Below are 72,089 nucleotides of genomic sequence, written 5' to 3' on the forward strand. Positions count from 1 at the left end.
TGTTACTACTTTACGAGGTCATTATGGGAACCATAAAATGTATGATTACAAGCGGTCCTGTTTTGGGCAGCCATTTGTATAAGCACATCAACTTTTCTTGAACGACCTGTACGTAAATTATTTTAATTCATTATTACACTCGGACCCTAAACTTTAAACTGCTTCGCTATGTTTTATTGTGTTTTGTATTTGAATCGTTTTCTCTAGATTGTAATCATGTGATAAGGAGTGTAGTTATTTTAATTAATTTTTTTTATAAGAACGGCTATAGTGCGTAGCCATTCGAACGAGTTTTCTATGAATTTTTTGTGTAAAAGAATAGCTTATTTCTAAAAAAATATAATTCAATTGACTGACAAAGATACCACACGTCTTCGCTTTTCTTCTAATTAGTAATTCAAAATTTAATGCTGATATACACAATACATTATCTCTTTTCTGTTCACCGACTTACATAAAAAATCATAATAATGTAAATAATGTACCACATGAATAATGAAAAAAAATCTATATTCAACTATTTTCAGATATTTGTTTTTCTAATATCCTCTATTTGCCCTTTTAAGCCTGTGTAACTAAATATAACACTTGTGTTTTTCCGGAAGAAAACTCATTAATGAGTAACACTTCTCCTATGTATACTGTTTTGATACCTTAAAGAAAACCCGGCCTAAAGAAAAACAGCAACAAATAAAGTGACAAAGAAAATAATACACTACGTAACGTTATATTTCAATACTTTGATTGATGATAAACCTAAATCACGAGGTTGCTCTAATCGGCGATCTAAACTCTCGAACTCAACCAAAGAGCACGTAAATTCTCTCCCTTAATACGTTTACGGTCAGTAATTACGTGTAACAGAATATTGGATGTGTAATATTCATTAAAATTACAAACTTCGAAGCGATAAGTTAAGTTTCGGAACGTCCGTTTGAAACCAACCCGTACACAGATTTTCTAAGTCGCGCGTTGTTCCTTTTGTTAATTATGCAATGTTTTTATTCAATTAGTCGTGTGGTGTACCCTAATTAAAGCCCATTGGGCACAGAGAGACGGCAAGCTTGGCGCAAATGGAGCAATAAAAAAGGGAAAAAAAATAGAAAGAAAAAAGAACATTCTCATCTCTTTGAGAACAATACGCGGAGTACAATGTGTGTAATGCATGTACTGTCATTTGTCTTTCTGTCTAATCTTTCATGATGACGACGTGGTTTCGCGATTTACGTTACCGTTCTGTAAATAAACGATCGAGAGTGGCTTTTGATATTCGTCAATCGCTATTCTATTTAGTAGCTTTATGGAGAGCGTTTATTTAATGAGAAAATTGTTAAGCAATTATGTTGCAATCATACTGTGAATTTGTGAGGTGTTTAAAGTCGAAATGTTTTTGGGAGACCCAGTGTTAGTTTCAATTCGTGGGCAAACGTGAATCTTTAAGTAGAAGATATTGTTACGCCGGTAAGAGTAACGCCATCTATTGTCAGATAGCGGAAACAAAATACTCGAAATGTGTGGAATATTCTGGATAATTTGGTATTGGTTATAAAAGCGTTGCAGGGATGGCACGCAGTCAGTTAGTGATCGGAACTACTCAAAGCGAAACAGCAAACGGATCACCTGAAGCGAAGCAGAAGAAGCGAATTGAGAGTTTTAAAGTGTTTGTTGAGCGTTTTAAGTGTTGAATACAGTTTTTAGTTGCACTTTGGTGGAACATTTATTTATCCCGAGCCTTGCGCGTAACAATATCAATTTGATTGGAGTTTAAATTTGGACTTTAAATAGTATTAATGATTTAATAATAAACTTATTTTTAGTTACTACTTTGAAGGAGAATTTCTTTGCTGGTATTTTCTTAGGTAACTAAGAATCATTTGCATTTATGTATCTGAGTTTATGGGCTATATTATATTATAAAAGATAATTTTCAAACATCAGTCTCCAACGCCTCCAACGTCGGATATTGTAACTTAAAGGGGATCCAACGTATCACTTTTAAGCTGCATGAAAATTATTTCTTAACGACATTTATATAAACAAATTTCAAATAAATTGTTGTTTTGGTTCAACACTGCACTCCAGAGTGAGTTAATTGGCCGTAAAATTTGTTTAAATTTTATTTTACTCTGAGGCGTGTATTTTTATTGACTTGGATGACTGTCATTCGAAATTATTAGTAATACCAGAGACAGAGGAAATTTGGCAGCCATACTTGTGACACCGATTAGAACCGGGCATAGACGAATCGCTAAATAAGCCACAACTTCAAGTCTGTCTATAGTTTTAGCCATCGTAGTATTCAATTCAGTAAATTAAAATCGTTAATAAACACAACAAAATGAAATATCATCCAAGAAACTTTCCTAATAGAGTGTGAAATTAATGAACCGTTCCTTTCTTGAATACAGTAGAGTGTACACCTGATAAGTTTTTGAAATGACAACGTCTTATAATTCTATGGAGCCGGCTGCATGCATAAAAAAACATGACTCATGCGGCGTTACTTCGCTCTGAGGCGTTCCATTTAAGGCTTGAAGTGCAAGTGAGAGCGTGCAAAGAGCGACAAAGAGGCACAATCGGCATCCGCGTTCGGCAGCGTTCGACATCTGTCTCTCTCCTACTTGAGTGAGCGATGCATCCGCGTGGACAGCTGCTATACAAAAATACATTTACATGTTTTCGTCAAGTATGAAGTTCAATCAAAAGTGAATGTGGTGTCAATTGTTTATAGCAACGATAATTGCGATAATTGAAAAATGAAACCATTCCATCAGTATTTTCTCATGACGTTGTCACGTTCAACTATCATCAGTAAACCGACTTTACAGACAACCGATTTTTTTCTCTTAAAAATCTATAAACCTGAGAAGCATTATACTGAAATGGTGACGTTTATGTTCAGAGCTATTGCGAAATCCTTTAAGTAAAGCCAACTATTTTTACAAAGTTCCGGGCGTCGCGGCTCTCGGTTATCTTTAATCTAGTTTATTTTCTTGTCTGTTTCGTAGTGCGCTGGATTAAGTTTCGACTTTGCCGATGCGGTTTACGCGGATTAAAAGAAATGAACTGAAAATTTCCTTTCCTACTCACGATATAAATAACGAGTTTGGAATATGGATTCTTACTGGTGGTAGAACCTCTTGTTAGTCCGCACGGGTAGGTACCACCACCCTGCCTATTTCTGCCGTGAAGCAGCAATGCGTTTCGGTTTGAAGGGTGGGACAGCCGTTTTAATTATACTGAGACCTTAGAACTTATATCTCAAGATGGGTGGCGCATTTACGTTGTAGATGTCTATGGGCTCCAGTAACCATTTAATACCAGGTGGGCTGTGAGCTCGTCCACCCATCTAAGCAATAAAAAAAAAAAAAAAAAATTAGCGATATAAAAATCACAAAACAGGAATCGAAAAATTTTAAGTACAATAAGGTATAAATCTGTAAGGCAATTAATTAATTAATGAATTATAGATTTTCACTACAAAATTATGGCACTTGGATCCGATAAAATACTGTCATAATAATATATTGATTGCACTGTGCTAAAAATGTTTCCTCAAGTACTAAAAATTTTACAAAGTTTCAACTTCCTTGCGAAAATTGCTGCCAGATTATGGATTATGGCTTATTTGTGATAACAAGATAAACGTGTTCTCTAGATTCACAACAAAAAGGACACTCAGCTTACGGCTACCAGTTTTATTGAAAATGTTTGAAGCCAGTCTTTATTATAATCGTTATGATAAATTATAAAAACACCACACGAAATTTGAACCTTGGACAAAATTAAGGTTGATAGAATGGTAATAGGAACACTAGAAAATAAAATGTTAATTTAGCGGTTCGAAACCGTATTTTTTTATCAACACAATTAATATTTGGAAAAGAGACTAACATTGTCTATACTTTTGTGAATGTTCAGCGCTTTTATTTTTACTAGGCAGTGATGTTCGAGCCCCGATATAAATTCACGTTGTGTGCTAAAACTTCGATCACTTCCATTGTTTTACGTACAACAATCACTCAAAATTGAGCTCTCGCCGTGCGTCCGGTTTTTGTAACAAAAGTCAGCGCGGCTTTAATAGAAGAGTAGGAGAAGGCGTATAGCATGATTTCGTTTATTGTTTTACTGCAATCAAATCACATTGAATAGTAACAATATAAATCCATAATGAGACAAATCTGTGTTTTATCTTTCAGCCCACAGATATCCACCGCTAGACTTAGAGAGAGAGAGAGGGAGAGAGAGAGAGAGAGAGAGGGAGAGAGAGAGAGAGAGAGAGAGAGAGAGAGAGAGAGAGAGAGAGAGAGAGAGAGAGAGAGAGGGAGAGAGAGAGAGAGAGAGAGAGAGAGAGAGAGAGAGAGAGAGGGAGAGAGAGAGAATACACTTTATTGCACGCCAAAACACAATTTACATTCAAAGAACAGTCAAAAAGCAGATACATATACCTAGTCAGCTCATAAGTACTGTCACACAGTAAAAACTTTTCTTTTAGAATGCTGGCCACAAAAAAGTTTATTGAATTCGAATTTAGAATTGTTCATGAAAATAAAAATGTATACTTTTAGAATTTTACTCATTTTTAAATATGGAGTGGACGCTTAAAGAAGACCGTGTTGCAGTTATTGCGTTGCATCGTTGCAGTTACGCGCCAATTCAAATTTTTAACATACTGAAAAATTTTAATATAACCAAAAGATTCGTTTATCGTACCATCAAACGGTACAATGAAGACTCTAGTGTAGATGACAGGTCAAGAAGTGGTCGCCCTCAGTCTGTTAGGACTCCAGCAGTGATAAAAGCTGTGAAGGCGCGAATTCAAAGAAATCCCAAACGTAAGCAGAAACTGTTGGCCCTTCAGATGGGGTTAAGCAGAACCACGGTGAAAAGGGTGTTAAATGAAAACTTAGGGCTTCGGGCATCAGGCCCTGACCCGCAAGAACGTCGCCGCGCTGCGACGTCTGCAGCGCGCGATCGCGGTCAGGGCCATCCGAGGATACCGCACCGTCTCCTTCGAGGCGGCGTGCTTGCTCGCCGGGGCGCCACCCTGGGACCTGGAGGCGGAGGCGCTCGCTGCCGATTACAGGTGGCGTAGCGACCTCCGCTCTAGGGGGGAAGGGCGCCCCGGCGAAGGAGTAGTTCGAGCGCGGAGGCTCCAATCTCGGCGGTCCGTGCTGGAGGCGTGGTCTCGCCGCTTGGCGGACCCGTCGGCCGGCGTCCGTACCGTCGAGGCGGTCCGCCCGGTTCTCGCGGACTGGGTGGGCCGCGACCGCGGATGCCTCACCTTCCGGCTGACGCAGATGTTGACCGGCCATGGGTGTTTTGGCCGGTACCTCTTTAAGATAGCCGGAAGGGAACCGACGGCGCAGTGCCACCACTGCGCGGACCGCGACGAGGAAGATACAGCGGAACACACATTGGCGCGTTGCTCTGGATTCGACGAGCAACGCGCCGCCCTCGTCGCGGTCATGGGAGAGGACCTCTCGCTGCCGCGCGTCGTGGCTACGATGCTCGGCAGCGACGCGTCCTGGAAGGCGATGCTCGACTTCTGCGAGTCCACCATCTCGCAGAAGGAGGCGGCGGAGCGAGAGAGGGAGAGCTTTTCCCTTTCCGCACCGATCCGTCGCCGTCGAGCCGGGGGCCGGAGGCGGGAATACGCCCGTACGTCCCGGCCCCTGTAGGTGGCGGCCTCCCCCCGGTGAAGGTCAAGGGGCGACCTGAGGGGGTGAAGCCGCGCGGCGCGCTACCAGCACTCTAGCGCGCTGCCGTGGAGTGAATAGAGCGACCGGTCGACGGTGTATCGCGTCCCGACCCGGCAGGCTGGTTCTGGTCCAGCGGGGTATTCCGAGACACCAGCGGCACCGTCTGGGCGGCCCGACGGGCTGCCGTACCGAGACGGCCGACGTTCCAGAGCCTTCGATTCGCCTCGAAGGCTCCGTCGGCTGGGCGTCCTTGGGGTGAGCCGCGCCGTCTGGTTGTAGTGTTGACCGCGGTAGCCCCCCTACCTCATCCGGGTTCTGACCTCGGAGGGGATCGGACGTCGGGTGTAAGAGTGCAGGGGAGTCGTTTAGTGGGTGGGTCCTAAAATCCTTGGGCCCGCGGTCTGCTCACAACACCATGCAGACCGTTGAGTCTCACATACCCCGCGCGCCCCTTTTGCGCGGGGACCTCGTAGGAGGTTCGGCCCTCTACCCGAAAAAAAAAAGAAAAAAAAAAAAAAAAAAGGGTTTCGGGCATATCGAAGAAAAACAGGACATCGTTTGAATGCTCGTCTAATGGACCTGAGACTGAAAAGATGCCGCGCTTTGTTGAAGCGGTACGCGGGAAAAAAATATCGGGAAATTCTTTTTTCGGATGAAAAAAATTTTACCGTAGAAGAGAGCTACAACAAACAAAATGATAAGGTGTACGCACACAGTAGTGAAGAAGCGAGCAACCGTATTCCGCGTGTCCAACGAGGTCATTTTCCATCCTCGCTCATGGTATGGTTGGGAGTTTCTTATTGGGGCTTAACAGAGGTACATTTTTGTGAGAAAGGTGTAAAAACGAATGCAGTTGTGTATCAAAATACAGTCCTGACGAACCTTGTGGAACCTGTTTCTCATACCATGTTCAATAACAGGCATTGGGTATTCCAACAAGATTCGGCGCCAGCTCATACAGCGAAGAGCACACAAGACTGGCTGGCGGCGCGTGAAATCGACTTCATCCGGCACGAAGACTGGCCCTCCTCCAGTCCAGATTTGAATCCGTTAGATTACAAGATATGGCAACACTTGGAGGAAAAGGCGTGCTCAAAGCCTCATCCCAATTTGGAGTCACTCAAGACATCCTTGATTAAGGCAGCCGCCGATATTGACATGGACCTCGTTCGTGCTGCGATAGACGATAGACGGCCGCGCAGATTGAAGGCCTGTATTCAAAATCACGGAGGTCATTTTGAATAAACTTTAGTGTCATAAGAATCTATGTTTTGTTAAGTTCATTTTGGTATATGAATGGTTATATAATGAATAAACTTGTTTCAATTATTTTACATTAAACATGTGACAGAATTTATGACCTGACTAGGTATACTATACTCACTTAGGCCTCCCCCAAGCCTCATCACAACGACGGGCTTGCGCTATCTGGATCCAGGCGATTCTCCCGAATCTCAACAGATCATCGGTCTACCTTATGGGAAGCCTACCCGCACTATGTCTTCCGATACGCAGTCGCCACTTGAGAACTTTTCGGCCCCAGCGATGGTCTCTTCTATTAACATTGTGTAGGCAGGGCAAGGGGCAATGTCAAAAATTGGATGTGAAACGCAAGTGAGACAAATAACGATTTCATATCCAACGATTGTAAAATGGAAAGTAGCAAAGAACTTTCACCAAATGAAATGAAAATCAAACTTTTTGCTCAGAAATAAGCAATCGTATTTTTCTCACAAACCATTTCACGAACAACCGTTTACCATATTTCGCTTTTACTACAAAAGCTCCGGTAAAAACCTTTGTATTTAAATCGTACTCGATTATCTTGCATCGACCATTATCGTAAAGCACGCGTAAGCAGGATCACAAAGCCTTACCGTTTCCGGTACAATTAAAAAGAAAACACAGCGTACAATGGTGGAACATGAAGATGTCAAGTGTCTCTTGTGCGGTGGATCGTGTTCTATCTTGTTTATGTTCGGAGTCCGACCGGTACTCGGCCGAGAGCGTTGCACCCGTCTACGTACAGCCCTCGACGTATCGTCCACCCGATGCAAACAGACCAATTAGCTTATTAAAGGTTTGCAAGAGCTCTTCAATTCAATTCGAATATCGGTTTCAAATTTCGTAGAAAGGATGGATTCGTCTGGAATTTTCATTTGAAGAATTCCTTTTAAAATTCAAGCTTTTATTTAAATTTGGTCATCGGAGACTATTGGAAATTTATTTGTTTCTAATATGTCCGCTATTTCATTAAAACGGTTTCAGGTTTGTAAAACAGTAAGATTTCGGTTTTTTTTTATTATTATTTTAGATGTGAAAGCGCTTTATGCCCTCGTTACGAATAACTCCTCCGTAATTCATGAATTCTAAAGGTTTCTAGTACGTTACGAGTGCCGCTTTCAAATCCAGACAATCATTTTGAATTGTGATCGCTAGCGGGTCGTATTTTCTATTCGCGAGTGAAATCATACAAAAGCAACTATACATTCCGCTTATATCTAAAGAAATCTTTAAATGTCATTCTCCTATCTCATCAATTACGCTCGTCGCCTGCCCCGCATGAGAGGGGTGACCTCATCGCAAAAATAGGAAACGACTTGTTGTTGTCGAGTGCTGTGGCATCGATGCTCTGCGGCTGCTTGCAGAAGGAGGCGGCGGGGCGCGTGAGAGCCAGGCAGGCGGATCTAGCCCAAGCCCTTGCCCTCTAAGAGTTTCGGGTCCCCCTTACATGTCGGTCTGGGGACCGTCGAGGGAGGCCTGAGAAGACGATGTACAAGTTGCTCTGCACGTGTTTTACGCAAGAGCATCCGGGTGATGGAAGGCAGGCTATCCTCGACCTACGCTGGTTCGCACCCAGGGGGTATTCCGTAGGGTAACTCACTCTAACACGCGCCATCTAGGCGGGCTTCGGATAGCCTGGCGACCGAGAGGGCTGGTGGTGCTGAGGACCGCCGGTTCGGCGTCCCGAGGGAGGTGATGTGCTCCGCACTAAGCGCTTCGCTTTCCCCCCGTTTGCCTTTTCATGAGTTTTGTCCCATGTGAGGTTTGGACGTTGGCTATTGAGCGACAAAAGGCTTTAGTCGATTCGACTCTGACATGTCCCGCCCGCCATTCCCAGTGGAGGGCGGAAGAAAAATCTCATCAAACAACCTTCGTCAAATTAATACATTGTTATTGATTCAAGACATGAGAAATATCTGTCCTTAATCTATGCGATAAGACAGTACCAGTATTCCAATATTAGACTGTGAACGAAAAGTCAAAAATTAATAAAAGCAGCCTTAGTCCTGACCAAGATTATTGGATGGATATTTCAGAATTAGGTGCTTCAATTGAATCAATAATTTCTACTCTTGGATTTTCTAAATTCCCTCCGAGAAATATTCTCAGGTGACATTAAATATTAAGTATTAGAGAGTTCTGTTCAAATTGAATTTCGTGAATCGTGAATATTATATAAAAGTAAAAAAGGATATCTCAAATATCTATTAAACATACTTATATATTTTTTCTACCTAATCTTTTGTAGTCGAAGGGGCTATTCTAACTACTCACGGTTCGGTAGGGCACTATAATGTATGAAAATTTAAATTATGGAGTATTATTTTATAGCAGGAACGCACGATCATCTACCATTTCAAAAAATTAACGGACGGTTCAAAGTATCCTAGTGATTTTATTCTCAGATAACGACGACTGGGCGAAGACGTAGACGGATATCTTAAAGAATCATCGTTACTAATGAAAATTACAGTGATTCAGATTGAAGGTAAAGTGCAAACGCTATCAAATGAATCGGAATGAAGCGGCAAGGTGCCGATAATTCAACTGCCGGTGCTCTCACTGAATCGGCAAAATCCATTCTCTCGACGCAGTTAGATTTCGTTCGTAGATATTCGTCGAATTATTGAGTAATGCGATTATGTAATCCATTTAGAACTAGAATATTTCTGATAGATAGGACAGCCATATTGTAATAGTTCTGAGATTTATATACCACACATGTCATGCTGGCCATCGCGTCGGCGTCGTGAAGCACTAATGCGTTTCGGTTTGAAGGATAGGGCAGCCCTTGTAACTATACTTGAGACCTTAGAACTTATATCTCGAGGTGGGTGGCGAATTTACGTTGTAGATGTCTATGGGCTCCAGTAACCACTTAACACCAGGTGAGCTGTGAGCTCGTCCACACATCTAAGCAATAAAAAAAATTAACTTATAAAAATAATTAATTAACTTTTATAGTTTTAACTAACAACCATACTTGGTAGCTGGATCTGATGAACTGTCACCTTTTAAAATGAATATTTTTAATGTGGACTTAACAATAAACCGACTTGAACTTTAAATTTGCCGTGTAAAAACTATACTATGCTACACTATTTACTGTAACTTATATAATATATGGATCGTCAAAGATTACCTATTAAAGTTGGATACAATTCAGTACTTTTAAATCGATTTTTTCATAAAAGTTTCTGATTGAAATTAAAAAGTATACGGGTAATAGAAGAGAGTCGAAATCAAGATAAAAAAACGCAAAAAATATGACCAAATGTGTTTTAGTAGGCCAAATGTAGATTCACATTCGCCATGAGATATAGAAAGTAAAGCACTTTGTTCCCGAAGGGGATCCCTCTTATACACACGTATATTTCTGTTGTTCAGTAAATTCTTCTTACATTATTCTGATAATTACTTGATTTTCCGCCACACATAACTATCATGAAATATGCTATATATTGGTTTAGAATGTTGAATTACAGATTCGATTGTTGTTTTTTTTTATTGCTTAGATGGGTGGACGAGCTCACAGCCCACCTGGTGTTAAGTGGTTACTGGAGCCCATAGACATCCACAACGTAAATACGCCACCTATCTTGAGATATAAGTTCTAAGGTCTCAAGTATAGTTACAACGGCTGCCCCACCCTTCACAAAGAAACGCATTACTGCTTCACGGCGGAAATAGGCAGGGTGGTGGTACCAAGCCGCGCGAACTCACAAGAGGTCCTACCACCAGTAAATTTGTTGAACGTATAATGTACATACTATATTTGTTCACATATTATTATGTGTTTAAAATTTCATGATTGGTTAAGTAGTTATAACGTGGAAGCGCAACATATAGACTCACTCTCGTATTTATAATATTAAATAGAAACGCGCAAGATTCTATTTCTCATATTTTAACAAAGCCCTCCGTCACATACGCTTAGCTTTCAAAATTGGATAACTTTATATCAGTGTGTGTTATGTGAGAGGCCCATTTCAGTGAAACCGATACTGATTCAGTTAGGGTTTGTAGAAGATAAATGAGACGTCAAACAAAGTTAATTAACATTTTAACTCAGGCTGTTTTACTCACATTTCTCGGGGAATAGTCAAAATGTAAACGACAACTTTTTTGATGTTCTTTACAGCTTTTAAACATATTTACTTCAATTATAAATTTATTTATTTGTTAAATTGAAGTAGTTAGCGAGGTAGGGCAACATTTCAATAAAATGTGTCAATCAATTATGAATATATTTCGTGTGATTTCGTGTATCTGTTGAATTCAATATTTTTTTTTGACAACAAATACGTTCACAGATATTATACAGAAAAGAGATTCGATATATATGTTTACAATTATATTATTTCTGATAATGCTTTTTACTGTTATGATTCTATGTTATGACAATAAGTGGCTATTATTAATATAGTAGATAATAGAATCTTCTAAATTTTTATTTGTTACTTCAGTATAGCAATAATAAAATATCACCTAATTGAAAATCCGTTTCAGATTCTAAACTGACATAATATAAAGAGCGTATAAAATACAATTTGAGATAAACATTTGCGCTAGCCAATGCATCCCATTGAATTTGATATCGTATCGACAACGACGAAGGCTTTTATCTGAAAGCATCCGCGAGGGGTTATATTTTCTAGATAAGCTAGATATGTGGGACAGTGCACTATCGTAAACAAGATTGATATTGTTCAAGTTTTTGAATATATTTTATTATTTTTCTCTTCGTTTGACTGTTTTATATTCAGTGTTTAGTTGTTGTGTTTTTTTTGTATACTGTTTTTCAAAGCAGACTGCTGTATTTTCTACCTCATGCGGGTAGTAACCTTTGCTCATTAACGTGGATAATTAATTAAATATCAAATGGATTTCCTATGACATTTCTGAGCAATAAAAATTACTTACGGTTTGATTGAAATAGTTAAACAATAATAGTGAAGTATCTAGTTTTTTATTCGACGTACACATACGGACCGGTTTCTGAAATAAGTTATATTAATTTAATTTATTGCACAAAAAATATATCTAACAATAAAAAGCCTAATATTTTGAAAATATTTGTACAAACGTAGCCTACATCATTCGTCAGTTACATACAGGTAAAATATTCGAAAATTAACATCAACATTGATTCATATTTGTAACTTTATCAGTATATAAGATTATTTCAATCTAATTTCTAAGATAGGATGATGTACAATGGTTTGATATTAATTCCGTAATCACATTCACTGTAATATCTGTTTTTCTTGTAATATAAAGTATTCCATAAGAGTAGATATTGGCGAAAAGCTACGTTCGCAATAAGCTCATAATAAGAACGGATGCGGTGACAGGTCAGAGATTATGCTTTACTCGGGTATATCCGGGTATACCGCAGTGCGGAACAATCGTAATTCTTAAAGAAGCATAAATTCAATATAAAAACCCCTAAAACGGAACTTGGATAGGTAGCTATTATTGCGATCTCCAATAAAAGTCTAATAATTTTGTATTTTAGCTCACTAACATTATGAGCATCGTAAAAAAGTATTCGTTTGGGAGCGCTTCGACATCACGGAATCCAACTTAGCCGCATATTTCACTTATACGTAAGCATTTACTTACCTAATATGAGGCGTGTCTTGTGAAAGCAACGGAAAAGTTTATAATGGCACCGTTTACAGTGTGTTGTTGTTTCAAAGTTTTTTATTTACGTTCAAAAACTTATACACGTCTAAACATTCAGTTTAATACACCTGGTGAGTTTGTTAATTTATGTTCATCATTCCTTCTCGTCATAGGCAGATTTGAGCAAGAAGTTTTGGTTTAATATTAATCAGGGCGAACCATGTATGTATGACTTTTCATGGCTGGCTGCTTTTCTATACTGCTTAGAATGTAACGATCCATACTGAGCTATGTTAAAAAAAATCTCAACTATATTATGTACTAGCGACCCGCCCTCGCTTCGCTTCGGAAACATTAAATTTTATTATTGATACCTGAGTCCCGCGATGTTACCCGCGGTTATTATCGTACGGCGGGTGACGCCGCGGGGCGAAGCTAGTCTTAAAAAAAGTAGCCTAAGCCTTATATCATCAGCTACCTATCAGTGAAAGTCTCGTCAAAATCGGTCTAGCCGTTCCAGATATTAGCTAGAACAAACAAACAGACAGACAGACAAAAATTGTAAAAAATGTTATTTTGGTGTATGTACCGTATATATATTCATATGCATGTAGTAAAAAGCGGTTATTTCAATATTACAAACAGACACTCCAATTTTATTTATATGTATAGATAAACGCCTACTATGATTGAATGAATGAATGCTTCGAAGAAATATACTTTCCTTCAGCGCACTATAATATAAAAAACTTCAGGGGTGTCAAGGGACACCCGGATGGAACGAAGTTCCTTTCGATTAATTAGTGAAGGAATTGTAATTTTTTTTTTAAGTTATAATAATAAATTACGGCATTATGAAGAAGAAAAAAACAATACTATGAACTAAATTACTATTGTTGAAACGCTATCTCGAGAAACTGTACTCATTACGCGGACCAATCGGATACGAGCAATGTCACGCGATAAGCATCTACACGTTGATTGGTCAGAATGGCGGATCTAAAAAGTGTCGTGACAACTTTTCGTAAGAATTTTTTCCGTCTAGCCCCCTTTCACAACGCGCGATAAGGAACTTCGTTCCAATAATCATCCTGTAAAATTCTTTATAAAGCGCACTGCTTGTTTTAAAATAAATGAAATTTAAATATTAATCACATTTAGACACAACTAATTCAAGGTAAATTAAATGAATGCACAAAGTGTTTATCTTATAAGAAACACAGTCATATATTTTTTTTTATTGCTTAGATGACTGGACGAACTCACAGCCCACCTGGTGTTAAGTGGTTACTGGAGCCCATAGACATCTACGACGTAAATGCGCCACCCACCTTGAGATATAAGTTCTAAGGTCTCAAGTATAGTTACAACGGCTGCCTCACTCTTCAAACCGAAACGCATTACTGCTTCACGGCAGAAATAGGTTTAACTTATTAACATTAACTCTGGAAACGTATTCACTCACAGTTAAATTCAACACATTGAACGTTTCAAATCGTCAAACTTTCAGCAGCTCGTTAAAATTTTGGATGGCGGAGCTGAAAGCCCTCTGATCGGGAAAGAAGACCAAATACGTAGATGGCTGGCTCACATTGTTAAGAGGATTCACAAAGTGCGAACACTGCCGTCTGAACGACCTTATTATCTAAACGTAAAGGAAATCGCGATCGGCTTAGCTTAGTTTGAAAAGATGAAGTTGACAATAAAATGTTCTGTATGGAAATCATTGAACGGTATCAATGATTTTTGTGAAAAAGTATGTATAACATATGTCTGTTTGTTTGTTCATGTTCTACATATAAGTTGTCTATTTAATGTAATTGAAACATTGACAGAGCTTTATACATGCGCTTATCTTTAACTACAATGATTCATTACTAGATTTCATTAGCTCTTATTTAAATTGATATTAATAATATATTTATATGTCTAAGTCTGATTAAGCTCCTAAGTTGTCTTCCTAGCCCATAAACACAATAAATCCACAGAATTTTTCGCCGGTTCTTCTCAGTGGGCTGCGGTTCCAATCCGGTAGTGGATTTCGCGAAGCACTGCTCGGTAGACCCAAGTCTCTGCGTCATAAAGAAAACTGGAAAAGACGAGAGAGGTGACAATGCTGCTTCTTAGTCTTCCTCGAACTGTTTCTATCAGCCCATACACGGTCCATTTGGAATATAGCACTCTTTGCCATATCATTGCGTCTTCTGATGTCCGTCTCACAGAATCTCTTATTGACTATGATGGAGCCCAATATAAGAAATCCTCTACGACTTCCTGGCTTAGCCTACTGGTCATAGTGAGAGAAAAACTGCGATCGCTGCGACCAAATTGTAGTAAAATCACAAAACAACGATCTTCACAGAAAAGTTAACTTGAAAGAAAATTTGAATTACATTCACGAACATAATTACACCTCGCGATTGTGCAAACAAATAGAACGAATCAAAGTGTCCCGTACAAATGCGGTACAAACTATTGCTACAGAGCTTATGTCCACATTTAGCTTTGTACTTTCTGTTCGCATTGTCGGTGACGTTTTGTTTATTGTCAGACGACAAGTTTACGGCTACACTACACATGTTGAATCAGCGTAAGCAGGTATTCCAAGAGGTAGAGCGCTGTTCGCGACTGTAACGCGTGGTTATATAACTAACGAGTACTTTTCATTTATATTCGTGCGCATTAACTTTTGAAATATCGTTTCGTTTTTTATTATCAGAGCAACGGTACCGTAACTTTTGTACGTACAAAAATATGAGATTTGAGTTTACGTTATAATTAATGTTTTGAAACATGAAGACTTGTTTGGGGGATTCTTTTAACTTACTGCGTACATAAAATGATAATTTTGATTTTGATTATTCTTGACTTTTTTTACAATAAAATAATTTTTTCTTACATTTTTTTTTAATTCAAATTTATTTTCTATTTTTTAGTTGGATTTTCTATAAAAGCGTATTTTGTTAGTTTTTTTAAACTATTATTATTTATTATTCTGTATCTTATAGCAGTTTTTGCATTTAGTTACCGAGTGTCCATTTGCTGTCGGCCTAAAATAGCAGCACCACCTCCTTGCTGTGATATTGGCCGATTTAATATTCTATTGTACGAGTTTTGTGTATGTACAGGGTTTTTCAATAGGTACGCTCGAACTTTGACAGCTCATAGCGACCATCTTGATAAAGCGATAGCTGTCAAATTTAGCATGAACACATCTTTAGTCATGACATTTCACCATGGAATGCTACACGCTTGTCCATCGATATCATTCGTCCTTATTTCTTCGAAGATGCGCAATTAACCGCGCTCACTATCATTGGTGACCGATATCGGACGATGATAAAAAACTTTTTGTGGCCTAGTCCCTGTCCCTAGTCACTGTCCTGTTGGAACATGCGGTTCCAACAGGACAGTGCCACTTGCCATACAGCACGGGAAACATAAAATTTATTGCATGAGGGATTATTCGAAGGCATCATCATCTCGCGTGGTGTTGACATCAACTGGCCCACCGAGATCGTGTGACTTAATACCGTTCGACTACTTTCCGTAGGGCTACGTGAAATCTCTAGCAGACGAACCACAGTCTATCGCCGCCTTGAAGGCCAACATAACTAGCGTTATTTGTGAAATTGAGCCCCATATGTGAAGATGTCGTGCAAAAATGATCCACCAGAATGCACCACCTACAGTGAAGTCGCAGCGGCCATTTGATCTAAATTATATTCCATACATAATGTCATCGAAACCCTTTAAAATAAAATACAAATGTGGCAATATCACTTACACTACAAGTTTTTTTTAATTTTATTTTTATGTTCGTTAATTAAAAAGACCTTTATATTATTTATGTGCTTATCAAATATACCAACTGTAGTGTCCAAACTATACTTCAAAATAACGGACTCGTTCAAGCGTGTGGCTCGTCCTCTACTAATCAATTATTTTAAATCTATTTAAAATCGACTGTATCTGTACCGTCTTTGATTGACCCGCAGAGGAATTCCTCTGCCTTTAAGTTTGTAAATGTTCAGAAATTCTCCTCCAAGTATCGTTTGCCTCATTACTGAGGGTCGTAACTCCCTCACTGCATCAATCTCTTGCCGTGCGATATTCCTTCATCTGCTGCGATCCTTGGTTTCGTGAAGGAATTTTCTAAAATACATTAAGTATCATAAATTGATAGTTTATTCAAATTATAAATAAAACCTTAATCTATGCCATGTACAAAAATAATCTCACCTAATACTATTTATTTAATGTGACGGCCCTCGACGTAATTATAGTTGGAATTCTCTCGGCATTTTCCTTAAAGTGAATGATATCACTTACAAGGCATTCTTTGTGCTCGGAACGGGAATATCATTCGCGCACCATTACCTCAAGGAAGGTGATACCGTGTGTGTAAAACGATAATAATATATACGTGGAAATAATTGTGTACGTGTTATGTGATATTTTCATATACGCGTGTGCTTCCTGAGCGTAATTCTGAAACAGCTATTAATCTTTTGTGAGCAAGTTAAAGACACGTTTTGAACAACAATTTTGTAAGTACCTACTTCTGATTTAAATTACTTTTATTTAAGTCACATTTAATTCAGTAGCTAAAGGTGTTGAATAAAGTTTTAAGTATGCAGAGGAAAATAGTAGGATATTGTAAGTCCGAACGGATAGGTACAACGATGTCTACATCTGCCGCGAAGTAGTCACACATTCCTGTTTAAAACACCGATAAACAGATGAATTAAGTTCCAATAAACACTTATGTCAACGCATTATCTATACTACTATTATAAAGCTGAAGAGTTTGTTTGTTTGAACGCGCTAATCTCAGGAAGTACTTGTCCGATTTGAATAATTATTCAAGTGTTAGATAGCCCATTTATTGAGAAAGGTTACAGGCTATATAACATCACGGTAAAACCAATGCAAGTGGAGCACCAATAAAGAATGGTTCAAAATAGGGGTTTAAATAGCTCCTTAACATTCTATAATTCAAAAATATTTTCACTTTCTACGTAAATGAAGTGGGTGGTAAAATTTAGCGTTATGCCAAAGTAACTATTCTACGCGGACGGAGCCGCGGACAAAAGCTAGTAAAAGAATAAACCTGTGCTTATGAAAAAACTAAATTGGCAGACAAAAAAGGACCAAAATTTTCAGAAAATCATTACGATAAACTGCACGGCGGACGATTGGCATAATAATGATTAGATGTTAAGCTTTAAGCGACGCTTAACTTAATCAATGTGTCTAAAAATTAACAGTTTATTCTAAAGAATTTTCGATTTTGAATTATTACTCATAGTCCATTAATTGAGTTATTACTAAAATCATCACTCTCCGCGTTGATTACCGCAACATGATAAAATAATAACACAGGGGACAGTAACCAATATGGCGTTGAATCATTAAGGTTAATTGAACTATGGCTTACTTTAATTGCCTTGTTATTAAGCAGTTTAACAATATACGAATTTGATGAACTGACTGGCTAACTGAAGTGTAGAGGTTACTGGAGCTCATAAATATAACGTGAATATCGCCGCACATCTTGAGACTTGAGGTCACAGTCTCAATACTGTGTAATTACTATCACATACCTGTTTCTCTGTAGAAACAGACAGTATACCTCATGCAAGATCCAATATGCTTTTACCAGTAGTAATTTAGTACTCCATTTATCACATTTCTCACTAGTGGTAGGACCTCTTGTGAGTCCGCGCGGGTAGGTACCACCGCTCTGCCTATTTCTACCGTAAAGCAGTAATGCGTTTCGGTTTGAAGGGTGGGGCAGCCGCTGTAACTATACTTGAGACCTTAGAGCTTATATCTCGCGTGGGTGGCGCATTTACGTTGTAGATGTCTATGGGCTCCAGTAACCACTTAACACCAGGTGGGCTGTGAGCTCGTCCACCCATCTAAGCAATAAAAAAAATATATCTTCAGTCCCGTTGTACTGATCAAATGTTAAGGGAAAATGGCTTCTTAAAATAACGTGGATAATGCGGAAACCTTCATCATTTGGCTCATTGGTTGTCTTTAGGCTTCCTAAAAACTATTCTGGTGCATCATTTAGTTGGAATGAAGGATAGTTGTAATCTAACCATAAATTCTGCTAAAGTTAAAAACATTAGTGAGGGGTAGGTGTCAGGACTCTCAGGGTATTTATCTAATATATAAAATTCTCGTGTCACAATGTTCGTTCCCATACTCCTCCGAAACCGCTCGACCGATTCTCATGAAATTTTTTATGCATATTCAGTAAGCCTGAGAATCGGCTACTATCTATTTTTTATACCCCTAAGTGATTAGGGTTGTCCACCCCTAACATATTTTTTTTTATTTGGACATTTTTTTTTGTTATAATGAGGTATTATGTGGTTGAATGAGGTTTCGTTATTTTTATTATATATTCCCTCATCGTTCACAGCACTACATACCTCTTTCACTCATTTACCGCATCCTTACACACTTACAATAAGTTAGTTTTTTTTTCTACACTAGAAATTCCCTAGAAATCTTATATATGGCAAAACAATGTTTGCCGGGTCAGCTAGTTATTTAATAAAACTATGGGTTAGTCACTAAAATCTAATGTCTAATTTTAATCTTGTTACACAAACAATTTACGACATAAAAAGAGAATTACAATAAGACGCGGGCGCACGCAAGTCACACTTAAAACGGCAGCCACCGGAAACAAACTTAATTATCTGTCAAAAGACGGATGTAGATAAATAAAACTATGTATATCGGGCGGGCATACGGCCGCGAGAGTGACGTACAGGTCGGTTTGCTTTACATTGATTTAAATTTACGATCTTTTTTCTACTATTGGGCAACAATCTACTGAAAAATAATAATAACTGGGAAAAGTCTCGCACTATCACCCGGCCCAAATAACCCTGTACTATATAAAACAATGCTTCTTTCAGCACGACTGACGACCGGGTTATCATAGTCTAACCATACAAACGTGTATGTAAAGAAACGGTTCTGACTTTATCAGGACTGAAGACTGGCCACTATTGACTCCGAATCTTCATCAGCTTGACATTATAATTTATTTTAGCATGCGTTAAGGGCTTTAGACCCTAAAATACTTAAAAAGATTAGCCTGTAAAGCAGTCAAAAATTAGACAAAGATTCAACCTCAGCACTAGACGTTTTCCTCTCTAACACTAGGAGCAGGCTTAGGGACTCCGGTTACCGTATTCGTCGAATTCGTCAAAGAGTTCGACGCGCAACGCAACCCATACATCATCCCGCTGAGTTTCTTGCCGAATCTTCTCAGCGGGTCACGAGTCCGATCCGGTAGTAGATTAATTCGCAAAGCAGCGGCTCTTGAGTTGTTAGGTCTCCTTTGGAGGCGCTCGGACAGCTGATAGCAAATCCCATCCCTCTTGGCTGAGCCTTTGCTCGCCTACCTGTCCTGGTGAAACTGGAAAGGCGTTCGGGGCACCGGTAATCCTTTGTTCCTAAAAAAATTAAACAAAGATTAGGAGTGGCGAAAATATATTTTTATAAGCACTCGCGCACTAGGAGCACAGTATAATCTATAAAAAATACTTTAAATAAAATGACATCATCATCATCATTCTTTCCTATCACCCTCTGCTGGGGTGTAGGGCTCGAATCGAATTTTTCCATTTGCATCGATCTTGGGCAGTCTGTTCTAGCTCCCCCCACGTCATGTCCAAGACTCCTAACTCATGCTCCACCGAGCGACGCCAAGTTTTTCTGGGGCGGCCTCTCTTCCTCTTGCCAGACACCTTCCAGGTCAATGTAAATAAAATGACAGTGCCTAATAATTTTATAATGTATTTTCTTCGTCCGATCGACGTATACTTGATCGCCTAAAAGAGCTCTGACGTAATCTAAATCTAATTACCTATCGGTTAGCGTAAAGTATTAGTTTTGGATACGTGTCACTTGCTCAGAAAATCGTGAGTCGCGACGTGTGATTGATATGCCGCCCACACGTCCGACTGCGCACTCAAACGATTTATCTTCGCAATTTTTTACCGACAAAACCTGTGATGGCAATGTGTTGGGATATATGAATTCTTGTTTACCTTTGCTACTGTTATTGCTGGTTTCCGGCTTTAGCTTTGAATATTATTTTTTTCATTAGCGTATAGTCAAAGGGTAAACCGTCCGCATAGAGTTAAATTATTATCAAAGTAATGGATATCATGATTGACTCGTGGTAGAAACATGGTGGATGTTGAATATGAATTGCGGGGTAAGAGTGAAGCAGCTATGAACAAAAACATATAAATATGGTGCGACTACTACTACATATAATGATTACTAGTAAGCCAGTTAGTTGGATACTCATCAAAACTGTCATTATCAAAAATATATCTATTGGATCATCTGCCAATACTTGGGGATAACTCATAAGTGATGGGAGTTTCTTCGACAAATGAAGAATTTGACCCCCAGTTTTAAACACACGAATCATTACTAGTTTTCTAATTTATTATATAACCTCAAACATTATTTAGAAATTGAGCAAACAAGTTCGAGGAACCACATACTAATTCACGAAAAACAGTATTACAAAAGTTCTAAGATTACCCAACAAGATAGTAACATCTAGAGTGGCAAAGGAGACAGTATTTTAAAACTGATAGCACTAAAATGGTCACAAGTGTAACAGCACAGCCATAAAGTGTCCCCATACAAACATTCCAAGAATCTCATTTAAAGTTCACTTCACTAAAGTCAGAGTCAAGTGTTATGTTTGCACACTTTAGGTACTCACATAACGCAAAACTAGACTGTAGCCACGATCATGTGGCTTCTCTCTTGCAACTCTAAATATGTACACCATTGTTTAGTTTCAGCGTAATTGCACATTGTAATGTTTGGAAATGAACCTCTAATTGAGTTTAAGTTTAGCTATGGCTTCCACAAGTTCTGTGTGTGAGCTTTTATGGCAATTTGTTAATGGTGCCTGATTATTTTTGGAAGGCTTTTTTTATTGCTCTAGATAAGAAACTTATGGTCCATCTAGCGTTACCTTGAAACACGAAATACGGGTCTAAATATTATCTTATCAAATTGAAATATATTACTGGTTCGTGGCAGAAATAGAACCTATAAGGGGTGCACGCAGTACGCCTCATCACCATTGAGCATTTATGCCAAGTTATGCCAACTTGTATATATGTATAAATGTTGCGGGTTTGTTATTTACTATGCGATGTCATTCCTTAGTCATGGAATTCATACATGAACGTTTGTCAATATGTTATTTCATTAGATGTTATTTCATTAGAAAAATCGGTAGCTGTCAAGGGGTTTGGATGCTTTGAATAGTCGCATCGTTTGATACAAGTGTACCGGGAATCTTAGCTTTGAAACTTTATAGAGATTTCGATTTTAATTAGTGATAGGCTCTCACAATTGTTATATTTTAGGTAGACCGCCTAATGATAAAAATATAATAATATTAAGTATTTCTTTAATAGCTGCGTCCATAAAACTCTCTCCTATTAACTTAATTTACAAAATCAAAACAATTTGATGAAAACATGGAAAACATAAATTCGAGACGAATACGATGGCAATTAGTTAATAAACCCATTAATCAATACGATATGAAAATAATGAATAAGAATAAAGTCAAGGACATTTCACGAATCGAGCCAATCCTTAATATTGGGCTTGCGTGACATGGAAAGGAAAAAAATGAACGCGATATCATATTATTAATGGGCAGCACGTTTTCAGGAAGCAATGAATTATCGTCTAGGTTTGTTTGTGTTTCGTCTTTTAAAAAAATATTGTAATCTAAGAATTCCCTAACATTGGTGCACAAATTCAAAAAAGAACATTGCAGATATAACTGAAATAAGGGAGTGGGGTGTTCTCGCATGGGACCGAGTAAACTCGTCTAGGGCTTCACCCGAAAGGGGTCTAGATTTAAAAGCGCTTATAGTATCTTTTTATCTGATATCCTCACCAAGATAATCTGATTAAAAAATAATAACATTATCTTTTTTCACATTAATATATAAGTATTTTTTTTATAGTTATTCAATTACATTGTTTTCCTTTGATTTCATTAAACCATATTTTCAAATTATATTTTCGTAAGGTTAACAATGTAAAGGATATTTTTCAAAGTTTTTATAATAATAGCGTTATAGAATTTAGCGAAGCATTTCAAGGTACTCTTACCTCGTATTTGTATTAATTATGTTGTATTTTTAAGAAAATTCGTACTGAGTCTTGTTTTTTTTTCCCTCACTAAGCTGGTAGCCTCCAGCGGATATGCCAGCGAAACCGAGAAAGTAGGTGAGCTCACGTGGCTCTAACCTGAGGAAGTTGCTAACGCTAGCCCTAGCAAAAGCAGTGCTTCGCAGAATTTAGCACCGGATCGGAAACGCGACCCACTGAGAAGATCCGGCTCAGTGGGCTCTGTTCGACAAAAACGGTGAGCGGTGCTTGAGGTACCTAAAAGCACCGCTAGTGGATCGGGAAGATCCGAAATGACGTGTTTAGGGCGACGTCGACCGTTTACCATTCGGTCCCATGTCGGGTATATAGTTACGGCCGGCACGACAAGACGGCTTTCAACGTGGCACACTGATGCCAACTGAAAATAATTACTGATGGAGTCAAGCTCCAGATCGTCGTAGAGTTCCACGTTCATAATGAGCCTCGGTTGCTTCTCAAATACTTCTTAAATCTGGTTTTCCAATTTCATATAAGTGTAACTTCGTTGAATCATCAATAAATATCAAGATTATAATCTGAAGCTAGTTTCCTATGTGCCGCTTTGGCATTTTCGGTACGTACAACAATACTGCATACATCTGCCACGAAGCACATGCCTTCCGGCTTGAAAAAAAAGGTATCCGTATAGAATATATTTGAGACAAACCTAATGACCTTGCGTGGTATATATAACTTCTGGTAACTACTTAACACACCGTGGACTATAGACTATCCATATAATGCAATAAAAAACCTACCGAGCAAGTTTGTATTGACTATTATTACATTGACTGACGAGTGGAAAGATAATTTAATTCGGCTCATAAAAACATTTTCGTCTAAGCAGTTAGCTTTGTAGCGAAACTCAGGAGCTAACTCTCATAACCACATTTCACCTGTGGAATCCGTAACGTTATTTTCTTCTTGTTACGACACGCCGGTAGTCCGTACCGGTTTAACTCAATAACGGGCAGGCACTGTCCCGGGTAGCTGTTAAGACAGATTTATTCTCGTTACGATATACTGGCCGAGAACGTTTCCAAGTATTTCTTGTGGACATCATAACTTGCTTGAAGCATTCAACGAGACCTGGTTGGATTTGGTCGGATAAAGCTGTTTTTTTTAAATCATCGTATCATAATTTTTTATAGTCGCCGTCACTTCATTTTTTTTTTAAATTAAAGCGCAATTTTATTAATCAAAAGTTTTGTTCGTCAAAAGTCTAATATAAAGTAATTTTATTTATTTGCGTTAGATATTCAAATTATAATACCTTTCTGAAGACCTATGATAGGTAATATAAGTAGCTACTGTAAGACTTTTTACTGGTGGTAGGACCTCTTGTGAGTCCGCACGGGTAGGTACCACGACCCCGCCTATTTCTGCCGTGAAGCAGTCATGCGTTTCGGTTTGAAGGATGGAGCAGCCGTTGTAACCATACTGAGACCTTAGAACTTATATCTCAAGGTGGGTGGCGCATTTACGTTGCAGATGTCTATGGGCTCTAGTAACCACTTAACACCAGGTGGGCTGTGAGCTCGTCCACCCATCTAAGCAATAAATAAAAAAAAGACTCAGAATAGACTCTACCGTTAAGTTTTCTACAGTGTAAGAAATATCTTTATGTAAGTGAAATGTAATTTGAATGTTGTGGTACAAAATACGAGTTTCTTCGTCTCAAAATTCGAAACGGCAGAAATAAATCTTAATTTTTCAGCCATTCCAGTCCCCGTGAAAGGTACACAGGTGCCTCCACCTAATTCGGCTTTTACTTTTATTTTCCTTGTTTAGAAGTCATTAGCTAATTACTCGGTAAGAAAAAGCTTACTTTACACCGAACGAGATTTATTTTGTTTTACCTAATTTTGAAACTCGACCAATTAAAACCTAATATTTTTATTAAATCTTATAAAAGTGGCTTATCTTGATTGGTTAGGTACGGGACGTTATAATTAGTTAAATAATTAAGTATCAATGTCTTGGAAACTGCTACGTTCGTGTAAGCTAATTTGGTCCGCTAGAGACCTATTTAATGACAACAGGAAATTCGAGTGTGGAGGCTCCAAGTTCGGCAGTCTAAGCCAAGGGGACATGGTATCGTTGGCGAACCCGGTTGTCAAGACGGTCCTTACAGATTGGTTGAACCCTGATCGGGAGTGTATTCTCACTCTCCCGCTGATCCAGGTGATCAAAGGTCGTGGCTATTTCGGCCGATTCTTACCAATCAAACCGCACGAATGGGGCCGACGATAGAGTAACACCATGTTAGTTGCGACGAGGACACGGCGATACTGACCTGCGAACCGGGTCTCTCACTTCCAGGTGCCGTATCTACGATACTAGATAGTGCGAGTCCTGGAAAGTGAAGTCCGACTTCTTGACAGTCTCAGAGAACAAAAAAAAATCGTTTTATTTTAAATTATTACGTAATATATATATATATTATTGCTTATATGGGTGGACGAGCTCACAGACTACCTGGTGTTAAGTGGTTACTGGAGCCCATGGACATCTACAACGTGAATGCACCACCCACCTTGAGATATAAATTCTAAGATCTCAGTATAGTTACAATGGCTGCCCCACCCTTATAACACAATATCATTGAGATTTCGACATTTTTACGGTAGACAGCTTGGCTCTGCCCTTGGCATTGCTGACGTCCACGAGCAATGGTAACCACTCATCGTCAGGTGGGCCGTATGCATTATATTATTATTTTAATTAAAAAAATCACTTGTATTATCTTGAAATTTCAGTAACCCTTTTACACCAAATACACTCTGGTTCTTTTAGGGTTACAGCCAAAATAATGTGCGTGACAAGTCCGGTGCTCGACGGAAGTTTACTTTTAAGTATGTACGATTGTTATTTAAAATACACTATTGTATTGCCTTTGAATGGAGGTTTAATAAATTCATTTCTTATAATATTCAAAGCATTTATATACTCTTTCTTATTCGTTTTAATTTACTTTGATTCGCTAAAATATTTTACATAAAACACAATAAATAATCAACGATTTGTCATCTATTTAAATACTTGCTTTCACACTCTGAACTTTACGTACAAGGATCTTTAACTGACATTAATAAGGAGTAAACTCCAAAGGAAGCGATCTAGGAATAACACAACGATTAGGGCCACTTCGATAAAGCAGCACGACACGAGAACTCTCTCATCGTGGCCGCCGGTAACTACATTCCCGATCCTGTGGAAAGAATGGAAATCAGTCGACGTCGCCCAAAACACGTCATCTCGGATCCTCCCGATCCACTAACGGTGCTTCTAGGTACTTCAAGCACCGGTCACCGTTCTCGTTGAACCCGTCGCTTGCGACGAAGGGCTCGACGAGTAAATTAACTCTCAGACACAGCCCACTGAGTTTCTCGCCGGATCTTCTCAGTGGGTCGCGTTCCCGATCCGGTGGTAGATTCTGCGAAGCACTGCTCTTGCTAGGGTTCGTGTTAGCAACGTCGTCAGGTTTGAGCTCCGTGAGCTCACCTACTAGTTAAGGTTACGCTGGAATAGCCTCTGAAGGCTACCAGCTTAGGAAGGAAAAAAAAAGGGCGTTGCTATTGCTTCATTCATCGATCGAATATGTCCACTGTTGGGGAACTTATCTCCAGTTCTTCAGAATTTTCAGTTGGACTATAATTGTTCTGAATTACGCTTTGAACATTTTATGAGTTCTTGCTATCAAATTACGTTACGCGTTGGGAAGGGAGAAAAACACGGTCGCATTCCCTACTTCAAATGACAAATGGTTACGAAGATAATAATATTCAATTTCAGTATACTCAGAAAAGTGTGTAATTATTTATTCTTCATTGAGTGCTATTATTATTGAATTTGAAGTCGTCGTGGCCTAAAGGATAAGACGTCCGGTGCATTCGTGTTGAAGCGATGCACCGGTGTTCGAATCCCGCAGGCGGGTACCAATTTTTCTAATGAAATATGTACTCAACAAATGTTCACGATTGACTTCCACGGTGAAGGAATAACATCGTGTAATAAAAATCAAACCCGCAAAATTATAATTTGCGTAATTACTGGTGGTAGGACCTCTTGTGAGTCCGCGCGGATAGGTACCACCGCCCTGCTTATTTCTGCCGTGAAGCAGTAATGCGTTTCGGTTTGAAGGGTGGGGTAGCCGTTGTAACCATACTGAGATTTTAGAACTTGTATCTCAAGGTGGGTGGCGCGTCTACGTTGTAGATGTCTATGGGCTCCAGTAACCACTTAACATCAGATGGGCTGTGAGCTCGTCCACCCATCTACGCAATAAAAAAATAAAAAAAAATTCATTCTTTAAAATAGTAATCCTTAAATTAAATGGATGGTGATAAATAAACCCAAAACTTTAAAGATATTTCAGAACTAAAAAATATCAGATACTATCGCAAATTTCACATTATTTTTACTGTTGCACATCCCTGTGCTTAAAGTTCAATGTTATTAAAATAGTGAACTAAAATTTTATTATATATCAGAAGCATTTTAATCATTGTAACCTTCAAGCTCTAAAGGATTTTTCTTGGTATAAGTTCTGAAGCATCATTAATACAAATTTTATATTTTCGTGATTTGTATGAACTTAAGGTTATGTTGTTTTGTAATTTTTACGGTCGACGATGCCCGTGCTCGCGTGGCTACGCTGCGTAATCGTATTTTATATCAACAATGGCCCTTATCTCTAAAACGTATTTCAAATTCATGGGGCTGCCTCGTTGAAAAATTGTCCTCGGTTTTATGTTTAGAACTCTTGGTTGATGATAAAAAAAAATCAAGCTACGCTCTGATTCAAACAGGCACCGAGCTGATTCTTTCGAAATTTTGCTAAAATATACGAACAGCCTTTGCAATCCATAAATCGTCTCATAACCAGTCGTGTTTTTTTGTTTTCTAGATTGATATTTAGACTCTCGTTCCGAAACGCTAGCAAGAACAAGGCAAGAGAACTTTCAAACGCTTTTTTTCTTGAGCTTTTTACGATATTGGTTTGGAGTGAAATATCGGCCTACTTAACTTATTTATCTCTGGCAGCTAGGCCTGCGACGTGCGTGCAATGCAAAAGGACCCCGATGTATTCAGTGAATGTTAAATGGGGTCATTTAAAATTTACATTTTAAGTGTATGTAGTGATCATTCTATTTTCAATTATGAACTGTGCCCAATTGAGTGAAAATATGCTTGCTGTTTTCTCGGGCTGACAGGAAGAGCGTCGTGTTCTCGTCGCTAAGATTGGACTTACTTACTGCTGCCGACTGTCGTACCTCTGATATTTGGTAGTGATAAGTAATCATCGATTCCTGTGTGTCCATCAGAAGGTAGCGGAGTGCGGGAGAGAGATATTGTCTCTCCACACCAATTCAACGCCGACGAGCTGGGGATAGGAGAAAGACTTACGCTCAACTCCGACCCCTTTAGGAGGTGGCCTCCGTCGGAGACCTGGTTCGGGGTGAACGGCGAGGTAAAGGTAATATGGTGTTCCATTCCACTAAAAATGATAGCATAAACAAAAATAATTTAAGACATTCGAAAACATGATAGTAGTAAAAGTAACTGAAAACCTTGAATGCATAATAAAAGAAATGAGACATTTGGAACATTCGTGGCCAGAGGATAAGACACCTTGTGTGTTGTGATGCAAGTGTGCCGTGGCTAATCGTAGGGCTGGTACAAAATCTCACTAGTAATGTACAGAATATGTCTGATAAATGGAATGATATTCAAACTAACAAAGAAGCAAGACGAATAACACGAAATGGACGAATGAGGTGAAATGTTTATTAGATTTTATGATGTTATTGTTTACTTTTTTAACTACTTATATTCTAACACAATGAACGTAAATAAATGTAGCTATTTACAAATTCACTGCGTTTTAAGTTACATAAAGTTTCAGCTTAAAAGAGGAGTAGATACTCTGTGGGGGAGTAAAGTATTAGCGCAGTTTCAAAGCTTTCATGTCTATTATTTATTCAAAGTAAGAATATAGAAAGCTTACCATGCAAGCACTTTATTCGGTGCAGCTTTACTATAATGATGAAGAAAGCTTTACATTTTAAAGTTAAATCAGTGCTTAGATGCAAAAAACCCTAAGTAAGTAACGTTTTTGGAATGAACTCCACGGTGTTTTCCGAGCGCTATGACATGTCCTTCTTCAGACAAGGCTTGCGGAGAGTACTTTATGGTAGGCAGCGGCTTGGCTCTGCCCCTTTTTTTTTTTTTTATGATTGAAAGTTTACTGGTGGCCCGAAGGCCTTTCCAGTTTCACCAGGACAGGTGGGCGAGCAAAGGCTCAGCCAAGAGGGGTGGGATTTGCTAACAACTGCCCGAGCGCCTCCGAAGGAGACCTAACAACTCAAGAGCAATTGTTTCGCGAATGAATCTACTACCGGATCGGAATCGCGACACGCTGAGAAGATCCGGCGAGAAACTCAGCGGGCTGATGCATGGGTTAGGTTGCACGTCGACCTCTTTGTCGAGTTCGACGAGTACGGTTACCGGGGTCCCTAAGCCTGCCCCTAGTATCAGAGCTGAAGGCATCTAATGCAAAGGTTATTGGATCTGATGGATCCGTAAGGACGTGTCTAGGGCGTCGACGGTGACTGGCTCCTGCATGATCAGGATTCAGGGAGTAGTCAGCGGCGGCAACGATAAGGCGATTATCATGACGCATAGCCTTATCGAAGTATCGTTCCGACGCTGACTTCATGTATTTCCGAATTGATTCGAGGCCCAGGTCGTCGTGTAGGTCAACGTTCCTCACGAACCACGGAGCCCCGACAGCTAACCTGCAAAAGCGGGATTGTAGGGATTGGAGGGTGTCTATGTGTGTGCGGGCCGCGTGAGCGAACACCACACTCGCGTAAGTCATGACGGGCCTTATGCAAGTTTTGTAAAGTGTCACCTTGTTCCGAAGGGACATTTTACTCCGCTTACAGATCATGGGGTAGAGTCTACCGAGAATAATCGCGGCACGGTCACGGACTGATTTTATATGCGGGCGGAATGTCATCGATGCATCCAGGGTAAAGCCCAGGTACTTGACTTTCCTGGCCCAGGGTATGGGTTGTCTAAAGAGAGTAATCGGGGGTGTGAGATTCCTCCTCCTAATCCGGGAGGAAATCCGTGTGGAGTTTCCCCTCTGAAATAGCACCGCAGTACTTTTCGCTGGGTTGATGTCTATGCGCCATTTTCGCAACCACTGTCCTAGGGCTAGGGCTGCGCTCTGAAGCTTCTTCGCGATTAGGGACTTATTTCTACTAGAATAGTAAACAGTCGTGTCGTCGGCGAATAAAGCTTAATGGGTCGGCGGCGACCGGGGAATATCGTTGACGAATAAGCTAAATAGGAGGGGTGAGAGGACAGAGCCTTGCGGGACTCCAGCTGTGAGAGGTCGTGGGGAGGAGCGGGTTCCCTCGACTCGATATCGAAAAGAGCGGTTCGACAAGAAGTCCCGTATGATGAGCACGAGACTATCCGGCACGCCCATGTTGAATAGTTTGAAAATCAAACCATTGTGCCAGACTTTGTCGAACGCTTTTGCGACGTCGAAGAAGAGAGCTCCCGTGTATAACGGTTTTGGTCGATTAAGCCCCACAAGAATGTGCTCCGTGAGGTGGTGCACCTGTTGAACGCATGAGTGATTTGTACGGAATCCGAATTGTTCATCGATGAGAATGCCCTTGGATGAGACGAAATCTCTGAGGCGCTTGTAGAGCAGACGCTCATACAGCTTGCCTAGAGACATGAGGAGGCTAATCGGGCGGTAGCTCGTCGGATGATTTTTTGGTTTACCGGGTTTATGTATGCCGATAACGTCCGCTTCTTTCCACACCGCGGGAAAGATACAGTTCGCCATAGCGGCATTGAAAATAGATGCCAACATCACGATGAGTTGGACGGGTAGAAGTTTAATAACGCGGTTAGATATACCGTCGGAACCGGGAGCCTTGCGAGGACGTAGGTCTTTGATCAAGTCTTTAACTTCCATCGGGGTGACGGGTGGTAACGCATCCGAGGGTGGCAAGGAGGCTCTGCGTTCTACCTCACTGTCTACTAATTCTACATGAACAGGGTCCACGGATTGAGTGCTGGGCGTGCACTGGGTTTGCAATGTATCGGCCAGCAGCTCTGCTTTTTCGTCATCATCAAAGGCCGCGAGTCGGCCTGAGGGGCCTACGAGGGGGGGCATAGTTACTACCGTATCCGATTTGAGAGTACGAGCTAAGCGGTAGTAAGACCTTTGGGAGGGCGCGAGTCCTTCTAAGAAATCAGACCATCTGGCATCTCGGACTTCGGCGATGCGAGACTTTACGTCGCGTTGTAGGGCACGCATTCGAATACGATTTTCCGCGGTAGGATACCTGTCGTAGGCGCGTATCGAGGCGTTCTTAGCTCTAAGGAGTTCCCTAATATCTTCGGACAATTTGAAGCGGTGAAGGAAGTCCTCCGCTACAACTTGTTTCGATGACCTATCTAATGTCGAGGTGATGTGTGACGTTAAGATGTCTATGGCTTCAGCGGTATCCTGAGGAGACAGGGCAGAGTCCGGGTTAAACGGGAGCGATGGTGGATCAGATTCAGCCAGGCTGATGCCCAGCGTGTGCCAATCCACCACAGTCCTCGTGACGGGAACGGAATCGGGAGCGCGACCGAGCTTCATAACGACGGGACGGTGGTCTGAATCTAACTCTGAAACTACTTCGATCGAGTGTAAGCGCAGAGTTACGTTTTTTAATAACGCTATGTCGAGTATATCCGGGCGATGCGCGATATTTAGCGGGTAGTGAGTCGGGGTTAACGGAGCGACGATATCGAAGGCGAGATCATCGACTAACGCGTCAAGCCGCCTGCCATTCGGGGTTGTGGTGTGTGAGTTCCACCTGATGTGTTTACAATTTAGGTCGCCCGCCAGAATGACAGAGCTCCCCATACCGAGCAGCGCCTCGATATCACTGCTTAGAACGATCTTATCCGGTGGAAGATAAACGGACGCGATAACGATCGGCGCGTGTCCCGTCAGTGAGATTCGGCACACTGATGCTTCGATATTAGCGAGCGCGGGAGGATCGAGCGGGACGCAATGCAGGGCTCTTCTATAGTAAATGACGGTACCACCACCACGGGCAGAGAGCCTGTCGTTCCTGACCATGTTATAGTTCGCGATTTTAGGGTCACGGCGCGCGGGCTTAAGTAGGGTCTCCTGCACTAAAAAGATATCAATTTGATGGTCACGCAAAAAGTCAGAAACCTGATCACGTTGATTTGCGAGACCGTAAGCGTTAAAAAATCCTATCGTCACGGATAGGGGCTTTATTCTACTTATATACGCCATTGATTACCGGCGGAGTGAGGGGAGGACGTACGTATTTAATGACGCGTATACGTCGGCGTATTCCTGCACAACGGCGATAAAGTGTTGTGCAGTGGAGGCAGCGCGAATGGCGTCGCCCAAAGCGTTAACGCGCTCAAAGTTGATCGACTGAAAGAAGTCGATCGCTAAAGCGAGATTTTCGGACGCGGTCGGAGGGCAAGTCGCGGGAGAGGGACGAGTCGCGGGGGCGGGACGAATCGCGGAGGAGGGAGTTGTAGCCGTGTTCGTGTACGGCAGCGGTTTCGCCCAGGCCGAGACACTGGGCACCGCCGCCGGAACGAACGCTGGCTTAGCCTGCGACGCAGAGGGTGCCGAGGCTTTGATGTCTGGGCCGGAAGCTCGGAGGCGGTTTCGGCGGGCGACGCGGCGATTTATTTTCGGGCATCCGCGGTAATTTGCGGGGTGACCCTGTGTTCGACACAGGACGCAGCTAGGCGGTTCCGTCGCGGTTTTTTGATCGCGAGTGCATAGGGCCGTGGCGTGATCGCCTAAACATTTGACGCATCGGGGGCGCGTGTGACAGTTACGGGAAGAGTGCCCATACAATTGACAGTTATGGCACTGGCTAGGAGTGCCTTTTTTATGGGGGGCTTCGACAGCGATACCAGAGAGCCTACAGACGGTCTGTGTGTTAAAGATTTTCTTACCCTCGGGGGTAGGCTGGAGAGCGACTAGAACCATATTATATGGCTCCCTACCGCGACCGGTGTGCATACGGTGCACAGAATTCACTGGTAGGCCTTGTTCTAACAGGTCGACTTTTACGAGCTCTACATCTAACTCTTCAGGGATTCCGCGTATTACAACGCGGAGTTCCCGCTCCTCCTGAAGCGTATAAGTGTGGAAGCTTATACGCTCCTTACGGAGGTAAGAGGTGAGGGCCCTATGGTCATCAGATGAATGCACCTTTATTTGGATGCCGTTCGCGAGGTTACGGGCATTCGTGGAATTGATATTTTTGGCCTTAAGGGCCAGGGAAACTCGATCCCAAGCTGCCTTCTCTTGAAGGATTACCGGAGGAGGGGACTGGGTTTTATTTTGTGCCACCGGACGCGGCGACGGACTGGCACGGGCTGGAGGCGCAACGGGAGTCTGGGGGCGGGGGCGCGACGCGTTCGCGGCTTTGCTAATTTTAGCGGCCGCGGGAGCTCGAGACTCCGCGGCACGCTTCTTACCCTTTTGTACCAGGGTAAATCCATCCGTCGATGAGGCGGGGGCGAGGTCGACCTCCATCTCCGAGTCAGAGTCGGAGGACGAGGAGGCGGGCACAGGTGACCTACGAGCAGGTGTTTTGGAGGGCGCGACGGAGGCCGCGGATGATCGCACAGCTGGAACGGTGGCCACGGCGGACGACGCAGCAGTTTTACTCGCCAGTATAGGCGACGCGGGAACGGCAGGCACGACGGAGGCTGCGGTGCTCGATGTAGAAGCTTTGCACGCAGGTACAGGCGACGCAGGAGCAGCGAGCACGGCGGAGTCTTCGAGAGAGCTCGCAGTGTGATTGGCCTTGAAAGCCAGAAACTCTGAGGCGAGCTGTGGATGACGAAGTCGGAGGAATTCCGCGAATACAGCGTCCATGATCGCTGAGTGCCCAGGTGGGGCGGCCCTGGGTCTTGAAAACACTCGCCTTGCGGCGAGGCCCCAATTTCTCGGACCTGAGCGGTTCTATTGAACACAGGTGGCGATGCGGCGCGATTACTACAGGACAAAGAAAAAACACAACAAAATGGAAATAACAAAAAGAAACAAAACAATTAAACACTTCCAGGAAAGCAGTTTGTCGGCAGATGTACCACGAACACAGAAATAACGAAAGGAAACAAAACAAATAAAAACTTCCAGCAAAAACACTTGGTCGGCAGATGTACCACGAACACAGGCCGCGCGAACAATGGCCGGGCTAACAAAAGCCGGGCGAACAAAGGCCGGGCGATCGAGTGGTCGATGGGCACGTCCGCACGTGACGGGTGCCTCTATCGGAAATGGCTCTGCCCCTGGCATTGCTGACCGTCCATGAGCGACGGTGACCACTTACCATCAGGTGGGCCGTATGCTCGTCTGCATACAAAGGCAATAAAAAATAAAAAAACGTTTGTAAATATTTTTAACTAATTTTAATCACGTTGCTCGCTTCTCTGACTCATGCGAAGAAGTAAAATCATCATTCAGACTTGTGAAGCTGTTTGTAATTAGTGTAACTTGATTTTTTTCAATGAGGTTAATCTCGGATTTTGTTTGTAAAATCTATGAATTTTTTTGTATTTAATCATTCGAGAGCTCCATTTTTTTTCCCTACCTAAGCTTGATAGGCTATGTCAGCGTAACCCTAACTAGTAGGTGAGCTCACGGGGCTCAAACCGGAGTGTTGCTAACACTGACCCTAGCAAGAGCAGTGCTTCGCAGAATCTACCACCGGATCGGAAATGCGACCCACTGAGAAACGGCGAGAAACTCAGTGGGCTGTGTCTGTGGTTTAGTGAGCTCCGTGACCTCGTGGATAAGACACCCTATATAATATTTGTGTAAGCCACGTGACGTTGACGAATGTAGTTTATCAATCAGAATTTTTTATGATATTAACGAGTCCTATTTGGAGTTCGAACAAGTAAGTCCACTATGCACACCTCCTTTTGTCTTTTTATTTTTCTCTTCTTTCATTTATCTAAATGTATTCATCTGGTTCTGTGTGAAAGGCAGTAAATGATTTTATTATTATTATTGTTTATCTTTGTATTTATCTGTAACGGTATTTTTCAACGTAATATAGTAATAATAATAATAATTATTATAATAATAATTCATAAACATCAAAACGTCCGATCAACTTGATATTTTCACACGTATCAAGACCGATGATGACACAATCATGATTACCAATACTTTGACCTATCTTGACTAAGATCACCGGGAAGAAAAATATAATATTATTTCTAGTATTGTAGTATTAACCGAACAGGAACCCGACAGGATTCGAAATTGGGAAATAAGAAGGAAGACAAAAGTAACGGATATAATAACTCGTATAGAAAATCTTAAATGGAGTTGGACAGGACATATGCTACGTTGCAAAAAAAACAAGTGGAGCAAACAAGTTACTTTATGGTATCCAAGAGGGGACACCAGAAGACAGGGGCGACCAAAAACGAGATGGAGCGATGATATACGCCTAACCCTAGGACCATACTGGACCAGAGTTGCAGAGGACCGAGCCCAATGGAGAGAGCTGGAGGAGGCCTATGCCACGAGGCACGCCGAACTCCGAGATATACTATAAGAAATAAAATGTAAAAAAAAAAAAAATAACACAAAAATGTTAAATTTCATGGTTGTAGTTCGGAAATAAAGGGCTTTATTATTATTATTATTAGTATTAACCGAAAGCTCAGGTTTAATTGAAATTCATGAGCTCCGGTGAGCTCTCAATACGAAATGGTAGTCCATAAACTATCAGTCCTATAACGAAGATCACCATGGAAAATTTTCTTTTTTTTGTGTGCGTTGCCATTATGTATGCGATTGTAGATAAAAATAGATTTTTATTGAGCGCCTACATACTACATCTGAAAAGGAGTGAGTATGCCCAATTTAGTTTATCTGACAGATGCTTTTGGGGATCTCGCGTGGAGCGTCTCGTATTTCGCTTTCATGTATAAATATAGAATTTGGAGAGTAAAAAGTGTCGCCGCCCCTTTGAAATATTTCAACCATGTTTTTTTGTTATTAATACAATTGCTCGGGGGGGCCTAGAACTAACGATTTAGCTCAAAGTAAGTAATCACAATAACATGTCTTCGATTACAGAATTGGTTCCAATACAGAGTGTATTGTTTATAAATGAAGTGAGTGTATTATTAGCTAGAGATTAAAGGTTGTTTTTCGATATGCCTAATCGTTTGGTGATGTGAATCTGGCGGTCTGCTGCATCATCATCATCAGACCATAGTCGTTCATCAGAACATAGTTCTTACCCAATTTATACCAGTGAGCTCGATCTTTGGCTCCCTTTATCCATGCAGGCCACTCTTCGCAAATACTTACTGGTGGTAGGACCTCTTGTGAGTCCGCGCGGGTAGGTACCACCACCCTGCCTATTTGTGCCGTAAAGCAGTAATGCGTTTCGGTTCGAAGGGTGGGGCAGCCGTTGTAACTATACTTGAGACCTTAGAACTTATATCTTAAGGCGGGTGGCGCATTTACGTTGTGGACGTCTATGGGCTCCAGTAACCACTTAACACCAGGTGGGCTGTGAGCTCGTCCAACCATCTAAGGAATAATAAAAAAAAAACTCGAACTGTCTAACCGTGTGCCACTGCCACATCTAGTAACTAAAATTACAAATACCTAAATGGAATATCTAAATTAAACATAACTAACGTTCAATACGAGTATGTACAACTCGGATGAAGACAATTTCCTGAGGCGCTGCCGCTCGTTAAGTCAAACGTAACTATACGATATGTGGGCGAATACCTTCGATACATTTATTTACATACGGGCCTTTATAAATCAGTATATTCCCTGGAGATAAAGAGGTAGGGGTATTGTTATTTCTATCAGAATATAATATCGTGTAGGTGGATAGTTCATACCTTATTATGTTTCTTTAGGCCGTTATATTTAAGAGTTTTCGAATGTTAAAAATTACTGCTTAAATAACTGATTAAATTTGCTCAGAATACGGTGAATTTTTCAAATATGTAAAGTAAATGTTATTACTGAACCGAAAACTTTTAATCAAATTGGCATAATGAAATAAAAATGCTTAATTTTTTGTACCACATCGTGACCGCATATCGTGAGGTAAGTAATAATGGTATCATTAAAATACACTGAACTATAGTTGCATTCAATTGTGGAAAACTGTGGCTTTATTGGTACCTATATATCACAGGCGTATGTTATCGTCCTAATATAAAACGGACACCGGTTTTGGGTCATTTAGTTTACTAGAAACTAGTTAAGTTAAAAACAGTTTCATTAAAATAAGTAGTTTTAGTAAATTATTAGTTTTGGTTTATGGTCAACCAAAAAAAAAAAATAAACCAAAAATGCCTTGGTGTCAGAGACACTAAGGCCCTTAAGACTTTATTAGGACTTACGTAACCTTCTTCAGGGTTCCATGGCTCTAATGGCAAATAATAACTTTTCTGAAATAGTTCATCACCTACATGCGATAGTCATTTAATCGAAGACTATTTACATAGTTTACATGCACTTTAAGGAAATGTATTGGCCCATAAGTTACCATTACTGAAGCTCAAATAGAATTAAACTGAACTTAAACTTAAAAACGTACCGAAAACACTATTCAGGTAGTCATAAAAGCACTATTGCTTATTATAGGGGCGGCATTGTATCTTCGTCGTACAAATTGGAATCGATTTATTGCTGCAGAACTTGTAGCTGCTATGCTTGGCAGCAGCAGATCGTGGCGATCGATGCTCGATTTCTGGGTCGGCGGACAGGCAAAAGGCAGCGAGCTCTTCTCTCTCTAGACCCAGCCGTCGCGGCCAAGCCAGGGGCTAAGATAGGGATCTCGACCAATTCTTGACAAAACGAAGTTCCAGCATTACCACAATATTTTGGCCTTCAAAACGCCCCTGCAAACCTTCATACAAGGATTTACAGACCATAGGTGAGCGACAGGCTTAGATTTGGACTTTAGATTTATGTTATTTCATCATCGTCAGCCTGCGGTAGTCCATTGCTGGACATAGGCCTCCCCCAAAGCTCGTCACTGAACCCGATCTTCGGTTCTACGCATCCAGTCATTGCCAGCTGCCTTGCGCAGGTCGTCACTCCAGCTAGCAGGAGGGCGTCCTACACTACGTGTGCCGGTTCGCGGTCTCCACTCCAGAACAAGTCTATCCCAACGGTTATCGGTTCTGCGACATATGTGGCCAGTCCACTGCCACTTCAGCTTACTAGCTCTGTGAGCAATATCGATCACCTTGATTTTTGCCCGAATTACTTCATTACGTATTCGTTCTCCGCAATGACAAACCAAGCATAGCTCGCTGAGTAACTTTTAGTTGGTGGATTAGTCGCACGGTCAGTACTCGGTGCCGCAGTACTCGGTGCCTTACACTGGTAATACTGCTGCCCATTACCGGCCAGGGGATTTCCGCACCGAGCGGTTTTTGTTGATGGTTATTCCGCCATTTATCGGATTTATGTTATAGTGTCGCGAAAAAAAGAATGTTTATTACTGCCAGCGCTCCGACTCCTATTTTTATAATATAATATATTATTATCAGGCTCCTATGGTTGAGCTATTTACATGCCCGAAGGATTTAATAAAAAACAAGATTAAATTTCGATTGAAATTTCTTTAAATAAGATAACCTTGAGTACATCTTTATATCTATTTTATTTTTGAGTTGAACTACCCAGATAATCGTTTATTTTTTACATTTACTTTGCTTTACAAGTGATAGTTCTCAACCTGGAAACCTATACTGTGCATAGTTTGACACGCGCTTTTTCATATGAAATACACAAAGGTAACAAAAGAGGTACAAAACCGATGTGATGATTGAAGTAAATTCTTTATTTCAAAACTGCGGTATTCAAACTTTCAGCAATGTTTTAAAAAAATCGTAACAGTTTGTAATTGCATTTTTTTTTTTTCAAAAAAATTCGGTCCTGTTTTAACTTTAGCCCTCTCAAGATTTATCGATTGCAAATAAGAATAAAAGTAAAAAATACATACCTAATATATATACGCCATCTATCAAATACGAGAGTAATGTAACATCTAAAACCTGAAGTTTTAATGGAGTTTGGGTGTAAGCTTTTATCTGTTTCCGCCGCAAAAAAGAAGAATAGAAATCAAATTCGAAAGGATATAATTTTATATTGTTCAATTCTTAATTTGAGCGCCTAGAGATAAATGCATTTAGCACATATAGAGTTACTCTTTTTTCAAAATCGATTCAAGGTGCATTCATTACTCAAATGATTAGGGATACAATTTAATTGCAACACGATTTTCGATTTATAAATCTTCTTTTTTTTTGCTAAGTCATTTGAACGAGCTCCCGATCTAGCTTATTTTATGTGGACGATAGAGCCCATAGATAACGTTAATGCCACCACCCGCTTTGAGACAAGAATTTAAAGTCTCAATTATGTAGTGTAACAATAACTCGTTCACATACAAAACCAACAGAAACCCAGACTAAATGGATCGTGCCTAGATCGATTCCATATCTGGGCCACGAGCGTTTCAAAACATTTTCCTCGTGTGGACTAAATTAGACATAGTCACGTGTCGTGCCACATATGGGTGCTACGTAGCTTATTGCAGTACACAATATAAGTGCTACTGCGAAGTTTTAATTTATTTTTTAAACTATAGAGTCACTATATTTTTCAAAAGAAAATTGGGATAGATCTGTAAGTATTGAAAATAAAAACCAAACTGAAAAAAAAATATAATAAGGGTACATGCTCTTCTTAAGCAAATAAAGCTCAGCCTTCAGAAATTCAAAAATCCATAATCTATAGAATCTAAAATATCGCTTCTTTATCTTCTCACATGGTACGGTACCTTTTGAACCTGAGCCGTGAGCTAGTTTTTCATCTGTTTTTCTGAACAAAAAGTTTCATAAACATCCTAGTTTTCAAACAAAAAGCAGCATCATACATAAAGCTGTTCTAAATTAAAGGCAGCGACAAAGTCTTTAACTTCTTTATACGGAGTTTAAATTCCAACGTGTGCGCTCACGTACGTTTTAACGTCTCTACTTCCCTGGATTTATTGGGCACGTGTATTTATGAACGAATCTCCGGGGAACTTTAAGCACTTTCACAAGACATGTTAACGCAGTTTTATTTTATTAAATTAAGATATGAGGTATTCTTTTAAAGTGAGTGACCATTGAGAATCTATACTAATCTATACTAATATTATAAAGAGGAAAGATTTGTTTGTTTCTTTGTATTGAATAGGCTCCGAAACTACTGAACCAATTTGAAAAATTCTTTCACTATTTGGAAGCTACACTATTCTCGAGTGACATAGGCTATAATCTTTTTTGAAAAAAATTAGGGATCCTTACTAAAACCCCAATATTGTAACCCAAGGTGTAAAAAAATGACCTACAATATTCTTTACATCGCGAGCACTGCGAAAACTATTGATAATTGAATAAAATAATGTACTACGAGTTTGTAGAGCACATTATTATTTACAAAAAGATTAGCGACAGCATATGTCTAACTATTATAATTATGCCGCAATAAGTGTTCTTTTATCTAAAAAAATAAAGCTTCAAATATCGTTGAAATTTTTGTTAAAGACCCGAGCGGAGCCGGAGCGGGCCGCTTGTATACTATAAAGTAAACAATATTTATGACGACAAAAGGAAACAAATGATAAATTAAAATTCATGGTGCTGAGATTTTAGAAACTCTTCGTGAATTTCGGAGCGTCCGTGACCCAATAGTTATGCCATCGGTGAAGTATTATTGCTTATTACCGCTTATGGTATTAGCTGGTACGTACCAATTAAAAGTGAAGTGATTAACATTTACAATGTCAAGGTACATTAGCATCGACTCTGTATAAGCAAGAACAAGTGAGCCCAAAACATAAGTGATAAAGATTACACAACTAGTAGCAATAGTGCATCAGAATAAGTTATTATCGAGTCATATCTAAAAAGGTTTGAATGTAAAATGTTGTAATACAGAAGAAAAATATCGTAACTTGCAGAAGTAAAAAATACGGCCTCATCTTCGATCATATATGCATATATAGTAAATATAAATACATATAAGTAAATATATATAAGAAAAACATATACATAGTAAAATTGCAAAGTCATTCCCTGAAATATATAGGTAGTCAATGCTCTGGACAATTCGAAGAAAATAATATAGTATTTTTAAGACTGCCGCAAAATTGCACACACAAATTTACCTAATAGTAAGTTTGACTAGTAGACGTACATATGTCATAGACATAAATAAAACATTCCATCAATTCAATTATCAATCCATTTTCAAATTCTATCAAAGTAACGATAGTTTCTTATGATAAATCTATGCTTATCAAAACAAAATACCATATCTTAAATTAGAATGTATGCTACCACTAAACTCCAACTATAAATCACTCACTGTTGAAATTACTAAATACCTGCGACTGATTGCCAAAGATCATCGAATTGTCACTAACCCGTGATCGATTCATCTGTTTCGACTTCAACGTAAGTAAACGTACGACAACGACCTTTGAAGCTGTAACTATGTCTCTTACTCATATTTGAGTCGACTATTATCAAAGCCGGCAATCTGACTTTTGGACAATGATTGGTAAATCAGAAAAACGAATTATTGACTTTGTATTCCATTGGCAGTCACAAAACTCTTCGGAACGACATCTTAGATAAATAACAGGTTAACTATTAACCTTTATTTAATGCAGGTTTTGAACCGTATTCTTTGAAGGAGACGATTATATTCAAATCAATCTGTATTGACATATCAATAATTTTTTTTTGTCCAAATGCACAGATTGCGACCTTTGATAATAGACGACTCATTTAATCGTGATAGTGTATGCTAAGTACTTAACGGTAGGCAGCGGCTTGGCTCTACCCCTGGCATTGCTGACGTCCATGAGCGATGGCAACCACTCAATCGGACAGGCCGTATGCTCGTCTGACTACAAAGGCTATAAAAAAGGGCGCGTATACATATGTACGCGCGTAAGAAGTTATACTTTATTTTTATTAAATTTATTTCCTTTTTTTTAATATTAAATAATTAATAATAGATATTTAACGTTAATAATTTAATAATATTTAGTATGAATTATATTAAATAATAATTTTGTCATTTATATTACTAAAAAATGAATGCTAATAACACTTTTTTTTACGAGTGTACATGCGCGAAAGTTCTCCTGCGGTTATATTCAGACTCGCCAAGTTACGTCGGTCGTATTGTAATGAGCGATTTAGTGGGCAACTTCATTCTGTTAATTTTGAGTCACGGTGCGCGCGTATCGTAAAATTTCACTCTCATAAATTTTTCATAACGCGCCTGAAGAAGTATAACTTCAAAAATATAAGCTTTTTTTTGCTTAAATGGGTAGACGAGCTCACAGCCCACCGGCTGGTCCTAGTGTTAAGTGGTTACTGGAGCCCATAGACATTTACAACGTAAAGCGCTACCCACCTTGAGACATAACTTCTAAGGTCTCAGTATAGTTACAACGGCTGCCCCGCCAATGTCGTTGCCAACCCAATGTAATTATGTATGTAGTATAAATAGTTACTCGAACAGTTTTAAGTTTCAGGTTAGCACCATCTATCTACCTGGCCACTGATATGAAGTGATATTTAATTGGCTAAACAATTATCCAAATGACGTGACCTATGCATAATAAAAATGTCCAGATCATATGTATTTCCAGTGGAACATAAACTGTTTATAGCCGTTTTTCTCTGTAATGTTTTATCGCTAATCTCTTTTGATCCATTCAAATACAAATTGGTTGATTTCCAATTAATGCTTTTGGATTTCGATTGTGTCTGCACGTGTATAAAAACATCGATTAATAATGCATTATGAACCTCATAATGTACAAACTCGTACCAATAAATTACAACAACATATTAATTTAATTATTTTCCGATGCGAGCCATTGTTGTACATTGCATTTTCTAGGAACGAATAAACAACCAATTAAACCTCATACCAGGCTTGTAATGAAAATGAAAAATATTGGCTGCAACGTAAAATGAGTTTTTGAGGAATATTTTTAAAATCCATTACAATATTGCATCAGTTCGAAATTCGGCATTTTCATAACGATATCTGAGTGCATATAAATTACTGGACATTATACACAAAATAATTGATATGTATTTTAATTATTAGCGTGATATTTGATCATGATTTTTATATTCACAGATCCGTAAATGGCAATATATTATGTTGTTGTTTTGGAACGAAGTTCCTTATGGGACGATGTGGAGGGGTACCCCCCTAACCGAGAAAAAACGTCCGTAACGTAAGATTTTTATTAGTAATGCACACAGTGTACGACTTAGCTTGGTAATTACGTACAAAAAATAACATTTTTTTTTATGATTCATTGACCACGATCTCAGAGCGTTCGTTTGCGCAATACACTAACTCTTATGCAAACAACCGTGAATGAAGTGTACCACAATAAGTTCGCACGTTACCGAATGACCGTGGATTGTTGCGAAACCTCCAGTTTTATTTTCTTTATACCTCGAATAGAACTTAAAATTAATATTTTTATAATAAGGTACTTCGTTCCTATCCGGTGTCCCATGACTCCACACATCTTTTTTAGTATAAGGACAATAGTTTGCAAAAGCATAAATAATTGTTTCATAAGCCCATAACAGGCAAGCGGGTGGTTTATATGCAACTGTCACGCATACCATTGCATAAGTATAACACAGGATCGCACAAGAACAACAACATATTTCTCATCATGTTACATTTTTCTTTTGACCGTCTTTCTCATTATTCACATCACTGTTGATGCCTTACCGTGTTTATACTCTGATTCATAGAGTCATCTTTATCTAACAATCGAAAACATTACTTCGAGTAAATTTCGCTTTGGAAATTTTACGTTTATGTAACAATAAAAGTGAAATATCTGTCGTTTATTTTAAAAACGATACGAGTATAAAAATCGATAGGCTCAAGGATAGCTTTTATAAAAACAATAAAACGCAAGATATTTAATAATTCGAAATTTTTTAAAACCTTTCTTTTTAAATCCCTTTGTTTCGAAAGAGCCAGTGCTATTTCCACCCTAATTCTTTCTATATATATATATATATATATATATATATATATTTTTAACAAAAACGTTGACTGATATTTAAGTTAAATTTTAACTTATATAGGTCATAATGAGCTTCGTTATATTTCGTAATCTGTATAATCAAAAATAAATTGCAATCAAATGTTTATTATGCATGTACGTACACAAATCTGTTTAGTGTGTGACAATATAACAATTCAGTTAGTAATGAAAAGATTACAGAAATTTGTTTTAGTCATTTCTTTTATGTATTTCAGACAGTAATTTTATGATTTTGGTATAATAACATCACAAGAGCTTTTTTTTATTTTATTTTCGTAACAGGTGTAGGAAACCTTAAATAAATAAAATAGTTATTTTGTATTATTTGAATAAGGAGCTTGGACAGCTAGTACACATCACCTTGGATGATTGATAGGCGTCCCACACGCGAGATTCCCTTTTGTATTCAGTTCTTCTCGAACAAAAAAATCTGGCCTTCCCAAGATAATGGCGTGACTGGATAGCCTTATCTCTTCGAACAATTTTCGTACGCAGGTATCACAATATACCTAAACAATATCGTTAATTGTATATTATCTGTTGATCAAGATCTGTAATTCTTAGGCACGAGGAAGCATGCCCGTTTCATTTATTGAATAGTTGCTCACAGAATTTAACCTGGTCTACTGGAGCTGTGAGATCGTCCACCTATATAAGCAATAAAAAAAAAAAAAAGTTTTTTTTTTATATTCTATAAAAATGTCTCTATTCATTCATGAACTGCTATTTTAACTCAGGTTTAAAGCGCCTGCAACGTCTAAGTTAAAGTGAAGGCTGCGTGTAGAACGAGCAAAGCTATCAAACTTTATAACGCGCTTTGATACCTGTACACAAATTCCGCGGAACTTTGTACTAATAGTATGCTCCACAATTTTCTAGATGTAGCAATCTACTTCTATGTTGTAAACTATATTATTTTAAAATTGCCTTTTTTTACCTATTTATTATTATTTATTTATGGGGAAATACAGCGCGAAACAGTGTGTGTGTTCGACCACGGGTTATGTGAAAGGCTGACGCAGAGCATGGAAGGGCCCCCAGTCCATCCTCCGTACGATCGCCGGGATTCACTCCGGTCTCCGGCCCTGGCACGACGATCGCATGACAGGATTTTACACCGGTTGACGGGACAGGTTCTCGGGGCAGACTTTAGTAGTGACACCCGGGTTCAGATCCCCTACTGACCCAGTCTCCCATTGTCTCCCAATACCTCCGTCAAACAGTCACGTCCCGCGAACTTGCACGCACTTCTGCTCCACATGTTCCAAGTATCACCAAGATTCATTCCCTAGAAGGAAAAGGAAAGGGAAGGAATGGAGCTGGCTCTTCAATCCGGAACACAGCTAAACTATTTGGCGGCGGACTCTAGTTGGAGGGTGGTCGCCAGCCAGTCGAATATGGTTCTACCACCGTTTATGTCTTCGGCTCCCGTTTAGCACCACCCAGGGGTTACTTGTAGGGTATCGCGGATTAAGCCCACGGAATCGGAAAGTACCAATCCCCAAAGCGGGAAGCATCAATCCCCAAAGCGGGAATCACCAACCCCTATGAGATAGGATGAACAATTACGTAGTGAAATAATGTGGGTAAATTTCTATAGCACATTATTTTCCGGTCGTCCCAATTGAACGAAATTTTTAAGTTCAACGCAAACAAGACAATGTTGTTTCTTAAAGTACGCTCGTGTCACAAGTTGTAAGCTGTGAAGTTGTAGTACTGGCTTTAACAAAAGTAGCTTTTACTTCAATTGAATAAGTAAGTGTCCTTTAATTTTAATAGTCCCCCGATTTCCCTGATTAATAGCAAAAATAATAATGAGCTGTTGGTAGTACGAGCGAAAAGAAATTTAAATATATCCTAAAACCAGCAATTAACATGTGAGCTACTTACTGACTCCAACGTTAATTGATAATGACTTATTGACTTATGACGGCAGCCATCACAGAACACAAGATATTTGATATACGCCTGAATCTTGCTAACGACATTTTCAAGATAAGCTTGAATTTAAACAAGTTCCGATCAACAACATTTATTTTGGACTGTCGGTCTACCGAGCAATATTACCCACTCTGTGGAAGATCTTCCTTTGTCGTATACCTCCACAGACTGATTATTAGAAACGACAACATAATTGAAGGGTGTTGCAATTTAACAACTGCTTTCTTACTGTGGATTTGCCAAATTTAATCACTTTTCCCACTTTAAAAATTAAACATAAGTATCTGCATAAACTTAGGGTCGCGTCGCGTGTTTTTTAGTAGAGACGACCTCGAAGTATTCCCAGTGGAAATTACGGATATTAATCTAATGGCGATCTTCTGAGGGAATTTTGGAAAAGAATCAAAAAAAATCTGCGATCCATACTATTCATGGATTCCGTTCATTATTTATTTGTTAGAACATATTTGAATAACGTTAAATTTATATTAAAATGTACTCCTGTATATTCATTGTAAATATGAAGGAATTCTGTTATGTGCACTTTTGATCCAGTCATACATATTTCTTACTGGTGGTAGGACGTTTTGTGACTCCACACGAGTAGCTACCACCATCCCGCCTATTTCTGCCACGAAGCAGTAATGCGTTTCGGTTTGAAGGGTTGGGGCCGCCGTTGTAACTATACTGAGACCTTAGAACTTATATCTCAAGGTAGGTGGCGCATTTACGTTGTAGATGTCTATGAGCTTCAGTAACCACTTAACACCAGGTAGGCTGTGAGCTCGTACACCCATCTGACGACACACTGTGTGCATTACTAATAAAAATCTTACGTTACAGGTACCCCTCCGCATCGTTCCATAAGGAACTTCGTTCCAAAAATAAAAATAAAAACATATCATCATTAATTTAAAACTATTATGCACAGCAAGGCAGTCTTCTATGTTTTGTTTTATATCGCAAATCCAATTTAAAAAGACAATGTTCGTAGAAACGACATCGAATATTGTGGTAAATGAACATCACAAAAATATAGTCAACAACTCTGGTTACCTCTCGCTATTTTAGCTTACCAATATTTACTTACTTCATTATTTGGATAATTTGGTTCTATTTCTGATATTTCTGGTAAACTCTAAATATCATCGTCCAATAACAATATCCACCGTTAACATTAAAAATCTCAGAGGTCACGGGAACTCTGGAAGAACTACTCTATTTCTTAATATTTCTTAAAAGTCAGAACCTAATTTGATGCGTATAAATTAAAAAATGTAGACATTATTATTGTATTACAAAAATAATGAAATTAATATAAGTACTTTAAATTATGTAAGTTAAAACAGGTTTAAACAAATTTAAATGATGACTATTCGTAATTAAACATAAACTTCCTTACTTTATTGTTGAGTTAGAATTGCATTATACTCCGTGTCATCATACGTTTCAATACTTGATAAAATACGTGCATTAATAGGTGCAGCACGTAAATATATAAGTGAGCATAAAGCCACTGTTATGTAGTAGCTATCTGTCTTTAGCGTTTGACTATTGTGTGGTATATTTTTTAAATTTAAAAACATTAATTGTAAACGTAAGTCTTTAACAGATTATAAAATTTGTAAAAATATTATTTTTTTAAATCAATTAAAAATAATATTACATAAATAAGCATTAAAAACAATTGACAAAACTTGAATTATTAATAATTCATTGTGGATCTATTGTTTATTTAAATAGATAGCCTGTTTTATTCTATAATTTGTATGTACATCATATTCAATGTACATAAAGCATAAATTATTAAACTAGATAATATTATTATATTATATATTATATAAATAGTCTGGTGTAGTAGTAAGTGAAATGGTCACTACACAAGGGAGTCGCGGGTTCGAATCCCGCCAAGGGAAGATATTTGTATGATAAATATAAATGTCTTTTCCAGGGTTATGGATGTATATAAAATATATGTATGTGTATAATAAAAATCTTACATTTATTTCCGTTATCTGGTACCTATAACACAAGTTCTTTACGAACTTATCACGGGACCAGTTAACGTGGCGTGATTGTTAGTAAATATTTATTATCATTTATTTATGAATAATTATTTTATGTAAATAACTTTTCACGCTATGAATAAAATAACATTAATCCATTGCAAACACATGTCAATTAATATTGTTTGTTGAGCAAGGGCATATATAAATAGACAATCTTTTTTTATTATAGTCCTAAATAATATAAAATTAAAACATTTTAATACATTGAGGCTCCTTAGGGCACTTTAGCGAGATAATTAAACTTTTTATGTAAATTTTAAGTTTAAACACGAGCTTTCTATATTATAAAGTTCATAAAATATAACCTAGTAATTCTTTTCTGATACTTGAATAAACACACAAACTACTGGATATATTTTTGTCAAATTAAATATTGTTTATTACTTTTGTTCTGGTTTTGTAAGAAGTATTTTATTATTAGTTTATATTACAAAAATATGTAAGTTAAATATAATTAAAAAAATGCATAATTATTTCACTCGTAATTTTGTTATGTTGTTTGAACAGATAACACGTTAAAATTTTGTTAGCGTGTTTTTCGATAAGCGTTGTGTACCGAAATTACATTTAGATAACGAACCTGAATTTGAATGTAAATACATAATTCAGTTTTATAATTGCCGTTTTGTTAAATATTTGATTATTCAACTGGTTAATTTGACATTAGAGAAACCTTTAGCGTACCTTTTCTGAAACTAAAAAAAGAATATATATGGATCTTCGAGGTTTTTTTGTCTTTAATAAATCTATGAGTGCAGTCTACCTGCTATTGAATGGTTAACAGTATCCATATTTTAATTGCATATATGGATGGACGAACTCACAGCCCACCTGGTGTTAGTGGTTACCGGAGCCCTTTGACACCTATGACGTAAATGCCGCCACCCACCTCGAGACATGCGTTCGTAGGTCTCAGTTTTTACAGTACAACGGCTGTCCCGCCCTTAAAACCGAAACGCATTACTGCTTCACGGCAGAAATAGGCAGGGTGGCGGTACCTAGGGGGTACCGCACCATCTCTCAGGGTGTGGCCTGTGCCCTCGCCGGATCCTTACCGTGGGACCTCGAGGCCGAAATCTTGGCCGCGACATACCAACGGACAACACAGTACTCGACTCGGGAACGGACACCCGGCCCGTCGGTTGTCGATCGGTGGAGGCGTGCTGTGCGTAGTCTGGCGTATGCCAAATGGAGAGAGCGCTTGCTGGAGGAGCTCAGCCGAACTTCGCCCACTCGTCAGCGCACGCTCGAGGCACTGGTGCCTGTGCTGGAGGCATGGTCGGACCGGCGACACGGTGAGCTCTCCTTTCGCCTCACCCAGGTCCTTTCGGGGCATGGATGCTTCGGGAGGTATCTGTGAAGAGTCTGCGGAAGGGAGCCACATCCGGGCTGCCACCAGTGCGGGCACCCGGACTATGATGCTCAGCACGCGCTAGAAGCGTGCCCACGGTGGGAGCACCCGCGGCGAAACCTCGTCGCGGTGCTGGGGCTAGACCTCTCTTTGCGGGCTGTCGTCGCTCGTATGGTAGAGGACCGGAGTTCGTGGGAGGCCATGGCCGGGTTCTGTGACTTGGTCATGGTGCTTCGTGACACTGAGGAGCGCGAAAGGGAATGGGATCCCTCTTCAGCTCCTCAGCGCAGAAGGCGGGGTGGACAGCGCGTGCGAGAGGCCGCCGCTCAGCCCTCGTAGGGACTATCGAGTGCCGGGTGCGGGGGCGCCCGGCACTCGACTGTTGGTCCGGTGGTGAAGCGGTGCAAGGTGACTCCTGCGCGCCGCTCACGGTGTGTCTCCCGAGACGAGGTTCTTCGGGATTTTCCCGGCTATGAGATCCCGTCTTAACATACGGTACGTATGTAGTAGTATAGTACGGGTACCGGCTAAGGCGAGACTTTCGGCGCGCACCGCGGTACCGTAGGTTTCGTGTAGTCGGTGTGGTGGAGCTCGAGGGGGTTTAGTCGGTAGTCGTTCTGCGGGGCAACTGCTTCGCGCGCCTTTTTCGTAGTCTAAGGCGTAGTCTCCTGTGAGAAATTGGGGGAGGTGAAGGACCTCGGCACTTCTCTTCTCCCGTTCTTCCTCTCAGGAGGCGCCGGAGTCCGACATAACCCGGTCCGTTACCCCCCTCGACCGGGTATCCGTAAATGGTTTCACAAGAGTTAAAAAAAAAAGGGTTGTGGTACCTACCCGCGCGGACTCACAAGAGGTTCTACCACCAGTAATTACGCACATTATAATATTATGGGTTGTTTTTTATTACACGATATGTTATTCCTTCACCGTTTTATTATTTCACAAAAATTCAAAGTAAGCGCAAACCTACAAACTCAAGGTAACTAACTAATATTTGGTACCCTTAATTTGCAAAAGAAAACTTACTAGTTAACTTAATTTTCAGATGAGTCTAAAGTTGTACAAGCTAAACGCGAGCCCTCCGGCGCGTACTGCCATGATGGTGTGTGAACTCTTCAAGGTTCCTGTTAAAATGGTTGACGTAAATTTATTAAAAGGAGATCATTTTTCCCCGGAATATTTAAAGGTAAATCAACATAGAAAATATCGATTTTTATTGGGAGATTTACACCAGTATATATACATACCTTTTAAAATAATGCATGTTGTATATGTAAAATATTGTCATTGGTTCTTGATGCGTGTGCAACCTTTTAAGTTAATCAGACGTCTAGAAGTCGGTAAATTACGTTTAAAGATTCCGTTACATCTAAACAAACATACATTCACATACCCATATACATATGACATACATATATACATACACATGAACATACCCATACATATACATAGATATAGACCATACTAATAAATGCCTGTTAAAAAATAAATTACATAATGCAATGCAGGCAATTTATATCGAAGAATTACACGTATTAGAATAAAGTGTGTATGTCGCTAACGAAGGAAACATTTTCAACCCATTAAGCCGCAATGCATTCATTGCTCCAAACAATACCATTCTACTTATTCCTGTAGCGATTTAAGAGAGGCTGTCAAGTGTGTTGGCTTGAGTGGTAGGACAGGCGTTACAAAAAACAAAACAGATTTCGATATTTTGTCTTAAGATGAGACATAATCCACAGAGTTAAATCTATAGATTTCAGTATACACTTAACTTCAGGTGGTATCTGAAGCTCATCTTCCCGTCTAGAGCAAACAAAAAATCCCAATTAATTATAAAATTGACTGTAACTATACTTGTTCCTAACAATTGGTAGGTACTTTAATCGTAATGCCCATGAACTTAGAATTACAAATGGACTTTGAATTCTTAACCTTGTTCTTAACACACAAAAAATACATACTCGTGGGCTTGACATAATAAACACTTTTGATAATATTTGTAGATTCCAAGTTTTTTGTGATGTCAATGAATGTCAATAGTACATCACAGCCTGTTTGTATGAAATGTTTTTTTATCTAAATATTAATACGTGAAGCAAAAACTTTGTATCCCTTTTTACGAAAATTGCGTGGACGGAGGACTATGAAATTTTCCACACTTATAGAGAATATAGAGAAGAAGTGCACAATGCTAATATTTTTTTTAAATAATGCATAAAAGATACATTAAATCAATAAAGAAAACATTACACACACTACATACCGTGTACTTGACGCACACACGCATGCATACTATTTATTGTCAAACTTTTGTTCTTGACGTCTGTTGTCAAATTGAGAATAGATTAAATATTGTTTGTCTTTGTTAATATTTTTTATAGTGTAGTCTTGGCGAAATTTGTGATTATAGAAGTATAAAATACAATTATAATAGTGTACAAACTTACAATTCCAATTAATTATAGTCGAATTTCGACTACTGCAGGACCGCTAGTTGCATTAGAACTCTGAAATTAAATAAGATGTTTGATTTTTCGTGTTTACCTATTCAATGCTCGTATAACTACTAGGCTCTTGAGTAATATATAAGCATTCGGTCGGAAATGATCGTAAATTATTACAATGGTAATAATACCAGTGGTATAACCAGCCGATTTTGAACGAAGCAAGCCAAAGCGATTTCGTTGTGTTAGCACACTAGTATTACGAGTATTATGATGTATCGTCTATGTTTTCGAGTAACGTTTTCTTTTGACAGCCTTTGATATGTAGCTCCAGTAATTCATTGTTCGCATAAGTAGCAGAATTTCACGTATGATCTAATCAGTAGAAACCTGCACAAACTTATACAAAGTTCTCTGTACCCTGAGGATATCATCCCGAAATATTATACATATAATTTAAATACAAAGTCAGTTATAGTATTTGGTTGCACTGTATTTAAATTAAATACATTTTATCACGAATCGTATCTGTTATGAATTCAAATAGAGGTGATCTGAGATTTTATCAAGAGATTTTATCGATTAATGTTGACTGTATGTCACGATATCGATTAAAAACGCACAGTACACAACAGTAAGTACATTGCTATAATAATATTAATGTTGTTCATTATTTGATTTCAGAGAAACCCTCTTCACACTGTACCTACTCTAGAAGATGGCGACCTGATTATTACTGATAGGTAATGATGGAATATTACTAGTTGGTTTGTTTACCAGATTTTTAGAAACTGATAATATTTACCTCATTCAAAATTTCAAGTAATTAAATTTTTCAAGTAAAGATTTCACGTGTCACGTCAGGTTTACCTAATAATGAAATAAAGCTATTTCATAGCTTTACAAATACATAGCATTACAAAATTCTTCAAACTTGATTGAACTAAGGTATTCACTTTATAACTTCCATTAAAATCTGAAAGCATCGGAATTAGCCCAGTAGCACGCGGGTTTTAAAGTGCTATTCTCACTTGGTTTTGGCGTAGAAATAGTGTAATTTTTATCATCATCGTCTTAGGCCTTACAGCTCAGGGTGGGCCTTAGCCTGATCCAGTAAGTATGTCTCTCCGGGCTGCTCTGTTCAGGGTTTTCTCCTTCCAGTGCCTGACACCGATTACTTTGAGGTCGCGATCTACGCCATTTAACCATCAGAGTTTGGGCCTGCCACGATTTCTGCGTCCCTCTAGTTTACCATATAGTAGTTGTCTTCGCATTCTGGTCTCCTTCATTCGAGCCCATCGTAGGCGTCTAATTTTTATAGTTTTTATGATAATAATAGGATCCTTCTGAATATCATACAACTCGTGGTTATCGCTCGTTCTCCACATATCGTTTTCCTGCACAGCACCAAATATCCGTCTTAAGATTTTACGCTCGAACACAAGTAGACGATTCTCATCCTTTTTGCTGAGTATTTAATTTTCATGACAATGGTGAAATCAGATTTCCTTTTCTTTTGTTACAGCCACGCTATTGCGATGTATCTCGCCGACAAATATGGAAAAGACGATAGTCTGTACCCCAAAGACTTAAAAAGCAGAGCAATAGTGAACCAAAGGCTATTCTTTGATAGCACGGTGTTGTTCTCTAGAATGAGAAGTGTTACTGTAAGTACTCTCATAAAGCTTTGCATACAGCTAGTGACATAATATAATAATTATGAAATATACAGTTAGTAGTCTTCATTAGGGGATAGGTAAAAAAGACAAACTGAATATAGGCAACGTACTACTATCAAAATAAAGATACGTACTAAGGCATAAAAGTGATTTACTGTACAATAATCGCCACAAGAGAAGATTTTCCAGTTCCTTTATAAAGTAATTTACAGGATTTTTTAAAGCATGACCGAATTCCATTGTTTACCTTTCATATGTCCTCAGGTCGATAAATAATTTTATCTAATGTTTGAATTATCAGTAGTTGATAGGGACAAATAGTTATGGGAAGCGGAATTGTAGAAACTGATTACTAAGCGACTGGCTTACATGGCCATGACTAGGTAGATAGGTACTTTGGGTTGACCCTGGTGACTTTCGTGGCGATTCAACTGATTCCTGCTCAATCGTGATGTTTACTTGCATTAGCTTAGTAAAACAGTTGTTTTATGCTCAAAACGAAGGATTGTTTCACTAGAGATAAAATTAGATAGTACAAAACACCTTGACAATAGAACTCTAGATAGGAGGGTTAGAAACTAGGGAATGAGATAGTGGGTCAGCATATTGCTACCATTTAATTATCTTTAAAATAGGTAACTAGGATAACGTCCTCGTTTCTCCTGATTAACAACAGAATAGATAATTATCATTGAAATTCTCTGAATTAATTTTGCTGCATCTCAAAGTTTAAAAATTTTGTAACCTCAGTTATAATAATGACACAAAAAAAGGCAAAATGTTCGGCATATGTCTCTTACAGACCGGTTTCTCTCGAGTACAGTGTAGGTAATTTTCCAAACCACATATGATTATAATGCTGTAACCGACTTCGTGTGATTCTTCCTGTCTTCTTTTTTTCGTTATTTTTATTTTTTCTCCTATCTACGTTGTGTATATTTTTCTTTCTTGTCGATAAGAAATATACACTTTATTTTAAAAGATCGGCTTTTTTAGATACTGTATGTTTTCATTAACACCTCAAACTTTTTTCGGTACCATAATAATAATAATAATGATAAACGTGTATTATTGCAGTTTCCAGTCATAATTGAAGGATGTAAAACTGTCACGGAGAAGCAAATTAATGACATTATCGAAGCATATGGTTATGTTGAAACTTATCTATCGAACACCAAATTCATAGCCACCAATAACTTGACGATTGCTGACATTTCTGCCTACGCCGTAGTTTCATCTCTCCTTTTTATTGTGCCTTTAGATGGAGCCAAGTGAGTACTGTAAACTATTAATTATATGCTAAAGGTGCTCGCTCCTCAGTTTTATTCGCGTTGAAAGCATTATTCTAAAATTAAACAGATACTAATTTCCCATATTAAAATAGCTATGTCATTTTACGGCAAACTAATTTTAGTTAAGTTTTTTTGACAACAAAAAATTTGGTTGTTTGTTTCCCAATTATAGTCTTGAAGGTCAAATAGACACATTAGTCTATTAAACTTGTCATTATTGAGCTCAGGTCCACCTGGTGATAAATGTCTAAGTCTCAATTCAATAGTGTTATTCAAGGGTCTCAACCTTGAAACTGAAACGCATTACTTTTACTTAGTAGTAGTATAGCGGTAGGCAGCGACTTGGCTCTGCCGCTAGCATTGCTGAAGTCCATGGGTGACGGTAAACACTCACCATCAGGTGGGCCATATGCTCGTCTGCCTATAAGGGCAATAAAAAAAAAAGTAGTAAACATAGGCAGATCAGTGCTTCCTACCCATTGTGACGTTAGTGAATTAAAATTTACGCAAATTAAAATTTTTGCGGGTTTGATTTTTATTACACGATGTTGATGTAATTCGCGAACGATAAACAATTTTCACTATAATTATGTTAAATTTAAATTAAATAGCAATATTTCGCTATTATGAAATAAATTTATCCTCTACGAAAAATCATTACTTTCACAAATCTATCATTTATTTCACTTATCCGTATAACAAGCGTATAATTTAATAGAATGATTATTTTTCTTTTACCTGCTTCCCTCAAAATATTGAGTCCATTAACATGATTGTGTGTTATCTTATAGATTCCCCAAAACACAAACGTGGTTGAATGAAATGGAAAAGAAACCTTTTGCACAGAAATATAATGTGAACGGCGCGGCCGAATTGGGCGCACTATTGAAAGAGAAACTTGGATCTTAATCTATAAAATGTATTAAGTTTATTAATGTAAGTGAAATGTTATTTATTAAAAGGATCAATAAAATTACTTGCTAACATTTTTGTTTTCATTGTATTTTCTTTCATATATTTAGTACTAGAGTAGAGTAGGTAATAAATAATAACAATAATAACGATAAAATGTGATTAGAGTAATTTTTTTTTCCTACCTCAACTAGCGTACGTAGAACGTAGCCCTAGAGGCCTATGCCAGCGTCACTGAATGAGTAGGTGAGGTCACGGGGCTATAACCTGAGGAGATTAGTGTGAAGGTCTTGTAAGACAGACGTTTTTGTCGAGTGTCACGTGATGATTGTTTCTTATGAAACTGGGTTACAACTTGTACAAACTAGTATCGGTTTGTAATGTCGTAATACCTATTATCTTGCATGACAAATAATTTTTATTTTGGAAACGAACGATAACAAAGTAAAGCGCCACTGATCGACCAACTTTTGCAAGAAGCCGACTCCATGACAAATCCCACAATAATAATGGGGATGAGACTCTTGGCGCCCAGTATGAGATTAAGGAACTTTCTGCTAAAACACTCATAATCTTTTCTCAGTTGCTCATCTATTTAATGATTAACCATCAATCAACGAATGAATCAAGAGTATCTCAAAGGATACTTGATTATTTGCTGATATTGCCATGTAGTCACCGTCATAGTACACATCCGCAGTAATTCTGGTGCTATTTAGTAAGAAGCTGTGATGAATCATACCGGCAACAGACCACCAAACAGTGACCATGACTTTTTAAGGGTAAGTTTTGGTTTAGGGTATTGCCTAAGTGCTAAACCAGTAAATTACATTATGACCGCTTATGATTATCAAAAAGAATCCCATTTTTTATCGCCATCACCTGCGATGCGGTTAAATCCATTTCTTTTCTGTAATTATTAAGCAACGCAAGGCATATCTTAAAGGGTTCGTCGCGATGACATTCGTTCAGTTCATGCCGCACCCACCTGTCAAGTTTTTTAGCTTGCCAATTTGACGCGAATGCACCAATTTGGTTTTGATGCTAACGTTGAAAGCTGCTACTACCTCAGCGGCAGATTGAGTATTGTCAGCGTCCACTATCGCCTTTAATTTGCCGTTGTTGACTTTAGTTTTCGGGCGACCACGGGGTTCATTTTTTAGATCAAAATTTCCATGTCGAAAGCATTCAAACCAATAAACAGTCGTGCGTTTCTTTATTTATTTTTTATTCCTTAGATGTGTGGACGATCTCTCAGGCCAAATGATGTTAAGTGGTTACTGGAGCCCATAGACATCTACAACGTAAATGCGCCACCCACCTTGAGATATAAGTTCTAAGGTCTCAGTATAGTTACAACGGCTGCCCCGCCCTTGAAACTGAAACGCATTACTGCTTCATGGTAGAAATTGGAAGTAGGCGGAGTGGTGGTACTCGTGCGGACTCACAAGAGGTTCTACCACCAGTAAAAAGTGCGTGCGTTCGTTTGTAGTGGCACTCCGTACAAGTAATTAATGTTGTAAGCCGTTTGTGCGGAATTGCTACCGTAATGGAAGTCTTATTACATAATCGTATTTTTATCGTTTTCATAGTGATGAAAAAAAAAACTAATAGATAAAAAAAAAAATAGGTGAATTTAAAAATAGAATTTCATATGTTATACTTAAATCTATTATTGCCGGCCATAAATAAATTATGTTTCAAATGGCTAGTAAAGTAAGTAATAAGTAAAGACCTGATTATTTGTTTAAAAAGCACTATTAAAGATTCACTTCATTTGAGCTTTTTTGAGTTAATTTTTCGGTAATGGCTATAGTTCCACTGCTCTCTTCCGAGATGGAAGATTGGCTTTATTTCACGACACTCATCTCACACTCCAGTTATCGCTCATTCTACAACCTAAATTATCATTTTTATACAGATTGTCCTATAACCTTATAATTATTTTCATTTTTCACTTCTACCAGCTTCCGTGCGTTCTTACAGTGTGTTCGTGAATTCGATCTGTTTTTACATTTAGTAATAAATATTCATATTTACCTGAACTATTGGTCTTATTAAACACTACTACCATTCACTCAGTATTACCACAAATTGACCTATTTACCGTCCAGTATATTGATCGTGTACGTGTAGATACATTTGAATCACACAGAGCAAGTTAACTAGTTTTGGCACGCGTCCCACTTCGATCTAATCGTATTGGTTACTCCATTGAAAACATTAGTACTGAACATTGTACTATCAAACTGAAACTAATATATTAATCGAAAGGTAGTGTGCTCAGTTTTAAAGAAATACATTAAATTTGGGATTGACTTAATTTTTGGAATGGAAGAACAAGAAGATCAATTCTGTCGCCCATTATAAGATATTAGGTGAATGTATTAATAGTACACAGGCTAGGTTGAATGGCTGCAAATAATACATTAAAAAACACACACACACACACAATTTTCTCACCCAAGAAGTTCTTAATACTAGTGATGTACTTATCTTTTAAATCTTTTTTTTCTGCACAAATCAACTCAGCTCTAAAATACTCGGCCAAAAATTCATTAAAAGCCATCGAAAACTCACTGAACACAGCCACGGACATACGGAACGAAATGTGAATAAATCGTGAGCTGCGTTCTGACCATGATATATGCCGGTACAAATCGGATTTATATCCTGCTTTCCCTTCCCCATTGGAACACAACAGAAACTGTTATTGCACGTATGAACGATGAGATGTCATGAATAAAATATTTTACACGTAATGCGTCACGCACCCGGCTTCAATAGCGATTTCAATGCTGTATTGACCGTATACCGGATAATACAGTGATTTTTAGTTTAATCTGAATTCATGTGTATCTTGTAGTAAGATGTGTTATGATTGTATAAATAATGATACCGCTATACTGGCTATTTCTATTCAATAACAATCATACTTTAGAGTTCGGAAGGAAAATTGGTCACAATCGAAGTTTGACGACCGAACTACGGCATATACTATAGTTAATAATTTGCATCAGAGAAATACCACTATGGTAACATATATTATTTGGCGAAACTGAGTTCAATCTGTTCAGCTAATTAGTTTGGCAGTGAGCTCATCTTAGTAAATACATAAATAAAAACTAAGCGGCGATGAATGCCAATTGGTAACGCAATGCAAATTGTAAATGCAAATTTGTAATGCAAATTAAGTCCAAAGTTCAGAGTTCAAAGTTATACTGGTGGTAGGACCTCATGTAAGTTCGCTCGAGTAGGTACCACCACCCCGCCTATTTTTGCCGTGAAGTAGTAATGCGTTTCGGCTTGAAGGGTGGGGCAGCCGTTGTAACTATACTGAGACCTTAAAACTTATATCCCAAGGTGGGTGGCGCATTTACGTTGTAAATGTCTATGGGCTCCAGTAACCACTTAACACCAGGTGGGCTGTGAGCTCGTCCACAGATCTAAGCAATAAAAAAAAAAGATTGTCGTACAAATAAATTGCTAAATTAAGAGAGTCACTGATTGAAAGCATTTTTCTTTTAGGAAGGTAGGATTATCGGTGGCCTAGATGCCTTTCCAGTTTCAGGCCCAGCCAGCAGGGCGAAACGACTCACATACCATCAAAACTGATATATTGTTATCAAACAAAAAATAAAAGTCTTACGTTACGGACGTTTTTTTCCCGGTTAGGGTACCCCTCCGCATCGTCCCATAAGGAACTTCGTTCCAAAAACTTCCCTAAATTATCCTCAACAACTATTATTGTAAAAAGTTTCAGTCCAATAAAATCAATGACACACTAACGAACGAACCTGTCGAGTCTGATAAATTTGATTTTGTAAATAGTGTTAAAAAACTGTCATCCCCATTATTTGATGATTCTCGACTAATAAATACTTATATTTCTAAAATATTCTCAATTGTAGTAAGTAACCCAAAATAATTTTGTGTACTTACATATATATGTATTATACATACATTTCATTACTAAACGTACTAGTAACTAATGCACATTGTAGAACAAGGTAAAGCATTATTAGTTTAACAATAGATAAGTTGTCGCTCGAACTAACGTTACTTGCCAGTCTAATTATGTATTGCTAGATATCATGTTATAGCTGTTTATATTATTAGTTCATAGTAGAAACTCATTGATTGAGGCCTCGGAAGTCAATCATGCTCACTGTCACTTAGCGTTTAGTTGAAGCCTATAGACTCAACAAAGCAAATTCCACCACTAGCATTGAAGTATGTAATGTCACAGTCTTAATTGTATCTTATGTAATAACGCCTGTTTTATTCTTCAAACCGGAATCCACATCTGATTCGCGGTAGAAGTAGGCAGTATAGCAGTAATACCCTACCCACATGGGTCACCACTTAAATACGTATGGTTTAGCTAAAACAATTTTTTTTATTGTTTAGATGGGTAGACGAGCTCATAACTCACCTGGTGTTAAATGATTACCGGAGCCCATAGACATCTACAACGTAAATGCGCCACCCACCTTGAGATAGGTAGGCAGCGGCTTGGCTCTGCCCCTCGCATTGCTGAAGTCCATGGGCGACGGCAACCACTCACCATCAGGTGGGCCGTATGCCCGTCTACCTACAAAGGCAATAAAAAATAAATAAAAAATCTAAACAATTTTGTTTACATTAAAAAAAAAAACATCGTAACAAGCTAGTTTATAAATTTCAGTTTATCTATCGTAACTGAAATTGTGCTTGAAGATTCAACATTTTCATAACAAAGACTAAAAAAGAAACCTTTTTCCCGAGCAAAGGAAAGGTAAATAGCCGACGAAATGGACTGAGACATGACTGAACAGAAGTCTTCAACAATCATCCTGAAGGGTCGTACATTTCTGAATATAAAAATATACGAATTTTGATTTGCATCGAATTTAAGATCTCCGATAAAACTCGAACTAGAATATTTATTCTTTAATGATACCGTCTGGGTCAGAACCGATACTGAAATGAATTGTGTTCACTGTTTCTGCATGCAAATGCCATTCGTTAGATTTATGTTTCGATGTGAAACGACTCATTTCTATTTGCTCGGCTTTTATTCGAACATTACCGTAAAATCCATTTTTGTTGTTGTTTTTTTTTTGTCGTTTATCACAATATGCAAACAAATCTAAGCCGTCTCGCCGAGTTATAGAGTTTAATCTACGCTGTCGATTCGCATCTCCGCATCGGAATATTGTCTTTGGGGACATATATTTCAATAACTCCGCTGTGGTATTGCGTATAAATCGTTCTTTTAGACATTGAACAATAATTTACGTTGATAATTTGCATATGGACCAACATACCTGCTTTATTAACCCGTACCTGATATATTTTGTTACGCGAATGCAGCGTCCCGGCAATGCGTATTTTAAGTGGGCCTATGTGCGTCTGGGGCCGACTGTAAAACCCAGCCTTGTCTCGGTCGGCATGGGCACGTTTTATTTAACGATGACCTCACTTTGACCGATGGTGAATAATTGATGGTGGTACAAGAGGGAAAACGGCACTCTTAACCCATTTAAAAATTAAGTTTGTTTTTTCGTCCTAACTCTACCTGTGGCGTAAACTCCATTAGACCGATACATGTAGAGAGCCCCGGGCTATATTTTGTATAAATAATGTACCAGGACAAAGGCTGTAGATATGGGCCTTCAAAAACGACAGCTCTGATGTATGCGGACAACGTAATGGATACATTTTCAGGATATATTATAGATGCAAAACTTTTTTCTATGCGGATACAATGCGTTGTTTATTTTTATGCGTTTTAAAGATAACTAGATGATGGTTTTTTTTTTTATAACGCCATCTTGTTGTGTCTTTAAAGCGGTTAGTATTATTATTCGTCAATAGATGTCGGGAAGAGTTGATTATTGAAAACACGAATAAAACAACATTTTCTGAAAATAAATCGTAGCTAGATCGATTTATCGCCCCCGACATCCCCTGTATACTAAATTTTATGAAAATCGTTGGAGCCGTTTCCGAGATACAAGTTATATACATATATATTAATATACAAGAATTGCTCGTGTAAAGGTAAAAGATTTTCAACTTATGCGTGTAAGTTATTATAATTTTTCTTGACTAGCTAGAATAGCCTCTTAAGCTACCAGCGATTAGGTAGGAAAAAAATATTCAAGCTACCTGTGATACTGAAGTATCACATTGTTTTCTTCTGGAAACTTTTGGAAACAGATGCATGATGAGGCTCACAGCGCAACTGATTATAGCTAGTTACCGAAGGCCACAAAACATGTATGCTGCCATTCATCATTAGACATGATTTTGTGGCCTTGTTTTGACTGGTGGTAGGACCTCTTGTGAGTCCGCAGGGGTAAGTACCACCACCCTGCCTATTTCTGCCGTGAAGCAGTAATGTGTTTCGGATTGAAGGGCGGGGCAGCCGTTGTAACTATACTGAGACCTTAGAACTTATATCTCAAGGTGGGTGGCGCATTTACGTTGTAGATGTCTATGGGCTCCAGTAACCACTTAACATGAGGTGGGCTGTGAGCTCGTCCACCCATCTAAGCAATAAATAAAAAAAAGTATAGCGAAGGATTTACCGGCGTGCAAAAAATTACGCGAATTAAACTTGCTTATAATGTAATTGAATATGCAATTTCGAAAAGGGCACATGTCTCATATTTTGTCAATAACGTTTTTGTTTATATACATATAGTTTTGAGGCTTACCTACACCCATTTTATAATAATTCCAGTAATTTTCAATTGCTAATTAACAGTAAAATATATCTCAAAAGTTAATATTTTAAATTTTACACTTCTTTAGAAAATAATCAGTTTTTTTTTCATTTCCTGAACATTTTACATTTTCAGAGATGTGCCCTTTTCGAAATTGCATATTCAATTGTTTTCAACTATATTAATCGTTCACAGTTAGAAGTCGTTCCTGAAGAGTACGTTTGATTCATATTTTCTTTAAAATTTAAAGGTATCTGTTTCAACGGTAAGTATTATACTGTATAAGTAGTATACTGTGATATCTCTAATACCTTTTAAAAAGTTGAGTAATAAATATTGACTTATCTCGGAGCGGTTGTTGTTGACTTTTCATCTGACATTAATTTGCTTAACAACATTGAAAAAAGTCTAGAGAATTTCACATTTTAATTCGAAAACCATAAAATAAATTAACTAAACCAAGCAATAAACGCTAAAAATGATAAACAAAAGGAAAACGAAGACACATTATCTAAAAGAAAAATTGTCACTAAGCGAATCAGAAGGAGACACGTAGAATGTTATCAAGTGTGCTATTAAATATAACGACATTTGACTACCATTATTCAGGTATGAATGGTTTAGAATACCTACAAGTTAACAGTTTAATGAACCGCGAACATTGAGGTAATTAAACTAATTAATCGAGGTCTGCCAAGTAGCTGACAAAGGACCTGATCGCAGCTATGTCGTGGAACGCGATAGATAATGCATTATTACGGTGTTTACTTCATTATGGTATCTATTTCCGAAGATGATTGTAAAACGTCTATTATCTACCTATATATATTTATAGGTGAAGCAAAAACTTTGTAGCCCTTTTTACGAAAATTGCGCGGACGGAGGAGTATGAAATTTCCCACACAGCGAATATAGAGAAGGAGTGCGGAATGCTAATATTTTTTCTAATTATGCATTAATAATACATTAAATCAATAAAAATAAACTTTACACACACTATGTATTTGACACACACATACATACATTACTGTTTATTGTCAATTGTCAAACTTTTATTATGGTTTAAAGTCTTTATCAAATTGAGAATAGATTAATATTGTTTGTCTTTAATATTATTTATAAGTGAAGTTTTGGCGAAATCTGTGATTATAATAGTGTTTGACAATAGAACCATAATAATGTTTGAACTAATAATTTCAATTAATTTTATAGTCGAAATACGACTACTGCGGGACCACTAGTATCAATAATAATGTTACTGAGCATAAAATTGGATATCCGCTTATCTAATGATCTAAAAAAAATCTATAGGTTTGCCAACACAAAACTACTATTTCATTTATATGTACTACTACTACTGCCGATGAAATCTATTCAATATCTAAATCAATATAAAATACGTACAATAGTTTTGTGGAAATACATTTATTTGTTATTCATCTCAGGCAACGTGTAGTCGTGTGTCACATAAAAACGTCAAAAGCTGACTATGTTATACGTATGCGGCGGGGCGAGTGAGGGAAAGCTCTCCTCACTACGCAGAAACCCGCCGCCGCCGAGCAGGGGGTCGGGACCGGGGTCGTATCCGTGACCTGGCCCCCTAAGAGCTAGGGGTCCCACCCGTTTTGTGCGGGGAGGGACCCAGACGTGGGGTGGCGTGCTCTGCACGCTCACCCGCAATAGGAAGCCGGGTGATGGTAGACCGCGTTCCCCCGACCGCTCTGGGGGAAGGTGTAACGCGGCGCCATCAAAGCGGGCTCTCGGCCCGCTGAACGAGGGAACCGGTGGTCGTGTCGCTGGCGGCCACCGGTCCGGCGTCCGTGTGACGGTGGGATGGATGTAATGTGCTCTGCGTCAACCCTGTCCCGCCGTTTCAATAGCCCCGACTGGGCTCCGGCCCGGTCCGAGGTAGGGCGCCGGTTGTGAGCGGCAGGAGTTTTTCGTGAGGTTCAACTCCCACATACCCCACCTGCCGCGCGGGTGGGAATCCGGCGATTTTCTCCTGTGGAAAAAAAAAAAAAAAATGTTATACGTATGAGCACTAAAATGATGAAGAGAACGGCATGTAACTAAACAATTTTTTTTTTACTGGAGAGGAGCAAATAATTAAAATTTTACTACCATTACTGTTGTACATACGATATAAATCAAATGCCATACAAAGTATAACACATTTTATTTACACTCCATTTTATTGTTAAGCCCAATCTTAACTCTGAAATATTTGCATACTACATTATTAGCATTTTACAAAAAAAATATCTTTAGAATAAAAACATTCTTCCTAATCCAAAGGAATTTCAGTTTCGGGATGTAACAGAACAAACAAAAAGAAATAGTAATTATTTTATCAAGACAGCCAAAACAAAAATGTCTAAACATTTTTATAAAGATAAAAATAGCATTTGCTAATTCGAGATTTGTTTACTAATTAAAATTTTGTTTTTAGGAAGCTTTAGACTCGACTTGATCCATGGTTTTATTGAATATTGTTAATTACCCATTTACACGCTAATATACTGAGTTAGTTTCTGTTTCATCTCGAGAAATGTGAGTTTCTTTTCAAATTCTGAAGAGCATTTGGTTTTGATAGCGGTGAACAAATTATTCATTATACTCTAGCTGCGTTATCGCAGAGTTAACGCAATGACAAATTACTGTTCTCTACTATTTTGCCAAATTAGGTTTTTTTTATTGTAGGCAGACGAACATACAGTCTAGAATATACTTGATGGTAAGTAGTTATCATCGCTTATGGAAATCAGCATTACTAGGGGCACAGCCTAGCCGCTGCCTGTTCTTTGACTGTCTAGTATAAAAATAATAGTTCAATGAATTAATTTTTATCTTTTTTTAATCTTTAAATCGGAATAAGCTAAATGCAATTCTCCGCTTTATAAAAAAAAAAAAAAAACGTCAGGATACTGCCAACTGTGAGAAACCAGAAACGCAATAAATATTATTCGTATTTAATAAAAAAAAAAATATACCCAAACGGAAATGCTCACAGCTCAGCTGGCTATAAATTGTCATCAAAGTCCATACAAATGTACAAACATTGTTCACACGCAACTATAAAACGTATAAAATTGCTCTTAATTCTTTTTATCATCATTCCGGATTGAAATCCAAAAAATATAAAATGTATTACGCTGAGTTTGAATATTTGGGTATGACATCACTGCGAGCTGACATACGGACCCTTGTCACGTCACGGTCGCGTTTTATCACTAAAAGCATTGCTAATCTATCCTGTAAAATCTCATTGTTCTTGCTATAAATAGAAAATCACTTACAGTTTACATTTTGTATAAATACTAAATGGTAATTGCAGGCTTCGACATTGCCCATGGCGCGCACATGGCGGTACCTGGGTCCCCGCCCAGCCGGAGTGGAGGAGCTCGTTGGGGTTTAGTCGGTAGTCGTTAAGCTGGGCGGGTTTGGCCAGAGCCAAACTTAGCCCAGCGCGCCTTTCTAAAGCCGTAGTCTCCTATGACTAATTGGGGGGGGGGGCGTGGACTGCGATACGCGACCTCTCCCTCTTTTCCAACTGGAGGCGCGGAGTCCGACATAACCCGGTCCGACCCCCGTCGGCAGGGTATCCGTAAAGACTGGGATTCCCCATCGATACCAAAAAAAGGCTTCGAAATTGCAGTATCAGCTTAATAAACAACAAAATTTGATCAGTTTAAATATTTTTTAACTACTGGTGCATTCATGAAAATTGCACGCATATTATAAATACGCCTGTACGAGTAGGTACCATCCCACTTATTCTGGAAGCATCCATGCGTTTAACGGCGCACTTGACTCTTGTAAATGTACGCAAGTATTACATATTACATAAATTATATATATTGTATTATATATTAAATTTACTTGTGGTAGGACCTCTTGAGTCCGCACGGGTAAGTATCACCACCCGTAGGTAGGTTTGAAGAGTAGGCCAGCCGTTGTAACTGTACTGAGACCTTAGAACTCATATCTCAAGGTGGGTGGTGGCATGTACGTTGTAGATGTCTATGGGCTCCGGTAACCATTTAACACCAGATGGGCTGTGAGCTCGTCCACCAATCTATGCAATAAAAAAAAATATTTAACTACAAATTAATGTATTTTAGACATATTAATTGCATAGCCAGGGATTCATTAGTGCAATATCTGTTTGTATGACCGTAATCTCTTCTACAGCGATTGCATATTTAATAATGGTCCATCAAGCGCGGACAATCATTTCCTGTGGCTAACAGAAATTAAGCATAAATATAGAATTTTCTTCGGTTTTCGCGAGTCGTACACAACATATAACTAATTTTAAGGTTTAATCTCGCGTTCTATATGAAATGTAAAGAAGACGAGGTCTAAAAATACTTTTTATAGACAAATGGACGGTAGTTATCACAATATTCAGATATCGGCGAATAGAACTTTAATTGCTGGTGACCACGACAACTGCTTAGTATCCGAAACGTCAAAAAAAATATCTCTTCTTAGTCGAATACTTCATTGCTGAAGGTCGTGTCCCTGAAGGCCCTTCGTGGCTCTTTGTACCATCAGCTTCCATTTGCTTCGATTTTCGGCTTCTCTCAGAGCGTTCGCAACAGAGAGTCCAGTGAGCGCAGTTATCTGATCCGACCAACGGTTTGGTGGCCGGCCGGCGGGTCTTTTCCCTTCTACCTTGCCCACCACAATCAATCTTTCAAGGTTGTCTGATGGCCGCCGAGCAATGTGACCAAAGTAACCAAGAATCTTAATAATATAATGACAATAAAAACTCGAGCCCAAACTGTGACATTAACTTTAATTATAGCCGATATACCAAAACTATTATTACAAACTAAAATTAAAGTTTTGTAACACGCTAGTTTAGCCTATCAAACTCTTGGAACAAAGCCGACTAAGTCTTGTATTATGCAAACAAGCATCATGTAAGGCGTGGATTTATGAGCCAAGTTCGTTGGGCGAATCGCGAGCACACTTTGGAAGGGGCTAACTAACACTCTATATATTCATGTTCTGTCTCAGAGTTTTCTCTAGCGACATAGGTTTCGGTGCTATTTATTATGTTAATTGAGCGGTCCGCTGTATAAACACAAAACGAACCAATGATAAACTTATATTCATTTTATTAAACAATAAAATAAAAACATACGCGTCAAACTGCTTGCTTTAGAGTTTCAGTGATGACATTTTTTTGTTTATTTAAATTAACCTCGCTATACTTTAAAATTTAAACTATGTAGGTCATGGAAATGATAATTCTAATTAGACCCTCAATAAAATCAAAGCGCACTCAAATATATATATTTTTTTGTTCCTACCTAAGCTGATAGTCTTGAGAGGCTATTTCAGCGTAATCGTTTCGCAGAATCTACCACCAGATCGGAAACGCGATCCACTGAGAAGATCCAGCGAGAAACTCAGTGGGGTGTGTCTATGGGTTAATTCGCTCGTCGAACCCATCGTCGCAAGTGACGAGGTCGACGAGGACGGTGACCGGCTCAAATATGATATTATTATGCAGTTCTCCATTTTATGTTAAATCTATGAACTCTGAAAATCGCGATTCAGTTGCAGCAGAGCGAGTAAACAGAATTTGATGACGATGCATTTTTATATATAGTGTATACTACATATATATAGGTATATAGTATTCACTCGTAAGTTACTACTTATCCAAACAGTATCCATTTTAGTATGTAATATTAATTGCCTTAGTTAATAAAATTGAATAAAAACAAGAAAATGTGATCTTATTTATATTTTTTATTTCGAAATTTATTAGTAAGTATGTGTATATATTTTTATTTGAACTGAAACTTCTTTTGGCGTGCTGAGAATAAAATTAAACTTGCGACAGATTCGTTACGGCTAGAGAGAAAAGATACAATTTAGGACGAGCGAGAGTGAGAAAATAGATAGAGCGTCTCGCGAACCACTCGACCTTGGAGTGAGCGAGAAAGTGAGCTAGATCGTTTCACAAATAAACATTCCATTTACGAGCGTCAGCATAACTTGTTATTATAGTTTGTCATTGTTCCTGTAAATGGCAGTAACATATTATAAACCGTCTTATATTTTATTCTTAATAAAGCATTTAAAAAAGCCTCATTTGAAAGAAGCCTCGTTTGAAAAAAAACCTCGTTTAAAGAAGGATATGTCATAGCGCTCGAAAAACACCGTGGAGGGGAGCTCATTCCAAAGTCGGATGCTATCTATGTGGCAAAAAAGTTCTCTGGAAACGTACTGTGGATGAACGCAGTGGCTCCCGGTAGTATGGATGAACTCTAACGAGAACACTTCGAAACACGAGATGATGGTATCATCTTAAACAATTCCTCAGAGCACATTAATATCCCATAAAGACAAATAACTCTATACATATATCTAGCTTCATAGTCATTATTTTACTTCCATGTATATAGCGATACAAAATTTCTTTTGTATCGCGATTTTCTTCGCGTGATTATTCTTAAAAAAATGTACACAAAGAACCACTCAAAATCACATTTTTCTTTTTTGTTGTTATTGTAATGTACCTACATATCAATTTGAGTTTGTCAGTGCTGAAAAATAATTTATATTAATAACTAAACTTATGATGAACTAAAACAACAGTACAGGCCTAATTTAATGAAAACATTTTGACTTTGATGTTTCCTTTATAAAGGAACCTATAAATTGTGATAATATACAACATTATTTTCACATATTATCATAGTAAATAAACGATATGACCCAGACAAGGCCTGCTGTATAATAAATACGACATTCACCACAGCGAATCTACAAGTCAGACATAGGCAACTCTTTTTTATCCTAAAAAAAGCAACAACTTTCATATTTCTGAATTATGAATTTAACGTAACTAAAATTGCGAAGCGCCTCTACTAATACATTAAAACTAATTTCTCTCTACCACTGAACGGGTATAACGTACTCTATCATCATAGCATTTATCACTCACAAAGGATGTCTGAAGGACAAAGCCATATTTAATTCAATTAAATCACGTAAACTTTTTAAACACGTAATAACTGACTCGAGAATAATTAATTTGTGCAAAGCTAAACTTGTACTTGATTTATGACTGAGTAAGATATGAGTCTTTTGTTTCATTCGTTTTGAATTTACACAGCATTTAGTTAATTTACTAATTACATTTTACACTGAGTAGGTACACGCATTATGTTTTAAATCTAAAAGGAGTATATCATTAGATCGCGTCATTTGTGCAGTCGTTAATCTAAGCCTTTTTTGGGCGGGATTCAGAGTCTCCTGCGAGGTACCCGCGCTAAAGTGTTGCGGGTGTGGGACTATCTTATGGGGCTACCTGATGGTAGGTAATGGTATAATAAGCCACCCACGAAAATACTTCCTGAGTCCTGCTCGGGAGAAAGTCCTCGAGAAATATAAGTTCCGTTGGCGGTCAACTAGAGCGGATACGTCAGGTCGCCTATACGCTAGACCAGAACTAGCTTGCTAGGTTGGAACGAGAACTTGTCGTGGTAAGATGCTTATGAACCCTGGTGTTAAGCGGCTACCGGAGCCCATAGACATCTATAACGTAAATGCCGCCACCTACCTTGAGATATAAGTCCTAAGGTCTCAGTATAGTTACAACGGCTGCCCCGTCCTTCAAACCGAAACTCATTACCGCTTCACGGCAGAAAAAGGCAGGGTGGTGGTATCTACCCGTGCGGACTCACAAGAGGCCCTACCACTAGTAATTACGCAAATTATAATTTTGCGGGTTTTATTTTACAACACGATGTTATTCCTTCACTGTGGAAGTCAATCATGAACATTTGTCAAGTACGTATTTCATTAGAAAAATTGGTACCTGCCTGCGGGATTCGAATACCGGTACATTGCTACACACGAATGCACCGGACGTTTTATCCTTTAGGCCACGACGACGGAATGGTTGTTACTGAACCTCAATCAATATAATATGTTAAATTTATTTGGAGAGCTGGATGTTCCATAGCTCTGTCACGTATGTGAGTTATCGATTCAAAGAATTTGAGCCATGGATATCCATGTGGATATACATTTTTAACTCAAGAAAATCTTTTCTGAAATTCGTCGATTGTCCAAAGTTAATGAAAAATACATTTCGATTTGAAAAATAATATTCTGATTGTCAACACATATACAGCTTAAAAACGAGTTTACTTAATCCATTTTATAATTGCGAACAGATAATTCAGATACTTCAGAATTTCAAAAACAAAAAGTTAGATGACTATTATTCTGTTAATTATACTTATTCAAGTAAATTTATTCACCCGTGAAAGCTCTAAGCCATTAATATTGAATATCGAAAATGTAATGCGTGCGTGAAATGGAATTAATTATAGCTTATTTTTTATGCTTTATGATTTTACATGAGGAAAAGAAGGAATGACTTAAGGATGCACCTTCCATTTGTTTGTCAGGATAAATAGGCTGCGATAACCCAGCGTCGCTCTAGGAAATGGTATAATACATTTCAGAGATATCCACAAGATACGGATCGTCTGTGTCTGCAGAATAATACTGAGCAGTACATTTTCGTATGCCTTGAAGAATCTCGGAGTGCAAAGAGAAGTGAAATGCCTTTGTTTTGTTAGTTGTCCATTTTGAATTCTCAAGCTAGTTTGTTACTAAAGCCATGATATGAACAATGTACATTTTTATATAACTTTTTTTATTTATTGCTTATTTATTGCTTAGATGGGTGGACGAGCTCACAGCCCACCTGGTGTTAAGCGGTTACTGGAGCCCATAGACATCCACAACGTAAATGCGCCATCCACCTAAACCTAACTTAGACGAACGATACCAATTGCCTTATTAGTTAGTTAATTTACAAAACAAAATACCGAATACGCTATAAGACTATAAGACTCAATATACTGAAAGTAAAAGCTTATTAAATTAAATACAGTTTTAACCTTAAACGACAGTGCACATTAATCACATTATAACTAAAATTATTAATCTTAATTAAGAATAAAATTTATAGCTCCATTGAACTTTTGCTTAAAACGACTTCAGTTTTTCATTGTAAACACGATTAATATTCAGCGCAATTACTATGTACTTGCTGCCGTGTCATGAGAATGTTACATAGGTTGTAACAGAGCCTTCTTAAAAATCTGAACTCTATTAGCAGACGAATTAAACATTAACGGTAACATATTTGGTAGGCAGCGGCTTGGCTCTGCCCTTGCATTGCTGAAGTCCATGGGCGACGGTAACCACTCACCATCGGGTGAGCCGTGTGCTCATCTGCCTACAAGGGCAATAAAAAAACACGGAAAAGAAAATTTTGTAAAAATCCATGGGCCAGCGCTGTAAAGCCTACAAAGTTGGAGCAACTAACGTGTTCGTCAACTTGTACCGATTGGATTCTTTAATTATATAAATATGTATAAACAATTCTTTATCGAATACAGTATCTTCTTTTTAATAAATATAATTGTTATTTGGCCTCTGGACCCAGTTATTCTTGTCTTATAACCATGTTTTGTGTCCATGATCAGGTGATAAATATTATGTGCAATTTAATATATTTTCAAGTTAATGATTAATTTTAA

General features: G+C 38.6%; 1 protein-coding gene across 3 annotated transcripts; it reads left to right on the forward strand.

Annotated features, from left to right (window-relative positions):
- The first annotated feature begins 16,976 nt into the window (after positions 1 to 16,976).
- GSTe3 (glutathione S-transferase epsilon 3) lies at positions 16,977 to 55,866 on the forward strand. Of its 3 annotated transcripts, XM_028184795.2 has the most exons (7): positions 16,977 to 17,164; positions 28,178 to 28,329; positions 50,505 to 50,645; positions 52,594 to 52,652; positions 53,435 to 53,576; positions 54,666 to 54,859; positions 55,672 to 55,866. In XM_028184795.2, the coding sequence occupies exons 3-7, from the start codon at positions 50,505 to 50,507 to the stop codon at positions 55,787 to 55,789; spliced, it is 654 nt and encodes a 217-aa protein (XP_028040596.2). In that variant the 5' UTR covers positions 16,977 to 17,164; positions 28,178 to 28,329; the 3' UTR covers positions 55,790 to 55,866. The 3 variants fall into 3 exon arrangements, with proteins under 3 accessions (XP_028040596.2, XP_028040597.2, XP_089592790.1); XM_028184796.2 differs by lacking the exon at positions 28,178 to 28,329; XM_089736664.1 differs by lacking the exons at positions 16,977 to 17,164; positions 28,178 to 28,329 and adding an exon at positions 47,520 to 47,639.
- Positions 55,867 to 72,089: the final 16,223 nt, after the last annotated feature.

This window comes from Bombyx mandarina, chromosome 22 (genome assembly GCF_030267445.1).
Source record: "Bombyx mandarina strain Sakado chromosome 22, ASM3026744v2".
Classification (NCBI taxonomy): Eukaryota; Metazoa; Arthropoda; class Insecta; order Lepidoptera; family Bombycidae; genus Bombyx; species Bombyx mandarina.

Coding starts and splice junctions, on each gene's coding strand:
- GSTe3 (XM_028184795.2), top strand. CDS start 50,505: ATGAGTCTAAAGTTGTACAAGCTAAACGCGAGCCCTCCGGCGCGTACT. Junction 50,646..52,593: donor TTTCCCCGGAATATTTAAAG/GTAAATCAACAT, acceptor ATTTGATTTCAG/AGAAACCCTCTTCACACTGT. Junction 54,860..55,671: donor GTGCCTTTAGATGGAGCCAA/GTGAGTACTGTA, acceptor GTTATCTTATAG/ATTCCCCAAAACACAAACGT.